Source organism: Mytilus trossulus, chromosome 4 (genome assembly GCF_036588685.1).
Source record: "Mytilus trossulus isolate FHL-02 chromosome 4, PNRI_Mtr1.1.1.hap1, whole genome shotgun sequence".
Taxonomy (NCBI): domain Eukaryota; kingdom Metazoa; phylum Mollusca; class Bivalvia; order Mytilida; family Mytilidae; genus Mytilus; species Mytilus trossulus.
In genome coordinates, this window is record NC_086376.1 from 27,683,906 (window position 1) to 27,755,994 (window position 72,089).

A 72,089-nucleotide genomic window follows, 5' to 3' on the forward strand; every position below is an offset into this window, starting at 1 on the left:
ATCAAAGAGAAACAAATCCCTAATTACATGTTGTTTAAATTGCTATAAAAACACAAAGGTTTAATTTGTTTATTTAATATTTTTATCTAAATTCACATTCCGCCTTAGTTCAATTTCCATCTGGCCTTAGTATATTTTATACCTTTTTTACCTGGAATTCACAGCTAAGGCGAAATGGGAACACACCCCAGGTGTGATAATGAATTAATTGGTGTGTGATTTTTATTCTAACAACAATCACCAGGTGTTAATCTAAGATTTACAGGAGATAATGAACTAATTGGTGTGTGATTTTTATTCTAACAAAAATCGCCAGGTGTGAATCTAAGATTTACAGGTAATAATGAACTAATTGGTGTGTGATTTTTATTCTAACAAGAATCACCAGGTGTGAATCTAAGACTTATAGTTGAAAATGAACTAATTGGTGTGTGATCTTTATTCTAACAAGAATCACCAGGTGTGAATCTAAGATTTATAGTTGAAAATGAACTAATTGGTGTGTGATCTTTATTCTAACAAGAATCACCAGGTGTGAATCTAAGATTAACAGGTGATAATGAACTAATTGGTGTGTGATCTGCTCCATGAAATCTCTCTGTTGTTATAGAACCACAACTGTCATCCATTCTAATGTCTGATATTGTTTCTTTCTTGGATCTTAGGTCCTGTATATTACGTAGAATAACTTTAGCCTCTTCTCTTGTCTGTTTAAAACATAAAATACAAGTTTTTAAAATTATAAAACTACGTGAAAATCAGATATTAAATATTTTAGTTATTTAATGTTTAATTAATGTATCGTAACATTATTTTTGCTTTTCATAAGTAACACAAGGATTGCCACTAGTGGTGCAGGAACAGCCTGCCCTTTTATTTAAACACTTTTAAGTTTTAATTTTAAGCCTGAAACCATATGAAAATTCACTACAAAATGCCTGTGTTAACCACATATGCTTACCTCCTGAAATTCTGTGCATTTCTGGGCTGCAGCATATGCTTCATCTAGTTGACCTTGAGCAAAGTTAAAATTGGCAAGATATTTATAAGCTTGGCTTAAATCCTCTGGGTTGAATATCTGAAATACATAAATACACAGTTTTAAGTACAGAGAATGAAGCTATCCACAATATAATTTTAACGAATACATTATTACTTTTATCCAAAACCAAACTTAACATGACTAATGAACCATGAATATTGGGTCAAGGTCATGTTACACCCACCAGACAGACATGTTCTCCTCACATTTATTCAATACACCAAGCATAGTTGACCTAGTAAATATAGCACTTGAAAACAGACAAAAGCTTAACATCACTGATACTTACCCCTTGTCTGTTATCCTCATTAACATATTATGTATAAAGTGGGGAGTATCTTTAAAAAAATATGTCACAACTGTTAGTTCACCAATCACTGATACTTACCCCTTGTCTGTTAGCCCCATTTACATATTCTGTATAAGATTTCATTAATCACTGATACTTACCCCTTGTCTGTTAGCCTCATTAACTTATTTTGTATAAGATTTGACCAATCACTGAGACATACCCCTTGTCTGTTAGCCTCATTAACATATTCTATAAGATTTGACCAATCACTGAGACATACCCCTTGTCTGTTAGCCTCATTAACATATTCTGTATAAGATTTTACCAATCACTGATACTTACCCCTTGTTTGTTAGCTTCATTAACATATTCTGTATAAGATTTGACCAATCACTGATACTTACCCCTTGTCTGTTAGCCTCATTAACATATTCTGTATAAGCAGCAGCAGCATGTGTTTCTTCTGATAATCTCTCATGAAGTCTATATTTATAAAGAAAAAAAAGAAGGTGAAAAATGATGAAATTCCAATGAATTGCAACATTTAGTCCTTTGCCTTATTTTTCAAATCACTACCTAGTTCACTAAATAACTGTTATATTACAATAGTTATTTTCTTTAAGTGGCACCAGCTATGATTTTGACCATATAATTGGGGGGGGGGGGGGATATGTTCCTATTTTCAAACATTTAAATATTGAATAATAATTCACTAAACACAGTCAGCTTGGTTTAAATGTGGCAAAAGTTTGCTGATACATTACTTTCTTGAAAATCATTTAATGTGTATGCAATCTATGATTTGACATCAGTTATTAAACTATTGTATATGTGCTCAGCATTAACAGTTATAGTATATAGTTTTATTTATTTGTCTGTTTGTCTTTTTCTTTTTTAGCAGTAACGTTGTCAGTTTATTTTCGATCTATGAGTTTGATTGTCCCTCTGGTATCTGTCCCCCCTCTTTTCTCATGTTTTTCTTTTTTCCTCCTGCACAGTATGTTAATACTGTATAATGATCCTCTACAATGTTAACTTATTCCATAGGAAACAATGAGTCTGTAAGAATAGTTGTCTCATTGGCAATCATACCCCATCTTCTTATTTTTATATATAACAATTGTAATCTTGAATAACAGTAATGCTGTGAAATTTGAAAACAGTATTAATGGATGAAAACAGAGAAAAGACAGTTATGGAATAGAAAACACATATATTTTAGCAGTGCCTGGTAGAAATCGACCTTATGCAGGTGCATGTATACATGTACATGATGATGTATAAGACTTTGATCGATTTTGGAAATTCAAATACAAAATAAGAGATGAATTTTGGTATATTTTGTAGGATTCTAATAACAACAAAATTTTCAAATAGTTGCAAAATTTCCTTAGAGATTTGTTCAACCCCGAAAAAGGTTAACATATGACTCATAGATGTGTTACTTCATTTTCATTAGGTCGATTTCTATCCGATGCAGCTCAATTGTTCATTGATTTTTAACTATGTACTGACTTAGCTAATTTTATGATAGCCATTCCTTCTACATCGCCAATACTATGAGCTTTCCTAAAACATTTTTTAGCCTCCTGTAATCTTTCTAATTTCTCATAAGACTCTCCAAGTGCTACAACCATTCTGGAATCATTTGGTCTGAAAATATAAAAGTTTAATTTATTCAAAGAAATACTGAAAGTATAAAAGATTAAATTAAGCAGTTTCTTTGCTATGTTTTTTGTCAAGTGTATGCAGATTTTTTTTGTCATAAATAAGTCACATATTTTGTCTTTTTAATTTTTTATTGCATTATGAATTGACATGCAACTATAATTTTTCAGTATTTGTTATTAGATGCAGTAAACTCCTGGATTATTTCAAAAAGACCCTATTTGAATAATCTATGTTTGACAAAATCAATTATGTCTAAATAAATGGAGAATGTTAATCCATGGACACAGATGATGCCCCTGCTTGCATACAATTTTATAAAGGGACATAACTTAAGAATGATAAAAGTGACACTACCCAAATTGAACTTGATTTGAGTTAAGTGGTAATAAGTATTGTGTATAGGTTTCAAAATGTTTGGTTGAGGCAAACATAAGTTACAGAACAGAAACTAAACATTTTACAATTTTTCTCTATTTATAAAGGAGCATAGCTTGATAATTATTAAAGAGACCCCACCAAAATTCAAACTAGATCTAGCGTACGTCATATCTTGATTTCAGGAAGCGTTCAACATGGATTTCAAACAAATGCTTTGAAACTTCAAATGCATGTGTTCATGTCAAATGCTCAGGTGATACCAAACGGACTGGACCTTATTTGTTAAAGATAAAACCAGAGGATTCTGGTAAAAAAGTTTTAAGCGGGAAATACAAATATAAGATTCTTGGTAGGAACGAAAAAATAAAATAAAATAAAATCTTGCTGGTAAATACAAATAAAAGATTTTCAGGTGGAACAAATTTATAGGGTTGGTCGGTAAAGGGCAAACAAACAATATTTTAATTTAAGCCTAAGAATTGTGTATAAGTTTCATACCATTTGGTTGAGGCAAACTTAAGTAAGAGAACAGAAACTAAATATTTTGATTTTTTTTCATTTATAAAGGGACATAACTCTAGAACGGTTTAAGTGAAGCCACAAAAATTCAAACTTGATCTGTGTTTTGTGGTTATAAGCATTGTGAATAAGTTTTCATTAAATTTAGTTGAGGTAAACTTAAGTTAGAGAACAGAAACAAAAAAATTACCCAATTTTTCCATTTATAAAGGGGCCTAACTCTAGAACTGTTAAAGTGACACCACCAAAATTCAAACTTAACCTGTGTTTTGTGGTAAAAAGCATTGTGTATAAGTTTCATTACATTTAGTTGAGGTAAACTTAAGTTAGAGAATGGAAACCAATTTTGGGAAGCACATACGTACAGAAAGACAAGGGTAAAACTTAATGCCCCTCCGCTATGGCCGAAGCATGAAAAACACCACTAAATGTTAAAGAAGCAGATGACAGAATGAAGGATTAAAAAGTATTGCTTTTAAACAAAAAAAAGAACAAATAGTTGAGGAAGTTTACGATAGAGACAGTTAAGACTGTCCCTTTTGGTCAGCTGATAAGCAACAACATTGAAATCACTACTGACAAGCTATGTCCTCACTTTATTGGAAATAATGTTTCCATTTATCTTATCCCAGAAACCAATTTCTAGAACAACAAACTTTATAGGTTGACTATCATCATAATTTAATACCTCAGCTGTTGAGCTTGTCTGTAATAATATAAACAATAATGATACATCTTTAGAATTTCATATGTCTGTCCTAATCCGTACCAGGCTCTATAATCCCTTCTGTTTACCTCTGAAATGAATACAAAAGCCCACCTTCTTTATATTACTCATTGTTCTAGATCAAACTATAAAAAATATACACTTATAATATGTTTAAAAAATAAATAAAACAAAGATTGTCCAAAATTCCACAAATTCGAGAGGAAAATCTTATACAGAAAAGAGTAAAATATTATGTTTGTTGTTAAAGACACAACACTGCTGCCAATTTAATGTAGAATCACTATGTAACCCTTTAATCACTTTCATCACAGGCTAGATAAAATTCTAGAATTATATTTCAAAACAAACTTGCAACTGATAAAGTTACGTTTCCAAGTATAAAAGACAGAAAAAGAACTAGATGAGTACTGCGAGTACTCTCAGATCTGTTCCTAGTGTCATTTTGTTGTCGGGATGTACAAGTACCCAGCCACGTCCACTTGTATTTTTGTCAATCTGATGAGTTAAGTCTTTTTCTAATGATTTTTATAGTTCGTTCTTATGTTGTACTGTTATACCACTGTCCCAGGTTAGGGGAGGGTTGGGATCCCACTAAAATGTTTAACCTCATTGGCAATCATACCACATCTTTTTTTTCTTATATACCTATTACTCTGCAATCAGAATCACAATTATCAATAGTTGTCCCAACTGGACAGCTTTATTTGAAGATTCACCATTTCAGTATGATGAAAAACTACCTATAAACACACCTATAGCTTGTCTGTAAGCCTGTAATGCAGCTGATGTATTTTTCAATTCCATAAATTCATGTCCCATCAATGTCCATGCTGACAGATAATGAGGGTTCAGTTTTAATGCTCTCTGGAAATACATTACAGCTTTCTCATGTTGTTGTCTTAAGGAATAATAATTTCCTGAAATGACAACAAGTATTAACTATAACATATCCTGACTATGGTAAAATTAAATTTAAAATAAACTTCATTAGACCATTGGTGGATAGTTCTCATTGGCAATCATACCATATCTCCTTATTTTTATAGTAAGGTCAAATTCTAAATACACTGGAGTCCTCTTTCTTCTCAATTGTTTTTTTCTCTCTCAATAACTTGACTGTGAAATGTCCTATCAATATGTACTATTATAAAGTATATAAACACTTTGTAAATCCAAAGACATCATATGCATATACATTTTTAAAAGTTGTCAATAGAAAATCAAATATTCAGGGGAAGCATAAAACATCTTGGAATTAGGAGAAAAAAGTTTATAAACCTTAGCATATTTTTACTTGGACTAACATATTTAGATACCTATAACACAGCATGTTTCCACTCTGTATTTGTCAATATCACAACATCTATGTGCTAAATGGGCAAGGTCTGCTCTCATCTCCTGTTATTACGAAAAATATGAAACCTCAAAGATGATACAGAGAACACATTTATATGAGTTTGACATCTTTACTTGTCTTCCCTTTTAATATCACAGCATTTTGATGCACAAAAAGTTTACATTTTCATAAATTCTATGTTTTTTATTTATCATATATAGTGATTGAATATTAATAAATGTCATTTATGAAAACTGTTCCTTAAGGATTGTTTAAAAATAAAACTAAAAATCTAATAGTAACTACTAAAATGAATCACAAAATCAAATGTATAGCAGCATCTTTTGTGGATAAAGATAGAGTTTTGGATCTACCAGATAATGATTTCCATTGGTTGCAGTTGCAAAAAGCGCCATATAGATGATCATGTGTAAATGTAGAAAATGAAAATAAATAATTGTGACATGCTGATTGTGTGCCAAGTCTTTTCACCTAAATCATAGGACAATAGTTAGTGACAATTTCAAAGTTATTAATGAATTTGTTATAGTTTCTGTGTATATCTCTCACGCAAATTTTGGCATGTCAACATATATTTTCAGTTTCATATTAACAAAATTTGTAAACAATAGACACAACTTTTTCCACACCTCCACACTGAAGAGATTCTAAGTGCTGTCATTGGTCAAGAACGATGTAGTCAGAATAGGCTGGACTTTTATCTATTGGTAGGTAGGGCAGTATTATTATCACAAATGTTGGCTTACTCTGCCAATGGTGGAGAGGAGGGGACTGGATGATAACCCTTGGCTAGCAAATATGGTAAAGCAGTAGTTAAAACAAAGAAAATAAGGCATACATGTATGTCAGACAGAAACTTCAAAACATGTTGCTGGACTATCTAGCTCAAAGGACTCATTTACTTCTGAATTTACTAACTAATTTTTTTAACAATAACCAATAAATTGATAAGTCATTTATTGTGAAGCTACCAGTTTAAGACATGGAAAATAAACTAAGGATCATCTTGCTACAATCACTAGTGCAATGCTGTCAACATATTGAAATTCCGTAATGTTAGAAAGGTGAGGAATTTGTGCCCAAAATTCAAGCAAGTATTTGATTATTTTGATTTTTTGTTATGATGCAAAAAAATATGATCATCTATCCATGTATCATATGTCACATTGTTATAACGTACCTTTATATAGAGTAGATTTGAGTAGGTGTCCATGTTTTCTAATCGATATGGATCTAATTCTTGTAATTCTGCAAATGCTGTCACTGACATATCAATCTCTACAAAATTAAGGGCAAGATACATTAAATGATTATAACCATGCTATGGCTTACTATTGATACTCCTGTTTAAGTAATAACATATCATTATTTTGATTGTTTTAAGGGAATGGATTCCACAGTAAACCAGTCTGTTACTAAAGGGAGTATTTCTTGTTTTATCAAAATATTTATATTTACTTTTTTCTTTGCGTAATATTATTCTTTCAGCACCGTTTTCTAATAATCGTGAAAACACCAAAGCATGTTCTACAGTTATATTCTGTACTATAGATATATATGATATATTGAACTGTTGTAGTGTGTCTCTCAATTCATACAAGTCTTCCGTTGATTTATTTTGATGAAATCAGAAAAGTTTATTTATTGGTAGGTTATTTCTTCAATAATAAACAATTTCATCAGATGTCTGACCTAAAATTATCTGTTTTTCAATATTTTATTCTAAATTATTCATACAGCCAACAAATGCCTAGTGATTATGTTTAATGCAGGAATTGTGTCCATGATACTTGTATGACAAAGTTTCACAAAATTTGTTTTTATTATTAAAGATAAGGTCAAAATTGAATATCTATTGATTTTATATGAAAATGAACTCCAATACGTAAATCTGCTACTCATTGATCAGTAAATGTTAAGTATATCTTGTGAACAGTAAAATTTATGTTTTTTCATCGGCCATGCTTTTTAAAAATACAAATACAGCTTTCTCCTTTTAAAATACCCACTCTGCCAGCTAGACTTCCTTTAACCAATTGTTATGCTAATTACCTGAAATTTGAAACTGTTAAATATCTTACCTCTCATGTTATGATAAACTACAGCCATCTGGGATACAATGTATGTACTTTTACTAAATCCTCCATCTACAAGACCTTGATAAATCTTGAGGGCTTCTTCATTTAGCTGTAATTCTAAGTACATGTGTCCTAAGAATAAATTCTTCATCCAATGGCTGGGTAATGATAATGACAACAACTGTAATGAACAAATACAACTATGGTTTAAAATAGAAAGCATAACATACTTAGTTTCTTTATCAGGTATGAGAACAGCCAGTTCTAACCATGCATCCCAATGTAATGGTTCATAATTAATACTTAGTTTCTTTATCAGATATGAGGACAGCCAGTTCTAACCATGCACCCCAATATAATGGTTCATAAATAAACTAACAATTTCTTTATCAGGTATCAGGACAGCCAGTTCTAACCATGCACCCAAATGTAATGGTTCATAATTAATACTTACAGTTTCTTTATCAGGTATGAGAACAGCCAGTTCTAACCATGCACCCCAATGTAATGGTTCATAATTAATACTTAGTTTCTTTATCAGATATGAGAACAGCCAGTTCTAACCATGCACCCCAATATAATGGTTCATAAATAAACTAACAATTTCTTTATCAGGTATCAGGACAGCCAGTTCTAACCATGCACCCAAATATAATGGTTCATAATTAATACTTACAGTTTCTTTATCAGGTATGAGAACAGCCAGTTCTAACCATGCACCCCAATGTAATGGTTCATAATTAATACTTACAGTTTCTTTATCAGATATGAGAACAGCCAGTTCTAATCATGCACCCCAATGTAATGGTTCATAATTAATACTTACAGTTTCTTTATCAGGTATGAGAACAGCCAGTTCTAACCATGCACCCCAATTTAATGGTTCATAATTAATACTTACAGTTTCTTTATCAGGTATGAGGACAGCCAGTTCTAACCATGAACCCCAATGTAATGGTTCATAATTAATACTTACAGTTTCTTTATCAGGTATGAAAACAGCCAGTTCTAACCATGCACCCCAATTTAATGGTTCATAATTAATACTTACAGTTTCTTTATCAGGTATGAGGACAGCCAGTTCTAACCATGCACCCCAATGTAATGGTTCATAATTAACAGCTTCTACCAACATTTCTAAAGCTTCTTTCAATAGGTCTAGCTTTTTTAAAACTATACCATATCTAAAAAAACATATATAGATACACCTTAACTTAACCTTAACTATTTGTAAATTTTACACTTATATTATGTCAATTTATGGTATGAATTATATTTATAATCAGTAAAATGGTTCAATATAAACCTCTAACCAACTCAAAAAGATATGAACTAAATATCAATTTTGATCAACTATTATAAAATGTTCAAATTAACTGTTAAGAAATTAATGCAATGAGAATATACATGTAAAGCATGAAAATGACATTACTTCTTTGTACCAGTAAATATTTGTCAACATGAACATGTGTTAAACACATTCATTTTGGGTTACATATCATTCTCTTTATTTGAACTGGATTTCACATCAAAGTTCTTTTTCTGAAAATAATTTTCATCATATAAAACAAAATTTGATTGATAGATTGATTATTGTACAATGGTGTTAAACACCTCTTTGTGTGCACACTTGACTTTATCACAGTGACCAGTGTTTATTGGTGTTAAACACCTCTTTGTGTGCACACTTGACTTTATCACAGTGACCAGTGTTTATTGGTGTTAAACACATCTCTGTGTGCACACTTTACTTTATCACAGTGACCAGTGTTAATTGGTGTTAAACATCACTTTGTGTGCACACTTGACTTTATCACAGTGACCCGTGTTTATTGATGTTGAACACCTCTTTGTGTGCATACTTGACTTTATCACAGTGACCCGTGTTTATTGGTGTTAAACACATCTCTGTGTGCACACTTGACTTTATCACAGTGACCAGTGTTTATTGGTGTTAAACACATCTTTGTGTGCACACTTGACTTTATCACAGTGACCAGTGTTTATTGGTGTTAAACACATCTCTGTGTGCACACTTGACTTTATCACAGTGACCCGTGTTTATTGGTGTTGAACACCTCTTTGTGTGCATACTTGACTTTATCACAGTGACCCGTGTTTATTGGTGTTGAACACCTCTTTGTGTGCACACTTGACTTTAGCACAGTGACCAGTGTTTATTGGTGTTAAACACCTCTTTGTGTACACACCTGACTTCATCACAGTGACCCGTGTTTATTGGTGGAGGAAGCTTGAGAATCTGGAGAGAACCACAGAATCATATAATGTCAGTGTTTCAATTGTGTGTGCTTGTTGTAAATTAACTACTTGGACTACTCGGTCAGTAAAGCTTATCAATATTTCAATGATATTCAAGTATGAAGCTAAATATACCTCAATTTTACCACAGAATTCACTTTCCCATTAAGTTATAGGATTCTCTTTTTTTTAGGGGGGGGGGGGGGGTATTCAAACTGCATCAATCTATCATTTCTATCAATAATACAATTTTATTTTGTTTTTGTATTAATACTATAGATGAATATATACTTACAGATATAAACAAAATCCATCAAGTTCTTTCATTATGTATTTTTTACTTAGTTCTATCTTTAAAGTTTTCAAATGCTCATTCTCCAGGTGATCAGGAGGACCTATTAAACAGATGGTATATATAATCAAAATGTCTTCATGATTTTCTTAAGACAACATAATCATGACTTTATCATAAGATTTTCCAATGTTTACTGGACTGGAAGACAAGCTAGACAATGTTGATTTGGTCACGCATCGTTGACAATGTAATAGAATTTGATGTAACTGTCATATAAGTGAGAGGTTTAGTTAGCTATAAAACCAGGTTCAATCCACCATTTTCTCATTAGCATGATTAGAAAATGCCTGTACCAAGTCAGGAATATGACAGTTGTTATCCATTCGTTTGATGTGTTTGGACTTTTGATTTTGCCTTTTGATTTTGGACTTTCCTTTTTGAATTTTCCTCAGTATTTTTGTGTTTTTACTTTTATATTAAGCTATGAATGTGACTGCAATATTAAGATAGACAATGTGGTTATAAGATAATTATAGATTATCCATTGTTATCTCAGAAAGATTGATCTTCTAGATTGAGCCTGTACAGCAAAAGTGAGAAAAGCAATCCAGTTGAGATGAGCAATGATAATCAGTTTATTGCTTTGTTACCGAAAAAACAATGTTAATTTCATTAAGAAAGACATGTGCCTACTTAGTTTTAATTGATAATTTTTCATACCTCTCTACTAAGATCAAAGGCAAAATAGTGATAATTTCAGATAAAGCTAAATAATGTAGCTGTGAGATGAAGAATACAACCATATGGAGATACTGAGAATTCATATCTACCAATATTCAGTCTAACCTATAGAGTCTGAAGCATTATCCACTTTTCTTTTTTCATCAGCCAGATAGCGTCCATACAGGTACAAAAAGTAGTTATTTGAACTACTGCATTCTTGTAAGAAGTACACTGCTCTGTCATATTCTTTCAGATCAAAATAACTTGAGGCCAAAGCAAACTTATCATACTCCTCATAATAATCCTGTAAATATAACATAGAAAGCAAACTTATCATACTCCTCATAATAATCCTGTAAATATAACATAGAAAGCAAACTTATCATACTCCTCATAATAATCCTGTAAATATAACATAGAAAGCAAACTTATCATACTCCTCATAATAATCCTGTAAATATAACATAGAAAGCAAACTTATCATACTCCTCATAATAATCCTGTAAATATAACATAGAAAGCAAACTTATCATACTCCTCATAATAATCCTGTAAATATAACATAGAAAGCAAACTTATCATACTCCTCATAATAATCCTGTAAATATAACTTAGCTTCAAATCATTTATTTATTCTTTAGATGTTTTCAGACAAAGATAAATTTATATTTTAACACCTCTTCAGGTTTGATTTATATTTTGAATTAATATGTTAACCAATAATATATATATAAAGACTTTTGACTTTTATATATTGTACAATATCCTTAATAGTAGGTCTCATTTGTGGGTTCTGATCCCGGATCCCGCTTACTGTTTTGTCAGATTCCTGTATCCTGCGTACACTATGTACGTAAGCAATTCTCATTTTTTTTGTCATTTCCTGGGTCCTGCAAGACCTCATATCCTGTTTTCACAACACAATGATTAGACTTTCATGTGTCACGCTTACAAAAAATTGGCAATCCCGTGTCACGCTTACAAAAAATCGGCAATCCCGCTTTACGCTTAGACCCCAATGAGACCCACTTCATAATCAAGGGAAATTATTATATAATTGTAAATGATATAAAAGAAAACTAAGCATATAAGTGTTTTTCTTATGCCAAATGTGAATGTCTGTGGTGTTTGGCAGATTCCAAATAAGAAGGTTGAAAAGTTCCCAAAATTATGTTTAACAAAATCTACACCAATGAAGTTCTGTTTTGGAATACATGTTATACTTATATAAGTAAACACTTTTTGACAAAAAATAGACCTATGCACATTATATTTTTTAAATAAAGAACACCTTAAAAAAATGTTGCTATCATAACAAAATTGACAGACATTTTGACGGAAATTTTTTATGTTAGCAACACAAAAAATCCTGATATTTTCAGTATTATCAAGGTTTGGATGTATATCTTGATTTAATATGAAAGGCAAATTGGAATAAAACATTTCTGAACATCTGCACCAATAAAAAAGGAATTATAATAACTTTAAAAAAAGGATTAACTTTGAGTTGCTAACATAAGTTTGACAGACATAAACATGATAAACAATATTGCTAACATAAAATTTGACAGAAATTAAGTTGTTGCTAACATAAAAATTGACGGACTTTTTTGTTGCTAACATAATATTTGACGAACTTTTTTGTTGCTAACATAACATTTGACAGACTTTTTGTTGCTAACATCATATTTGACAGACTTTTTTTGTTGCTAACATAACATTTAACGGACATTATTGTTGCTAACATAAAATTTGACGGACTAAAAAGTGTTGCTAACATAAGATATTGACGGACTTGTTGCTAACATAAGATTGTGCTAACATAAATAAATTTGACGGACAATATATATTTGAGATTTTTAACCAACATTGGAGATCTTATCCTAGTTGAAAGTCATATTAAGAACTCCTGCAAAATACCGCTGCCTGAAATTTGAAAAGATTTCAACCCAGGACATATAACTCTAATTTGTAGCACATCCAAATGTTGCTAACATAAAATGACAAGTTTGACAGAAATTATGTTAGCAACAGAATTGATAAAACTATTGATTAAATAAAGTAAATTGAAAGATCCAAAATGTGTATGTTTAATGTACATTATGAAATACAATTTTAACAGGCTCATATAAGTACCTACAATGATGTGGCAAGATTTTATGAACCTGTTGCTATCATAACATTTATTGACAGACGAGCATCTAATAAGTAAGGTATTTGAAATTGAAAAAAATATATATCACAGATATTTTTAACAAAAGAAAAACAAAAGATTTGGAAACAGGGATGTTTGAATAATCAAAATACACTAATAAAAACCATTATACCAGTATCAACTTAAAGCATCGTAACACATAAACCTTGTGTCAAAAAATGGGAAGTTATTTCCGTCAAACATTTCACATTTTTCAACTTGTTTTGATCATTTCTACTTTTAATGGAAACAATCATTTCCAATAATTGGTTTTCTTGCTTTATTTAACATTACTATTCAAAAAGACATTCACACATTATCATTCAAATAACAGTAAGTATTTTTTTTGAATTTTTTTTTTTTGACGGAAATTTTCATTTCTTTTTGGAATCTGCCGTTTGCATAGTTTTTATTTTTTAATATTACTTTTGTACATGCAGGATATGGTTGACTGAACATATTTGGTATATATACATTATAATAAATACTCAAATTACAATATTTTTTGTTTTGTTTCAATAACATATATGTTTTTTTACTAAAACTAATACCTTAGGTTCCTGGAGAAGTAAGATTTGTTGGTAATCAACTGATGCATCTACAGCTGATGATAATTCTGCAGCCCTAAAATAAGATTCAAAATGTTTGTTGCTCTTTTAATCACTTGGCAACAAGTCCCAATCATTTATTGCATAATAAATATAAAGTACATGTATGTTGCCCTTTCATACATGTAGGTGGTATAAAATATAGTACATGTATTCACAAGCCTAGATCTTCATGATCTTGTTGAATACTTACATGACTAATAACAATATTTGATCTTATCAAAATTGCCTTAAAATATTCTATATACGTGGTTGAGTCTTAGTTTTTCTACATTAATTTTTTTTTAACTACGTAGTAACTGTACATCAGACTGTTGGTTTTCCCGTTTGAATGGTTTTACACTAGTAATTTTGGGGCCGTTTATAGCTTGTTGTTTGGTGTGAGCCAAGGCTCTGTGTTGAAGGCCATACATTGACCTATAATGGTTTACCTTTTTTTTTAAATTGTTATTTGGATGGAGAGTTATCTCATTGGCACTCACACCACATCTTCCTATATCTATTTTGTCTATCTTATCCATATCTTTAATACATGTAAATCTAAGAGATTTATTTTGAAACACTTAAAACCAGTTTACCACATTTAACAACACTTTGGAATGATGAAAGTGGTGAACCTTTGGCAGTCTACACTGATAGGTCTGATCTTATATTTTCTGCTGTAACAAATTCAGAGAGAATACGGATGAATATTGCGTATGATGAGAGTGACAGAAGCAAGTAATGAAAATAACAGGGTGACTTTATATTGCTTTTGACAGTCACAGTAGCATAGAGCAAAGTGTTGGACTGGAAAACGACTTTCTCATCTATATGCCTGCTAGTGCTAGTGTGAGCCTAGTCCAAACAATTATGACGTCTGGCAAGGCTCTTTTAATTTTTTACTGGGAGGCCTTCCTACAGTACAACGTGCATTTTGAAGTGTGAGCCCTATATTAAGCTTGAAAATCTCGTTTTCACAAAATCTGCCCATCAATTGTAGCTTTCATAGTTAAAAAGGAGATCTCTCTCTTTAAATCTAAAGGTTTCAGAGGTTGGCAGGTATGATTTGGTTTTTAAAAAACTTTGCAAAGAAGTGTATCCTGTTGTTCATATTGTAATGACTAATGCAGAAAGCATTATAAAACCTTTACCATTTAGCACTATTAAGTAGTTTACGACGTGAGCATTCTTTGTTTGCCCTGATTAAATCAGTTTTTATTTGTATTAAATTTGGAAGCTCAAAAACCTGGCAAGTCGAAAAATCCGCCATCCCTGTGAGAATAAATAAACTGATTCCCTTTACTTTATCTGCTTCGCTCTGTTATCCGTATATCGCAATGGGAAACCCAGTATAAAAAAATAATAAAAAGAGATCAATCCAGGACAAAATCCGTTTTTTGGCTCTTTTTAATGTATGAGGGTCTGGATGGGGGGATGGGGGTCTGTTATTTACGGGAAGACTTTACATACATAAATTAAGTTGTATTAGAAAAACAAAATTAGTATGTTAAATTTGATGTATACCGTTTTGTGCTTCTTCGTTCGTTTGATGTTTTTAAAGGTGATATTAAGATGATAACACATTATTGATTGTTGTACCCCTATTTTTGACATTTTTACTCTTTGAGTATGTTTGTTTTGTTCATTTATCGTTGACAATGTAATGGAATATGATGCGACTGTCATAAAAGTGAGAGGTTTAGCTAGCTATAAAACCAGGTTCAATCTACCATTTTCTACATTAGAAAATGCCTCAGTGTACCAAGTCAGGAATATGACAGTTGTTATCCATTCCTTTTATGTGTATGGACTTTTGATTTTGCCTTTTGATTTTTGATTTTCCTTTTTGAAATTTCCTCGGAGTTTAGTATTTTTGTGTTTTTACTATTATTCTGTAATCATTTAATTTTCACCCCTTTTTTCTCTAATCTTTAAAAAATTAACCTCTTTTTCTCTAATCTTCAAAAAATTAACCCCTTTTTTCTCTAATCTTCATTGTTTTTGCCCGTTATTCTCTAATCTTCATTTTTTAAGGGCATTATTGCAATCACTTAACTCCATCCAAACCCTCATGTATTGTTTTTCACCTTATCAAAAATTTCATGTGTAGCAGAAATGGATTTAGGGGGCAGGTTGTCCTGGGCCCCTTTTTTTGGTGGAAAAAAATGGTTGATTATATAGAATAGCAATCAAACATGCGTGGAGCGGACCCCCTTATGAATATTTCTGGTCCTGCAACTGTGTAGCAATAATATTTTATATATACACTCAATCAAAAATTTGTGAAAAAAAATTGTAAACAATCATCCTTATTTATATACACAATTTTTGTCTAAAAAAAAACCTGATTCCCCTTATTACAAAGTTCTACCAGAGACATATTATACCATATAATGTAACTATAAATATGACTATATTTAGACGTCTTCCTCTTTGAATGAAATAATGATTCCATGCATTTTACAAAGGAGAAGCAATGGATATATTAATCGAAAATGCAATTTGAATGTTAACAGGACATTTATGATATTCTTACAAATGAGAAATAAAGATTACTTTATAATTTCACATTGCACTATTATTCCAATTGGAAATATATTTATCTGAAATTTTATGCGAACAAATTATAAAGTTTGTGAAAGATTCGATAATTCATTTGTGATATGTATTGTTAAAATAAATTCTGAACTATTCAGCTTGATTGGATTACGCATTGCATGTTATTTCACAGATCGAGAATCAGAATTATATAAATTTAAGCATGCGCATTGTTACAAATTATACAAATTAAGCAACAAATGCAAAATATTAAATGTTGAAACACAGTACTGTTGAAGCCATTTTTTTTCATTATTCAAAATGAAACCATCTTCGAGGGAGAATAAGTTTATATGTTTGGGATTAGTTATTTGCATTCTTCTTTTATGTATCAAAGGTCGGTATCTTTTTATAACGGTATTTTTTATTTTCCTGTACCGAAATTCCTATTAATTTACATTTCAAAAACCCAGTACACATTTGTTTTCCTGAAAATGCATGAAACTTTTGCCACTGAACGTTAGGTAACCAACAATCAATCAGATACGAGTCAATTTTTCTTTTTGGCAGCGTTCCTTTATTATTCCTGACATGATCAAAACCAAAATTATTTAGAAACTGAAAAATGTGCGGTTTGTTAAAATGGAAAGTAACAATCAAATTATACGATTGACTTTTATGCTAAATCTGCATGGGAACATATCAAACATAATATTAATAGGTATGTTCCTGGCTAAATTAAAAAACAAAATATCAAAAGAGGGTCTTTATATAGATATAGTCAGTAAAATAATAAATATAAAAATCGGGTTGGGACAAAGTCCTGATATACTGACGATGTTAGTGGCATATCTAGCGGCACCAAGTACAAAAAAACATTCTTTGTGAATTATACCTTTTATGTACAAAATTAAAACAAATCTTTTCGACATCATAGTTTTATGTATTAACAGGAGTGAATGGGTCCAAAACAATAGCACATGGACGAAAGGTGGCAACGAGTGAAGTACTTCTGGGCATGGACGAACCAATCAAGTCATTTAGATACGTGCCCAGACCAACTGGCTGTGTTGCACATTGCATTGCCTACCAATCTGTATGTAGGATGTTTCTGTACAATCCATTGCATGGTAAATGTGACATCGTTGGAACTTATTACCTTATAAACAATACGAATGCAGTAATCAATGAAACAGTAATAGGAGTCAGTGATGATACGGTTATATTTATAGTTACATGTTCATAAAAGTAATGTATAGGAAACCTTACTTTTGTATGTGATTTTGTATATGATAATGGAGCTGTGAACATCTAAATAATATGTTTGAACTACATGTGTAGATTAAAAACTGACTAGTAAATTTTATTTACAAACTGATGGTTTAAAAACTTAAATGAAAAGGATTAAAAGCTGAGTTTTGTTTCTGCTTTAGCCTTATATAATGGCCTCTACAATATTGTACATATTCAAGATCATTGATAAATGAAATGATCAAGTGTTCTCGATCCACCCACGACCAAAGTCCCGAGACGATCTATAAGTTCAATATTACTTAAGATTACAGAAGTGCTAAATTTTGACTAAAAGATATGTATATAGCTAGTCTCTAAACAAGAGAAATGCATTTTAAACATGAATTGGTATGTTTTTGTGGATGTTAGTTTTCCTTTTATTTGTGATGATGTTCTTCTGACCCCCATCTCATTAAACTCGTGTACATTTCTCACTTGGTTTTCATCGATATCTCTGACTAATATAGAAAGAATAGAGAACGAACAGATTTCCGTCACAAGAAACACTTTCACCTTTAACTTTGTAAAGATGATATTTATAAAAAATTGGTCACACCATTTCAAAAGGTATCCTAAATATATAGATACTTACAGCGAGGGTATGATTCCATCTGCATGAATTCAATTAAAAAAAAAAAGGCATTTTGCATACACGCAGCTTTTAACAATCGTATTGCAGTCGATTTCATTGAGTGTGTAGCTAAAGATAATATCTTTGTTTAGCTTGCTTGATAGCTGAACCGTGAAGTCAGTATTGGGTAAGGTATACTACCCCCCCCCCCCCCCTTTACGAAGAAGCCTAGTCCTACAGACAGATAGATTGGTTATCTGTCGGACTAGCCTACTCATATAAAGGAGGATAGTTTACCTAACCTAATAACGCCTTCACGGTTCAACTAGCAAGCAAGCTAACCAAAGATATGGCTTTGAAATCGGCTGTAAGATTCTGATCCATATTTAAAACTCGCGAAAAATAAACGTGATATGAAATTTAATTTTGTGTCTGTTATGAAACCCGTGCTTGCATATTAAGTACCTCATAGCCTTCTTCTTCTCCCCCAATGATTGGACATTTCCATATAAATTACGGTACCTTTCTACCTAATGGATTCACATGTTTCCTATTTGGGTGGATATACTGTGAACGCAGAATAAAAAAAACTTCAAATTTTCCACAATAAATTGCAAAACTATTGCAAAGTCAGTTTTATATTCTCTAGCAAAACAAGTTATTAAGTTTATAAAGGTTAGACAAATATAACTAACTTTAAAGCAACTCCGTGACTATAAAGGCAAAAGCAAAAAAGATAATGGGGTTTTCGTACATTTATAAAAAGTACATATGACTGAGTCTCCACCATATACATGTAAGCATAACGTAAATTAGTACGGTATTCTACTTGACACATTACTAGCTTATGACTATCTACACATTCAGTATCTCTCTTGCATTCATATCTGTGTAACAGAAAACCACACATCAAAGCAAATTGTGTTCTGGGAAGTTGGGCTTACATCAAGAGAGGTTCAATTTTAGGAAATTTTTTAAATGTTATAAAATGTTTTCATAAACTATATTTAAAATATATATAATTATGCGGATGACAGCATAACAGCAGCTAGTGCAGAGAGGCGTCACAACAACTAAATATAATGAAAAGATTGAGGTTTTTTTGAGACTAAACACTTAAGATAATTTTTTTAACTTTTATTTTAAGTATCTTCTTTTGCCACTTCTTTGGCGTGGCAATTCTGTGGAGATATACTTACTCTAAAAAGTTAGAAGAATTGAAAAAGAGAGAGCGGTCCGTTTTGTATGTGAGATCTATACCCCATCATATGCCTTGAAACCCTTCTGGTTTGTTGCAAAGGTAACAACTTTGCAGATGAGAAGAATCAGGACAATGGCATATGAGGCGTAAACAATTCGTAACGGGAATGCTCAACCTAAAGCTGGAATCTGCCCGGGACAACTTGCCAAACCATTTCAGGACTGAACAAAGTCGCATGGCCATGATCACCGTTGGATCATATGTTTAACCAACATTTTTTTCCGAAGTTTACAAATTTGTGACTCTGGCATCGCATAATGCATAACATTGGTTGCTGACTGCAGACGCTTTACTTACATGTTAATGATTTGGCTTCATCCTTATTTAGGTCAAGTTTTAATTATCACACAGATCTGTAATTACATTTTCTTCTTCTTCATGTTTATGGTAGCTCGTACTTTTATTTTTATCGTTTGATTTTTAAAAAAATGTTCTAGTTCAGTTAAATTTCTTAGCTTATAAATTTCAAATCCGTAGTTAATCACGATTTTTACTTATATATGCTAAATATTCCTATTCAGTCGTATTCCAAATCTGAGACTACTATAACACATGTGTTATAGTAGTCTCAGTCCAAATGTATTAGACGATAAACATTTTATTTAGTTGCTCAGAGCTGGGAACAGTATTTCTAACATATATATATATATATAATATAAATGTTCCTGCTCAGAGATATTAAACCGGCGAAATTTTTCACATATAAATGTCAACTTGATTTTGTGTACAAATCAAATATATCTTATTGTCAATTAAAGACGTCCATGATGTACATGATGCCAAGGATTTGTATAAATTATTGATGGTGATGCAATAGATGTTGTAATCAGTCTGTATATTTTTATGATGTCTACATGTTTTTATATTCAATAAAAAGTTCTTTAGGGCTTGTGTTGTATAGTTTTAAAAATGTCGAATCGAAATAAAATTCCTTCTACTAACTGTCATGCACTATACAGTACTAGATGCAAATATCATCATCAATTACGGTTATACAATTTGTATAGTTTTAAACCGTTTTTTTTAAAGACACCGCAGTAATTTTGATTCGTGTATGAGGGTCTTGATGGGGGGGTCGGTTATTCTGTAAACATTTAATATTTACCCCTTTTTTCTCTAATCTTTAAAAAATTATCCCCTTTTTTCTCTAATTTTCGAAAAAAATAACCCTTTTATTCTCTAATCTTCTATTTTTTGGCCCGTTATTCTCTAATCTTCAATTTTTAAGGGCATTATTCTTTAATCATTTAACCCCATCCAAACCCTCGTGTATGTAAACTTCGCATCAGTCATGATTATCATAATATTATAATTTAACTTTTTGGTTTGTTAACATATTTATTTAAAAGGACTTTTAAAAAAGTATAGTACATGTACCATGATTATAAATCAATCAATGAATGAAGGCTAGATTTTATGATTTGTAAAGGGGACTTTAAATTTAGTGTAAAATATAAATAGGTGCTCCAATAACGGATTAATTTACTTTATTGAGAAGAAGCGCTTATGTTTAAGAAAAGAGAAATGTACCGGTATTTGCTTTTATTCTGAATTACAATTTTATTATTAATCATATTTTATCAGCAGCTGGAAATAATTTGGGATGTTTCTCGAGAATAACCTCCCCTTGTCCATATTCGGAATACACGAATTGCATTCTGGGATTGTTGCCCGATATTCGCCATGTTGAATTTGATAGACGGACACCCGTCAAACTACTATTTCATATTTTGATAGTCTTTTAGCATATTTGAAACATTTGAAACATTAGTTTTGTAGTAACGTGCATATAATTTTCCTAAATATGAGTGCTGCGGACGACAAAAAGGCGAAGCGTCGAAAAATCAAGAAAAGTCTTGTTGCCAAGAATCTCCCCCGGTCGTCGACTTGTCAAAATGGGACGGAAGCGTCAAACTTATCCAATTCACCTTCAGAAACTATTTTGTCTCCAGCAATAGATAGTGAGGTATTCAAATTAGAACAATATATCCATGTATAGTATGCTCTGAATATTATAAGCGACATATTTGATCATGTGATTGAAGCTAAATATTTTAGGAATGTACATGTCGTCCAAACAAAAGGTCTCCAACAGTGGGTCCAGTACAAGTGATTCTGATAAAAGTTCAATTGATTGCATTTTTGTTTTAAAGTTTGCTTGCTATTAGTATTGACACAAAAAAATCGATCAAGAACCAATGATATCTGAGAATTGCTCGATAGCCTTGTACATGTTCTTTGACTTTGTGAAGTTTGTATTGACTTTCCTCTGTACATGTTGCAGGCTGTTGCCTGTAAATCATAGGATTAAATATTTTGTTGAATTGATAAATTATCTGTGTAAACATTATTTCTTCTGATATTTTTCAAATATAGAAATAACAATTTATAATTAGATCTTAAAAATTCCTTTTTTGTTGTCATTGTTTCCATTGTGCATCTGAAATGTGCACATTAGAAAAAAAATATATATGTAGCAACAAAAAAACCTGTGTCCTGACAGGGTCTCCTAGATGCATGATTTTTTGTCCACACGTACATGTATAATATTATTTCTAATAATCATGATAATTATGACATCTTGAAAGGCAATTATACTATTTTGCTTTGACACATTACTGCGTCTTTTTAATATGCTGAAGCCATCTTATTTGGTTTGATTTTGAGAAGGAATTTTGATTTCAACTTGTGAGACCCACTTTAGTCATATAATATTTTTATCATAATATATTAAATAATTTCCTTCAGCAAATAAATGTAGCTGTTAGTAAAACCCTTAATACATGTTTCTTACCTACAAAAATGTATATGTAATTTGACTTGTTTTTTAGCGTTGCTTGCAGTATTATTAAAATGTACATTTGTTTCAAATTAGAAAATATGAATATATATGGTTTGAGTTGTTTTACATGTAAACACATTTACTCTAAATGGCAAGAATGTAAATTACAGCAGGTCATCGTAACCCTTCAACAATTAGAAAATCTATAATTCAGGAATCTCCATGAATAAAAATTTGAATAAGGAGAAGACTCTCCTTCTTTATTCAAATTTTAGATTCTTAATGTACACTGGATGTATAAATTTGATTAAAATATGAAATAAATTCGGATTACCATTTAAGAAATTTCTTTTGAGTATTCAATCAGGAGTCACCTAACCAGGCAAAGCAGGTAGAATGTCTTGAAGTTATTGTCCTTTGAACTCATCACTAATAAGTAACATTGTTGTTATGTTGTAGACTTAAGTGACATTTTTATTCTTTTGTAGACACTGAGAAGATTGGAGAAATTAATGGATGCAAGTGACGATGCAGATTCTTTAGAACTGTTATCTCTGTCACGTGGACCTAACCCGTACCTAGATAAGGAGAGATGTTTGTTGTGTGGCTGTGAAAGACAAGACCCTCCTGAAGCTGCTGCATATAGAATAGGTAAATTTAATACATTTAAGTCCAGGGGTGTGGAAATGCTATGCCGACTCGCCTGACTCGTACATTTGAATACCCATACAAGTAATTATTTTTGTCTGGGTTGCCCGTGGACAAGTAAAAAATTATGCAAGACATCATTCAAATCCAACAAAAATATAGAAGAAGTTTCAAAATGTATAAAGATGTTTTATTTATGTAAAAGAAACCAATGATCAGCTAGAAAAATGTATATATTTATATTTAAGTCAAAACATCATTATTAAATAACACCTGAAATAGATTGATAACCAAAATAAATGAAAATAAGTATGCTAACCTGAGTCACATAACATTGCATTTGATTTTTTTCCTTTGACCCAGGATCGCCAATAAGGTTTTATCCATAATTCACCGGAAGTGTCATTTCTTTAGATTTTGAATGAGATTCAGAATGATTAATACTTAATAAAACACTGGACAAGCAATTCGAAAAGAATGACAAATTGAGTTAAAAACATGAAACGCAAACAGAGAAGGACAAGGAATATATAAAAAAACATTGTGGATATCAGAATGCCCCTTAGAAGGAAATTCAGAAAATAAATTAATGTTTTGTCTCATTTATTATTATGATTTATAGATCAAAAGTCAACCTTATTTGTTGCTTAGTAGGAATTAGAGGGGACACTTTACTACCCATCAACTATCAAGAAAAAACCAAGCGTGTACTGTCAGCTATTGTCATTGTCAGTTGAGAAAAACACAAAAAATTCATAGTTAATCTATTATTTTGATTCAAATTTTTCACTCACTGTCCTTTAAATTTAGTATATGTTTATTCGAAAACTGCTGCAAAATTGTACTTTAGATGTCATTTCATTTGGTTGATTTCCTGTCCCATTGATGGTAGCAAATTTCATACTTTACTAAATTTTTACACATCTAATTATAAACAAATGGATTTCAAAACAGTGCTAAGAATCAAATTTTTTTACGGACAAGTAAAATTTACAGTTTTATTTGCCCAGGGACAAGTGTTAACAGCAAATATTTCCACACCCCTGATTAGTTCAACATTGATGCTGAATAATTTAATTATATATTTTTCACTCAAGTGTCAATAAATAGTTGAAGACATATTTTGTTAAATTTAAAACATATTGCATTGGTACATGTTGAAGCACACTATGCATGAAGTTGAATGACTTGAACAGATTTTTCTCCTGGACATGAATTTTTTTAATTGCTTTTTAAATTATCGTAAATTCCCTTACAAAAATATTCACCACAAATGTTACTTTTGTTGCTATACATAACTTTCTTGAAAGACTCATCCAATTTGTATGATGTCAATTTACAACATGTACATGTATGCATCACAACAAACATATGGATACTGAATCATTGTTAAACTTTGTTAAAAGAACAGTTAAGGTGGGATCAACAAGATTATTGACTTACTTTATACCATGTGCTGTGACTCAAGTGTTGTTTTTATTTGTAGAAAATTCTGATTGTGAGAAGAGGGCAGTTGAAACAAACTTATTAACACAGGTATGTACACTGGAGCTGGTATATTTCTAATGTTAAATTGGGTCTAATGTTTATGAGTTGTAATAAAGAAAGTAGTTTACAAAGCAAATATTCAGTAAAATTTTTTCAATATTTTCTGTATTAAAGCTTTTACAGAATGCATTTAGGTTTGTGCCTGAAAAAAATAAATATTGTTTTGAATTTCATATTCTTACAGCTTCCATTATGGGTTTGTCCAGAATGTAGAAAGTCAACTGACCAAGAAATGGAGAAAAAGATGTCTTCTAATATTTCAGGATTTATGGTAAACTCATATTCATAGTTATTTTACTGCACTATATTTTTTAGTGCTGATTATTGAGTCTTTTCTTTTGCTAGTGAGAGATACTTTTCTTCTGCTGGTCATTGAGCATTTTCTTGGTCTGGTTATTGAGCCTTTTCTTTAGCTGGTTATTGATAAAATTGAGAATGGAAATGGGGAATATGTCAAAGAAACAACAATCCAACCAAAGTGCAGAATCCAGCCTAAGGCCACCAATGTGTCTTCAATGCAGCAAGAAAATTCCTCACCTAAAGGTGGGCCTCAGCTGGACCCTAAATAAAAATGTGTATTAGTTCAGTAAAAATGGATGTCATACTAAAAATGCTAAACTCCTAAACATAAAAATGAACTAAAATTATGAAACATACAAGACTAACAAAAGGTCATAGGCCCTTGACTTAGGACATGCGCAAAAAGGAACTTTACCCTACCCTTAACCTCAATCCAATAGAGAGTAAAATAAACACACAGTAAAACTCTTTGAGTCCAATCTCAGAATTTAGGTTAAAATTCCTGCGCTGGTTATTAAGCCTTTTCTTGTGTTGGTTAATGAGCAGAATATGCAAAGCATATAAATGACACAAGCCAAGACATATCTAACAGGTAAATACAAGCTTGCTTAGAATTGGAATCTATTTCATGTATTTAGGACTGTTACTTTAAAAAATTCGTGAAACACATGGACTTAACTATAAGTGGGTCTTTTTGTAAAGTGAAAGTTAAGAGTAATCCTTAAATTGTCTTTACTATATAAAATGTATATGAATCGTTATTTCCATTTTCAAAATGCTTTCCTAGGGTGCCATGTTTATTTTAGTGGTCTGTGGACCAAGCCTTATTTAATACATGTATTCATGCATTGGAAATTTATAGAAATATCTGAGGTTTAATGATTAATTTATTTCTATTTTGAAGGATCCTGATTTACCACCAGAACCATCATCTCCACCTTTCTTACCTGAAGCTGCTCTACGATTCAGTTCACCGCCAAATACCAGTAATGGAAGCATGTGTTCTTGTGATGCTTGTAAGGAAATGAGGTTAGTTTGTATGACAGTTGCCAAGTGCTGCAAATAAGTTCATCTAAATTGATTATAAGACTGTCAACACAGAGGTTGGAAAATTAATCCCTGCATAATTTATACATGTGCGTTCTACTAAGTATTGCCTGTTTTCCTACTGAACATTTACTGAAGGACAGTGGTTCTTTCATGTTTTATTTGACAATTACTGCGTCCAGTGGAGATAGTAGCAATAAATTTTTATAACATGATATATATAGAAAATAAAAGGATTTATGTTCAATATTTTTATGCCCCACCTACGATAGTAGAGGGGCATTTTGTTTTCTGGTCTGTGCATCCCTCTGTTCATTCGTCCGTCCATTTGTCTGTCAAAACGTCCTGCTTCAGGTTGAAGTTTTTGGTCAGGGTACATGTAGTTTTTGATGAAGCTGAAGTCTAATCAACTTAAAACTTAGTACACTTGTTCCTTATGATATGAAATTTCTTAATTTAAAGCCAAATTAGACTTTTGATCCCAATTTCATTGTCCTTTGAACATAAAAAATGAAAGTGCTAGTTTCAGGTTAAAATTTTTGGTCAAGGTAGTTTTTGATGAAGTTGAAGTCCAATCTTCTTAAAACTTAGTACACATGTTCCCTATGGTATGATCTTTTTAATTTAATGCCAAATTAGATTTTTTACCCAATTTCATGATAGTGCGAGTGGGGCATCCATGTACTTTGGACACATTCTTGTTTAAATGTTAAAGGGTAAAATATAGTTGTCTTAAAGGGTAAAATATTAAAACAAAAGTGTTTATTATTTGTCATAAAATTAACTATGGAATAAAGCTTTGCCTTTTAAAAAAAATCATTACAATATAAAATTAACACTTTTTATTGTCTCGCCTTGACGGAGTCAAAAAGCGAGACATAGGTATGCTGTTTCCGGCGACGGCGTCAACAATGTATTAGTTTGTGATTAGCTCAGTTTTATGGGGAACCACTAGTGGTATGTCAATGATAATTGGTATGCAGATGTATTACCATTGCCACATCTCATTGCCATGGAGATTATTTGGCTCCACCCCCTCAGTCATGGCCTATTGACTTTGAATGGTTTGCTTACTTTACATGTTTTAGTTTGTGATTTGGTCAGTTTATGGAGATCCACTTGTGGTACGTCAATGATAATTGGTATGCAGATGTATTACCATTGCCACATCTCATTGTTATGGAGATTTTTTGGCTCCACCCCCTCAGTCATGGTCTATTGACTTTGAATGGTTTGCTTACTTTACATTTATTACTTTGTGATTAGGTCAGTTTATGGAGATCCACTTTTGGTACATCAATGATAATTGGTATGCAGATGTATTAGCATTGTCACATCTCATTGCAATGGAGATTATTTGGCTCTGCCCCCTCAGTCATGGTCTATTGACTTTGATTGGTTTGCTTACATTACATGTATTAGTTTGTGATAAGGTCAATTTTTGGGGATCCACTTGTGGTAGGTCATTGATATTTGGTTTGCAATTGTATTAGCATTAATTGGCACAATTCATTGCCAAAATTACAAAAAGGCGAGACATATCTCTGTGATAACAGTTTATTATATTTACAGAGAAATTGAAGCACAACATGATCTTGAAACACACGAATTACAGAATTGTTGGACAGTGTTAAGAAAGTTAGTGCGAGTTATGTATGGTAGACGTGAAGAAGATATAACCCCAGATAACGACACACCTACTGAGGAGGAAGCTAGGGAATTAGTAGATAGGTAGGTCTTCTGTGGTGAAATGAATACCTAATGAAGAAGCTAGAAAAGTAGATAGTTAAGAGTATTATATTGAGAATGACATACACAACAAGGAGTAGGCGTTTTAATGTACATTTACTGTTAACATTTATCGGTCTCATCCGAGTGCTCCTAAACAGGAGGGAATTAGTAAGGAAGAAGAAGTAGGCTACTGAATTGGTTCATAGGAAGGACCTCTATGTTAAATAGTGCAACTAGTGTGAAGTAGACTAGGAAACTTGGAAGTAAATGAGTTGGTTGTCTATGAAGAACAACACAATGTGACATAGTCATAATTAATACAAACTAGGGAATCAGTCAGGTCTTCTTTTTGAGGATAAAACATGATATAATGATTGATAGATAAGTATTTCTTCTTGAATTTATGTCAGATTGAATAAGAAAAATGTCAGACTTTAATCATATTGAATCTTGACAAAATGTTGAACACTGTTTTTATAAATCTTCCTTTTTTTCAGACTATGCACAAGAGATCCACACCAGTTATTTTTAAGATTAGAGTCCCAAGTGAGGGAATTTGTTATAGAGATGAAGGTGAAACTATTAAAACAATTAAATTCAGGATACAAGACACCCCCTGAAGCCAAAGCTTTCATTTCATTGTTATTAGATGAATATTGTCATTTATGTGGTGTTTCAAGGAAGATGTCGGAAATATTAACAAAACTGGTAAGTCTTAAAAAAGAACCACTTAGTTTTCCATAAGTTAAACAGCAATCATTGCTTATGCTGGTTTCAGTTGAACTTTAAAGTAGCAATTATTTGTTTAAGAAATGGCCCTAACTGAAAAAAACAATTCTTTGATTGTGAGTTAAAGGATTGGGTTTGATTTCATGACTATACTAACTAACATAATATTTGATATAAAAACTTGCTTATCTTGCTTCTTTAGGTGCGTGAATATTTATATTTTTATATAAGAAAAGTTTGACAAGAAAAGAATTTTTTCACTCTTATCATTTTTTGTCAACTTGAAATATTTTTTATCTGGAAACATTTCCCTTAATATTGGAGCTAACCTGGCACTTTCGTATACTAAACCTTCTTCTTAATTTTAAAATTAGCTTTTTAGCCATTTAAGCTTAGAGATAGCCAGTCAAGCTTATTTGAAGCAGAAACTTTCCTTTATTGTTTACAGTTGAAAACATGATCTGATTCTTACTTCAAGCTCTTCTGAGCTTTCTTAATTTAATTCAAAAGTCTATAATTTCGAATTTATTTCAGAAAACTGACCATCTTGCCAAGTTTAATGTGACCTGGGAGTTACATAACAAACATTTATTCCAATCCATAGCTTATACTGAACCATCCATACAGAGCAGTCTTCATCTGATAATAACACAACTAAGGTAAGAAGTCTATACATGCACATCAATATTTAAAAAAAAAATCACTGTTCATTTTTTTTTGTGGGGGGGGACGAATTTTAATAAGATCTGATGGGTTGTGTAAGTTTTTTTAAGTTAAGGAACATTTTTACATTTTTTTTATAAAGATTCACCTAGTTAAAGCATCAATCTTTGCGTAAATGAAAAAAGAACTGACATGCTAATTTGAAAGCTTTAGATTATCTCAGATATAACAATTTACCTTAAATCACTTAATATTTGTATTCGGCCAGTAAAGGTTTTAACAAAACAATAGTTTTTAAAGACCCGCCAACTATAAAAGAGGGGTATTGTGCTTGTTGGTCTGTACCTCCATCTGACCACCTTTCATCAAACCAGACAACATATCAATCTACACCACCACGACCACACATGATATGGTTAATGTTAAAATGGAATTCTGAACAGTAAAATCAGCATTCAATTATTTATAAAATTAAATATAGCATCAGAAGTTGCATCATCACTCAGCTTTAGGTAATTAAAGATTGTTATCATTATCTCAACAAGTCGTTTACATCCTTTTATGATTTTGATTATTATAATCTTTGGGAAATGAATCTGCATTTAACTTCTTGCTTTGTTCAGACACACTGGGCATGGTATAACAGTAATAACAGTGATTAGAATCACTATATTGAAATATCAAGTCAAAATCCTACTCATTAAAAATTAATTCCTGTACAGTGTTTCTATTTTATATCTTGTTTTATTTGGAAGTTAAGCTCAAGCCATCCACCTGAGAGATTTCCTTAAAATATCTTTTTATACCCCCGCTTTATAAAAGGGGGGGTATACTGTTTTACCTCTGTCTGTCAGTCCGTCCCATGAAACTTTCGTCACATTTTTCTCAGGAACTACACATCCACCCTTTCTGTAATTTGGTATCAACATTTATATATGTCAGCCATATCGTGTGATGCGATTTCAGATTCATCACTTGACAACTTCCTGTTTACCGAACACTTGTATGATTTTACACATGATAGCCAAGTTGAAAATTTTCGTCACATTTTTCTCAGGAACTACAATACAAGGATTTCTGAAATTTGGTTTCAGGATTTATATAAGTCTGCTATACCGTGTGATGCGTTTTCAGATTCATCACTGGACAACTTCCTGTTTACCGAACACTTGTATGATTTTACACATGATAGCCAAGTTGAATATTTTCGTCACATTTTTCTCAGGAACTACAATACAAGGATTTCTGAAATTTGGTTTCAGGATTTATATAAGTCAGCTATACCATGTGATGCGTTTTCAGATTCATCACTCAACAACTTCCTGTTTACCGAACACTTGTATGATTTTACACATGATAGCCAAGTTGAAAATTTTCGTCACATTTTTCTCAGGAACTACAATACAAGGATTTCTGAAATTTGGTTTCAGGATTTATATAAGTCAGCTATACCCTGTGATGCGTTTTCAGATTCATCACTCGACAAATTCCTGTTTACCGAACACTTGTATGATTTTACACATGATAGCCAAGTTGGAAATTTTCGTCACATTTTTCTCAGGAACTACAATACAAGGATTTCTAAAATTTGGTTTCAGGATTTATATAAGTCAGCTATACCCTGTGATGTGTTTTCAGATTCATCACTCGACAACTTCCTATTTACTGAACACTTGCATATTTTTACACTATTAATATTATCCACTTGCGGCGGGGGTATCATCAGTGAGCAGTAGCTTGCAGTTTCACTTGTTCTGATAGTTATAGAGTTAGTTATTAGTCTAATTACCATCAAAGGATAGAAGCATTTTCAGTACGGTGTTTACATTTTGACAGGACAAATTATTGGAGTTAATATAGATCATTTGCCAAACTCTGTTTGAGTTATTGCCCTTTGGCCAGTTTCAAGGCAGTAGAATTTAAACACTTTTCTACACATTCTGTTTACTTTATTGGCAATGATAGCTCAGTGGCTGGATTTTTGGCTTACACTGCTGTATTTGAGAACCAAGAAATTAGTTCTCTTCATTGTCATACTGATCAGTTTCATGTGTAATTGAAATGTGTATATTGTGTGATTTATAACTTGATTCATATAACAAATAAATAACTATGACATGAGCAAAATATCCTATTAATACACTGTATTCAAAATGTAATGTAAAATTCTAATTTATTCCAGGATGGGTGCTGCATCTAAAGAATCTTACAATGAAGATACCTACCCTAATTTATTACATAGATATCTAAAGTTTGATGATGAAATGTCAGTGATATCTGTTGTATGGAGGGATAGTCAACAATTAATAGAACAATATAATGAAGAACAGGTGAGATATAATCAACTTGAACTTGTACAAGCCATATTTATTTATTTTTGTGCAATCAATCTAAATGTTCAGGGTGTTTTTTATGCCCCAACTACCTATAATGTCACGTTTTCATTTTACTTATAATTTTATAATAAACATTTACAAATTCTATAAAAAAATTAATCTGAAACAACTGTTAATGAATTTTAGCAATCATCAAAAGGATATTTAATATTACTTAATGGACATTTTAGAGAAATTTTTGTCTTGTTTCATTCAAAAATAATAAATAAAGTTGGCATTTGAAAGAGAAATGTAATTATACCCCCGCTTTAAAAAAAAGGGGGGGGGGGTGTATACTGTTTTACCTCTGTCTGTCAGTCCGTCCGTCAGTCCGTCCCATGAAACTTTCGTCACATTTTTCTCAGGAACTACACATCCACCCTTTCTGTAATTTGGTATCAACATTTATATTTGTCAGCCATACAGTGTGATGCGTTTTCAGATTCATCATTCATCGACTTCCTGTTTACTGAACACTTGTATGATTTTACCCATGATAGCCAAGTTGAAAATTTTCGTCACATTTTTCTCAGGAACTACAATACAAGGATTTCTGAAATTTGGTTTCAGGATTTATATAAGTCAGCTATACCGTGTGATGCGTTTTCAGATTCATCTCTCGACAACTTCCTGTTTACCGAACACTTGTATGATTTTACACATGATAGCCAAGTTGAAAATTTTCGTCACATTTTTCTCAGAAACTACAATACAAGGATTTCTGAAATTTGGATTCAGGATTTATATAAGTCAGCTATACCGTGTGATGTGTTTTCAGATTCATCACTCGACAACTTCCTGTTTACCGAACACTTGTATGATTTTACACATGATAGCCAAGTTGAAAATTTTCGTCACATTTTTCTCAGGAACTACAATACAAGGATTTCTGAAATTTGGTTTCAGGATTTATATAAGTCAGCTATACCCTGTGATGCGTTTTCAGATTCATCACTCGACAAATTCCTGTTTACCGAACACTTGTATGATTTTACACATGATAGCCAAGTTGGAAATTTTCGTCACATTTTTCTCAGGAACTACAATACAAGGATTTCTGAAATTTGGTTTCAGGATTTATATAAGTCAGCTATACCCTGTGATGCGTTTTCAGATTCATCACTCGACAAATTCCTGTTTACCAAACACTTGTATGATTTTACATATGATAGCCAAGTTGGAAATTTTCGTCACATTTTTCTCAGGAACTACAATACAAGGATTTCTGAAATTTGGTTTCAGGATTTATATAAGTCAGCTATACCGTGTGATGCGTTTTCAGATTCATCACTCGACAACTTCCTATTTATTGAACACTTGCATATTTTTACACTATTAATATTATCCACTTGCGGCGGGGGTATCATCAGTGAGCAGTAGCTCACAGTTTCACTTGTTTTATATCCCTATAAATGTAATTTATAAATGGTTCACTTGAATTATGCATGTCAGAAAAGAAATTTGAGTTTGAATAATAATCTAAGAACACATTGGCTTTTTATACAATAACACATTTATTGCATGGTACTCCAAAATAATTTAAAAAAACGCTGTTTCCCTTAGATTATAGCACCACATTTATAATACATTCAATTTACAATTCGTACTGATACCACCATGGTACAATAGACCTGGAGAGTACATTGAATTGAAAATTGCATTTATCTGTGTATTTATAGTATATTTTTCTTTTGGTAAATAGGCTGCCTTAAAATTAAAACAGAAGATGTTAAAAGAAGATTGGGAATTTTTCAAAGCACAGCGTACTATATTAGAACAACAGGTTGCAAAGAATGACCAACCACTTCCTCCTCACAAGTAAGTTTAATTAATATATAAAAATAAGGAAATGTGGTATGATTGAGGCACCTATCCACTAAAGTTGAAATAAAGTGTATGTAAGCAATTATAAGTTTATTTATAACCATTTAAATATGTTGGCTTTTTAAAAAGCCATCCATATTTTATTTCCCTGGTTTATTATTACATGTATGTTTGTACAACTGCAAACTGGTTCTCTTAGTTGTAAGATTTAAGTGTATTGTTAAAATGAAAACAACTATGATTCCTGCTTATAAGGAAAATAAAATAAAAAAAGGTTTGTTCTACTTAAGTTTTATCTCTTCTGTGACTATATACAACTATCAAATACAACTAGTTTTCAATCTTTGTTTTCAACATTTGGTTAATTAGTATTTGTGTATTTCTAGCTTTGAGCAGCAGTTTACAGAAACAATGAGGATGATGTTACAAGGCACCAAACCAAGTCAAGAAGAATGTCACTGTCCTAGATGTAATAGAAAAAGGTATGTTTATATACTTACTCTAAATTAAGTCAGGAAGAATGTCACTGTCTTGGATGTCATAGAAAAGGTTTTTGTATATTGAATCTAGTTGGTAGCTACAAATTTTAATTTTTTATGTCCCGCTTTGTGGGCATTATATTTTTTGGTCTTTGTGTCCATTCGGTTGTTGTTCTTTCTCCCTGCTTCATGTTTAAGATTTTGGTGAAGTGAAACTTAGTATACATGTTCCCTATGATATAATCTTTCAAATTTTAATGCCAAATTAGAGTTTTAACCGCAATTTTACCTTTCACTGAACTTAAAGAATGATAGTGCCGGCTCCAGGTTAAAGTTTCTGGTGAAGGTAGTATTTGATGAAGTGTCGAAACAACCCATGTTCCCTATGATGTTATTTATCTAATTTAATGCCAAAGTTTTGACCCCAAGAGTGGGGCATCTGTGTACTATGGACACATTCTGGTTTGTGTTTTGAGTTATCTTCAACATCTCGATGTAATAAATGTTTCTGTAAAGTATAAAAAAGAAGATGTGGTATGATTGCCAATAGGACAATTGTGCACAAGAGACTGAAATGAAACAGACATTAACAACTACAGGTCACTATACAGCCTTCAACAATTAGCAAAGCCCATAATGCAGTCAAATATAAAAAGCCCCGATAAGACAATGTTAAGCAATTCAAACGAGAAAACTAACGGCCTTATTTATATAAAATAATGAACGAAAAAAACAAATAGGTAACACTTAAACAAATGACAGCCACTGAATTACTCTCCTGACTTGGGACAGGCACATACATATATAATGTGGCAGGGTTTAACATGTTAGTGGAATCCCAACCCTCCCCTTACCTGGGACAGTGGTATAACAGTACAACATAAGAAAGAACTATAAAAATTAGTTGAAAAAGGTTTAACTCATCAGATGGACAAAAATACAAGTGGACGTGGCCGGGTAAATAAAGGTACATTACAGAATAAATACTTAAAATATCAAACTGATATGTGTTGTACATTATAGATAGAATTCAATACCAATATTTTCATTTCATGACTTTTTACAATAATAATATATTTCAGGTGTCCCTGTGATGAGTGTACTATAACACATATGATAACATGTGGTATTATAAACCCTGAAGCATTAGAAGATCAGGAGAATTCCAGTCACATAAACTTCCTGCATGACCCTAACCGGTATCGTATAGATGTTAGTCCACCTTCTATGTCCAGTACTACATCCAGTAGTGGCTCTTCTAGTCCAATAATGGTTGACCATGAACGACTCACTCTTCCATTTGATGAGACGGGTGACAGGTATGTGGTTAATTCTATTGGGAAGAGATTTATAAACACATTGTTGTTAACATTTAATAAAGAAAATTGTAAAGGTTAAAGCAGGTTGAATTGATTCTTTATTTCCTGGCTTGTTTGACATTTTTGGTCCCCCTTTTTTGTGAATACACAACATAGTGATGTGAGATGAACATTGGTTAGGTACTTTCCATATAAAAATAAGGAGATATATTTATGTTCCCAATGAGGCAAATCTCCATCAAAGATAGCAGGGAATTAAAACTTTAATCAACCAGCAAAATAACATTTCAACAAAAGACAAACAAAACTCTGTTGGAAATGGTTGGACTACTAAGGTCAATACTATTACTAAACATCAAAACAACAAACAAAAAGACACACAGTGTCAATCTTAGACTCAGAGTACTTGCTGTTGCTGGAAGCTAGTCCAATGTCTGACAAACATAAAAATTAAATATACCATATTTTCACAGACTGAAATATCAATCAGAGGGTATCCACCAGATTTTATATATAAGCATGACAATAGCATGTCCTTGTACGATACCTAGATATAAATATCAACAAGACAAAGACCACAAATGTTTGAAAATGCTTAACAATATTTAGTTTCTTAGAAATAAAACCAATATTGGAACCTGTAAAGACACAAAGTAATTACTTAATTGATGGATTGATAACATACCAGCCCCTTTAGATGTCTCGTTTAATGTTTGCTATTTTGTTAAAGTTTCATTTTCATATACATCACATCTCATGTCAAGCACTTATTAAAAAGATATTGAATATTCACATTACATAATGATGTATATGTAAAACTCTTTTTCACGATGATTTGCTTATTAAAATATGTCAAGTATTAATGTAAGAATTGCACTATTGATTTTACAAAACACAAATTATTCTTTACTTCATCAGAAATACTGAAGAAATTCCAGAGGAGATAGATGGAAATAGTCAATCTGACATCGATGATGATGAAGAAGATGACGACTATGATGATGAGGAGGATGATGAAGATGAGGAGGAGGATGAGGATGACGAGGATGAGGAAGTTGAGGATGACGATGATGGGGACAATGAAAATGAGGATGAAATAGACATTGAAGAGGATAAAAACAATGAATTAGAAGAACAAATAGATAATAAGAGTATTTCAGATTTGTCATCGTCGTGGCCAAATGATGACGAAGGAGCAGAGGAATTAATTAACTCAGAAAAATGTGATTGTTATCACTGTGTATCACAGGCAAAAGCTGAACAAATGGTAAGTCTCAAATTTCAGAAAAGTGTGATTGTTATCACTGTGTATTACAGGCAAAAGCTGAACAAATGGTAAGTCTCAAAACTCAGAAAAGTGTGACTGTTATCACTGTGTATCACAGGCAAAAGCTGAACAAATGGTAAGTCTCAAAACTCCGTAAAGTGTGATTGTTATCATTGCATATCACAGGTTAAAGCTGAACAAATGGTTGACCAATATCAACCCTCAGGACATTTGGCCCTCGTGACTGATATTGGTTTATCGTGGTGATACAGCATGCGATACGGATTTTGCCATGTATAATTCTATATGTATAAATGTATCACAGGCAAAAGTTAAAAAAAATACAGATCCCCTTAGATTCTGTTAGATTAAAAAATGTTCTGTATAAGATAAGAAAAGATATATTTATTATATTTGGAAGGGCCAATGAAGAGCAAAATTATTTATTACAATGATTTTTTTTTATAATTGACACAAAAGTTTAGATAATGATAATCCACTGAGTTTTAAGACCTTGAGATACAGCTGAGTCATAGCCATAAGTACTGTGGATTCATTATTATTCATTATTGGATACCAATTTTCGTTGGTTTCGTGGGTACAGGTGAACCATGAGTTCAAACGTTCAAAGATTGACAAATTTTCTATAAGCCTTTTATGCAGATTATCACAACTATCAAAACCACAAAATCAAATATCCACAAAAAAATGCAAGTTTTGCTTGATCCACAAAAGTTCATACCAACGAAAATAAATGAATCCACAGTACATGTGTAAAAAAGCAGTAATACAACAATTCATACATGAATCAATTGAATTATAAAATAGCCGCATAACATGGTACCATTAAGAAACATTCTACCATTATTGAAAAAAAAGACAGAGTAAAATAGATCTCTGGAGAATACATTATATATTTTTTTGCCAGATCTGGTTTTCTATTCTAAAAGAAAATGCAATTTTTCAGATAAAAGTGGAAGAAAATCAGTGTCAGTGCTATGTTTGTTTGCGACAACAAGGAAAAGCTGTTTCTACATCTTTACCTCAGCAAGTAGCACCAACATCTCAACCTGGTGAACTACATTTATATCCTCACATTCATGGTTCAGCTGGCCTTCATGGCTTCAGATCACATGTTAGACCCTTATTACAACCACAACTTTATGACTTACATATGCCACTAGGACAACCAAAACCTTTAATTCAGTCACCCAAAGTTCCACTTAAACTGGATTTCGATTCACCTGATGGAATTCATGAACATATTTACCATGCTTATGGAGACTGGGATAATACATATGATTCACGTATGATGCTGTCAAACATACCAAAGTATGGTCATGGATTAGGAAGTGAACTACTGCCAGCTGCTCCATTAACAACAAATTATACAACAAACTTTCTTACTGAGCCATTCTCTGTGTCAACACAGACAGGAATGGACACAGTCATGACATCAACATCACCCTCTACCAGTTCTTTCAGGACCACAACTAGCGTCCACACATCTCTGGCCACCACTCAGGCCAATAGTGACCAGACTGCCAGTATTACTAACAATCATCTTGCTATATCTAGTGTACAAAGTATTTCTCAAACGCTTTCTAGTACAACAACCAATTGTAGTAAAAATAGTACCACTCCTCCTTGTATAAGGCCAGTAACTCTTGGAGGGAACATTCCGCAACAGAAGCAGCCTGTGCTTTCAGAGAAACTGCCAGCTCAGCCACGTAAACGCCAGAATTCAGCCAATTCTACAAATGTAAATAACTCTCCTGTCAATCATTCCAATGGTGGAATATCAGATAAAGTTACTCAGGACTTCATTCAGACAGCGGCTAGAAATATACGTGAAGGTGCCAAAGAAGGAATGCAAATGATCCGTCAGTTTGCCAACAGTTTAAATGCTAATGTGAACACTCACACATGTAATCACAACTGTCGAAATTCTCAAAATGTTCAATCCTGTACTGAAGGTCCTCCCCCTGGGTGTCGTAATGCCGTAGCACTTCCCTCTTCTGTGAACAACGTTAGTGTAGGAACGTCCACTGTCTGTATGGAGCCTGATTGTGAAGGTCATTGTGATGAGAATGGAGATGGTATAGATGATAGTTGTTCAGAACAAAGCTCAACTAATTCCAGTCAGAAAGATGGCAAATACTGTGATTGTTGTTATTGTGAATTCTTTGGACATGGCAATGTAAGTTAAATTGTTGGGTTTGAATTTCTATAAAAAAGATGTGGTATGATAGCCAATTAGACAACTCTTCGCAAGAGACCAAATGACATAGAAATAAACAACTATAGTTCAACGTACGGCCTTGAACAATGAGCAAAGCCTATGCCGTATAGTCAGCTTTAAAAGGCCTTGATATGACAAATGTAAATCAATTCAAACAAGAAAAATCTAGCAGCATTATTTATGTACAAAAAATAAACCAAAACAAATATGTAACACATCAACAAACGACAACCATTGAATTACAGGCTCCTGACTTGGGACAGGCAGGGTTAAACATGTTAGCAGTATACGACACTATACCTAACCTCCGACATTGGTGTAACAGTGCAACATAAAAAATAACCATAAAAACCAGTTGAAAAAGGGTTAACTCATCAGATGGGTACAAACAGAAATACTATTCTAGTCTGTTTGTTGATGTATTTTTGAGGATGTTTGGTGTCACGGTTTGATCTGCATACCAGGCTATAGATAATTTGTATGTGGTTGAACATTTAAAATCCGTGTTAACTGATGGATACCCATGAAATCCACTGAAATTGATATCAAACAAATAATATTGTGCACAAAAAACAAAATTTTATTTGTATGTGTTATACATCTTTTAAACACATATACAGCAGTTTAAGCACATAAGATTGATCTCATTATGAAATTTAACCAAAGAAAACTTTCTCTGTTAAGTTTGAATTCAATTTCTGTATGAGTATGTATACATATCCTGATCAATAGTTGAAGCATAAAAATGTATATGGATTTGATCCATTGCAGCCTCCTCAAACACCAACTAGTAAGAATTATGCTGAAATGAGAGATAGACTGAGATTAAGGTTAAAGAAAAAAGTTGGAAGTCAAGTAAGTTATTTATCAATTATTTTCCTTAATCAAACAAGTATTATCACATTGAATACTAAATACTCATTTTATTAGATATTTATATATAATTATACCCCCGCTTTAAAAAAGGTCCGTCCGTCAGTACGTCCGTCAGTCGTACCGTCCGTCCATCAGTCCGTCAGTCAGTCCGTCCCACAAAACTTTGTCACATTTTTCTCAGGAACTACACATCCACTCTTTCTGTAATTTGGTATCAACATTTATATATGTCAGCCATACCGTGTGATGCGTTTTCAGATTCATCATTCATTGACTTCCTGTTTACCGAACACTTGTATGATTTTACACATGATAGCCAAGTTGAAAATTTTCGTCACATTTTTCTCAGGAACTACAATACAAGGATTTCTGAAATTTGGTTTCAGGGTTTATCTAAGTCAGCTATACCGTGTGATGCGTTTTCAGATTCATCACTGGACAACTTCCTGTTTACCGAACACTTGCATATTTTTACACTATTGATATTATCAACTTGCTGCGGGGGTATCATCAGTGAGCAGTAGCTCACATTTTCACTTGTTTTATTTTGGATGTAAAGCGTTTTCTGATTGGCTGACGTTACTTTGTTATGAGCCCATAGACATAATTTAGTCATGTGACCGTGACGTCATCAACGTTTTTTTCATGGTTTAAAATGGAATTTTGAATTAAATTATAAGAAATGACTGTAATATTATTACTGTCTATTCGAAATAACATAAAAAATGTGGTGCACACTGTTAGATAACCTGCTACACGCGTTATTCAGTGTGCACCCCATTTTTTATGTTATTTTGAATAGACAAAAAAATATTATAGTCATTCCTTAAATAAATTTAAGATTGATTAATTTAAATAAACATTCGAAATCTTTATGGCCGTCTATTTTCCTACATGTGCCCTATAGTATTCTAATCTACTGACCACTGAGTTCAATGTTACAAGTCACTGTTATCAAAATGTTTGATCTTTTTCTTAAGGACATATCCACAGTTTTATTAAACATTAAGATTTTATTTTTTGGGGTTTGTTAAAAAAAAAATGCTCGAAATATTCTGTCAGAAGAAGTCTTCAAGATCTTACAATGATTTGTCAACTTCCAGGCTTTTTGTTGGTTAGACTTTTTAGGAAAAGGATAAAACATTGTAAGAGCTGTATTCCTTAAGGCACTCAGTATAGTTAATGGTGACTTTGACTAACAATATCATGATTTTAAGAATTTAGTTCCATTTTTGAAGACCAAATTTCTTACCAATTAGATAATAAAATTCATTAGATGTAAAAACAAAAAAATATAAAAGCACATTTAGAAAAATGAATGCCACATAAAATAAGAATATGTAACCAAGTAAAGTAATCTAATTGAGAAACTAAGAAAAGAATGTTAAGAGTGTGATTTTGTAGTTCATCAAAGAATTGTCCCCTGTGTCGAGCCTTCAACTTAAGTCGAAAAAGCGAGACTATGCGATTCTACATTCCGTTGGCGGCGGCGTCCACAAATATTCACTCTGGTTAAAGTTTTTGAAATTTTGATCACTTTCTTAAGCTATACTGGATTTCTATCAAACTTGGACATAAGCTTGTTTATGATCATAAGATAGTATACAGAAGTAAATTTTGTAAAAATAAAATTCCATTTTTTCTGTATTTTACTTATAAATGGACTTAGTTTTTTCTGCGGGGAAGCATAACATTCACTCTGTGGTTAAAGTTTTTAGAATTTTAATAACTTTCTTAAACTATCCTGGGTTTGTACCAAACTTGGACAGAAGCTTGTTTATGATCATAAGATAGTATTCAGAAGTAAGTTTTGTAAAAAGATAACTCCATTTTTTCTGTATTTTTACTTTTAAATGGACTTAGATTTTCTTCCAGTTAACATTACATACAGTCTGCAGTTAAAGTTTCAAAACATTTATTAGATTCATTAACTATCCTAGATTTTTACCAAACATGGACAGAAGCTTCTTACAATCATAAGATAGTATCAAGAGGAATATTTTTATAGATTTTTTTCCTTATTTTTGTTGAGCCTGCGATTTACAGCAAAAGTAGGCGAGACACTGGGTTCCGCGGAACCCTTACAAATTTTTAAATATTAAACTTAAAAATATTAAGTGCAAGATTCTTGTTTATAAATAATTCCTTCTATGTATTAGGTATTGGTGTTCACCATTGTAATATGGAAATTACGATCAAAGTTGGAATTGAAAAGATCTTGTTACAATTAATGTTTAAGCCTAAGTGTTTACTTATTAAAACTAATTTAAACGGCAAGATTTCAAGATTTATTAGGAAAACACTCAGACACATTTACAATGTGTTACAAGAGGTCATTATATTTACATATATACATTAAATATGACGGAAATGAATCTAAGGTCTGTATGCAATGGCACAGCCATATTAATTCCTCATATTTATAAATGATACTGATTTTTAATGTGCAGTACCCAAAAGTGTCAAGTAGACTATTTTGTCCTGCTTGTACCGAGTTAAGTACAATGATAGTTATGAGAATGAAAAATGAATGAATTAGTTTTTTTTTATTTTCCAATTTTTAGAGGTCAATGGTACACTTTGTAACTAGCTCAAAATAGGTGGTTGCAGCAGTGCACGTGTCTATGTTCTCTGCCCCTTTTTTGCACCCCCTGTCCTAGGGGCATATAAGATTTCCAAAGGAAACAAATGTTTTAATGGCTAAAGGTAATTGTCCCCTGGCAATGTTTTACACGAACATAGAAAAGTTTTTAAAAGAAAATTTATATTGAAAATTGCATCAGACACTACCAGATCTTTATTTGTTATCAGTTTTATATGAAACTTTTGTCTTAAGTTCGTCAGTAAGTTCTTGGAAGAGTCCCACCAACTATTTTTACAAAAGTTGTTCCCCTTGAATAAATACATATTGTTATCAATCTCATACCATGGAAGTATTATATTGACAGGAACTACTTCGACCCGACTTCAAACGTTTCATCTCCGATGCCGCCCCCAATTTAATGACATGTTAATTAGCTTGAAACATGGCATGTTATTTACCTACCAACAGGTGGTGCCCTACAATATTGTCAGTCTCGGTTGCTTTCGGGATTACGGAAATAAACTAAGAAATCGAAAGTTGTGATAAATTCTTTAGAAACAGTAGTCGGCAAAACTCGGCAGATTCCGTTACTTAACTGTGCTGATTAAGTGATTGATGGATTAATGCGAGTCATCATTAATTTTTATAGAAAAACACATTGACGATGGAAATTTGTACCAAATTTATTGAATAAATGCCCCATGTTTATTGACTGTTCAATAATATTTACCAGTATCATTTTGACGGTTTCATTTGGTCAGATAGTCATAACATATTTTAGAGGACAGAAATGTATTATCTAAATATCTATATAACGTAGTTAGATCTCTTCTTTTTCTTCTGCTGTATTTTGTTAATTGTTACTAGCTCGATTAATTTTCGTATTGTAAACTGGAAATTTCTACTTTCCAGGATAATCCAGTAACTTAACCATATATATAACTCTAAACCTCACAGTTTTAATATTTATCAAATATATTTATTGTTAACCGGCAGTTACCGGAACACACCTTAATCGCGATTTAAACTTCACTCACAAACTTATAAAATAATGTCACTCACTATTTCAAAACGTTGTAGAATAATTAATTCTGGGCCGATTTTCATTTTTTATGCATTAGTCGATTTGTTTAAATAAGTTATTCACGAATAAAGGTCTACCGATAAGATTGAAATAAGTAAAGGTGTTTTGGGACAGGTACTATTTTTAAGCTGTTTCGATTAAAACCATGTGGTTGATAATAAGTATCTCTGGTCAATTTATGACCGCGGCATCGCAGATAGTCACAAAAGAAATTAACGACAGCGTACTAATTAGACAGTTTCCATATCTTTTCTACAGGGCTACCCGGGTTATAAATAAATGCTTATTAATCGTTGTAGTTCCTGTTAATATAATACTTCTATGCTCAACAATTCATACCAACAATTCATTAGATATTTATAAAAAGATAAATGGAACTTAAAAAAAAAATGGAACGGGTATTACCAATGTTATTTCAACTGATCGGGCGGAGCTAGGTTTTAATTTGCAAAAGGATAGTCTATTTGAAGATGTGTGTGATAAGGATGATTGCCGTTATAATTATTACTGATTTCTAATCACCTATCAGTGTCATCAAAGGAATTTACAAAAGAATTACTGGACATTTCATTGATCAGTTTATCCTAATACACCTATCTCTAGATGGACTGGTTTGTTATGAGCGAACCGGTTAAACTCAGCCCAGTCAAGTGAAATAAATAGAGTAATACTCATGGTTAAAAAAAAAAGCATTTTACAACAAAATGTACTTTAAAATCTGCAGACATTCATCAACATATTCATCTATAAGCATGATTGACTGATCCCCTTTATAGATAAGAGTCTGTGCTTAGCCTCCTTACATTTTTCTCAAATCTATCAAAATTGTTGATTAAAGTCTTAAGGAAATTTCAAAATTGATATTTAAAAAGAACTTAGTGTTTCCTGTATTTAAAAGTGCAGTTATTAGGTATATAATTTCACAGGTAAATGTAGGTGAGTTTAATCTTGAAAATCCAATCAGTAAAGTTAAGATGATGAAAATTAATACATGTAACAATAAAAAAATAATCAAATTGTAGTGTGCTAAAAACAAAAAACGTATATACTAAGAATTATAAATCTAGCAAGAATGGAACATTCTTACTCTGTTAATAGTAATTTGCAATAAAATTAAAATTACCATATTATTAGAAAATAGATTTATTTTACCCCTATAACATTTGATAGGGAAGCAAAATAAATTATTAAGTTAACTTAAAGAAACAAAACCCCTGATAAACCATGTGTTATGTATTATATATATAATAACATGAATAATATCTATCACCTCTCTCCCTCAACTTTCCCTCGTTTTATTACCTTCAAGTTAATTCCTGTTTTGCAATTAAGGATGGACTATAAACACCTGTCCAGGTAGACTGTAGTTGTGACTTCTTAATTAGTGATCACCAATCAGTTACACACATGTCAAATTAACTCAGTGTGAGCACAAATGTCAATAGATGTTTGATAAATACAGTGTAATGCCACACTGACCAAGGTCATTGATGACAGAGTTAACACAATGTTTGGTCAGATCAGTATGTCACTGCTCCCTCATTTACATAGTTTTATACCAAAGGATTATATGTTCTACTTTTGGAGATGGCAACTTAGGCATTCTGTTGTAAGATATGTTACTCAGGTAAATTATGTTTTCTTTCTGGAGTATTGATTAGACCTTAGGCTGCACACCTGAGTTTACATTTTTTAAACAAGTCTAAAAAATAAATAAACAGATTACTTTATGAATGTTGCTGCAAAATATTATTAAATGTTAAAAGATATGTTTCACCACACAGTTGGTTATAAAAAAATGTGGTAAGTTGACATATACTCTTGTAAAACTTGCAAGATGAGACTGACATATATAGTTTTTAGTGCAACTTTGCATGAGCAAACACAAATCAATTCTTTTTAATTCTCCACATTTCTCTATATATCATTTCAGATTTCTTGTTTTTTCCCCTGATAGTTTTTTTAAAGGGAAATATGCTTGTATTCAATATTATTTATATTACAAAATACTGATTGTGCCAGTACTTTGCAAATTTTGGTGGTCAAAACCTTAGGACCACGACTTTTCAAGAGCTCTCTCTCTAGTGATGCAGCTTCTTTTTTGCAACTTTGCTGGAAACACCATGGCCAGTTAACTGTTTTATCTTACTTCCCATCTACTACAGCATGTACAGTGTTGCAGATATAATTCCAATATTTTCATTATTTTTTCTCACTCTCCAATCATGGTACAATGAACACTTATATTAATGTTTGTGTTTTTAATAGGGTGACACCAAACATAAAGACACCTGTGCTCATGCAGAGCACCATATGATAGAGCATCATCAGCCTTGTGAAGATAAAGGCTCAGAAGAATTGGAAGAACTACTACACTATATCAATGGTACAGATAATCAGAAGGAGGAACAGGAAGATAAACAACTTAGTGCTAAAGCAGCTAAACGTGCTAGACAGAAACAAAGAAAGGTAAGATCAATAAGATACTTTCTCAGCTCTGTTTTCTTGTTAAATGAAATTGAGTATATTTGCTTTGAGTTTTAAAAAGAATTTTTTTCTTTTCTGGAATCTGTATTTATTTCATCTGACCCAATTGCATGAAAGATTATATTGGGGATCACAATCTTAACTTAGATATTTAAAAGCTTAGATATAAATATATATGTGAATGCATTTCAGGCTGAGGAAAAGGCCAGGATAGAGGCAGAAAAGTTACACCAGGAGAAATTGGAAAGGGAAAGAGAACTGGCAAAAAATTTGCTTAATGCTGCCAAGCTTGAAGAAAGTAAAAATGAAAAGAAAAAGAGAAAGAAACGCAAACAGGTTGAAGAAATTAAGCAAGCAGAGATTAAAAATAGCTGTGATAAACGAGAGGATCCAAACTTAGTACGGGTCCCTCCATTAGGGAGAGAAGATACTGACAATAAAGTCAAAAACAATGTAAAACTTCAAGTTAAACTTTCTGATGCTCCACTCAAATCTCCTTCCACTGAGATTAAAAAAACAGTTAAAATAGTCAAGACTGATCCAGTTAAAACTCAAAGAATCATAGTTGAACCTCTTCAAACAAATGGAAAAGTCAATTTAAAAGCAATTAAAAAGCCAGATCTACTGAAATCATCCCCTGTTCAACCTAAAGTACAAGTCACTAAAGGTGCCTCCCATTCGTCTCCAAGCAGTGCCAAACCTGTTCCAGAACAGACAACTAAATCATCAGCGAAGAGAAAAGACAATAAAAATGAGAAAGATGTAGATACAACAGAGAAAAGAATGGATGCTGGTGATGTAAAACCAAGGAAAGGAAAAACTGTTCACAATAATAATGATATTGTTGTTAATAAAAACATTGTTCAGTTAAATGGGAATAATAACAATAAAACAGTAAAGAAAGCTGCTACCACTCCAACGCCTCCTAAACCGTCTCCTCCTCCTCCACAACAAATCAAATCTAGTCCTACTAGCTCGCCATCTTCTCCTAAGAAAGCCGACACTCAAAAGACAAAAGCAGTTGTTAACCAATCACCACCCCAGGATCAGGTTAGTATCAGATTTACATAGAAATATCAATAATACTGTTCTTTGTAAACTGAATTAAAACTTGTAATAGATTTACAATATAAAAATAAGAAGATGTGTTATGATTGCCAATGAGACAACTTTCCACAAAAGTTAAAATTAAGGGATGAAAGCAATTTCAAGATACTGTGCATGTATGTCCTTCGACAATGAGAAAAACCTATACCATAGAGAGGACTACAAAAGGACCTGACATACAAAAATATGAAAATTTGATTGACAAAACTAACAGCATGATTTATAACAAATAAATTTACAAACAACAAATATGACAGAATTTACACTATAATTCAAGAATTCTATTTCTAGTCTTCATATTTTGTTTTAGCTTTTACAAGTTTAAATGAATCAAGAAACCTTGAGTAATGGGTTGTTTTCTGGGTAAAATTGAAATGAAGTACATTTAATTGTTCATCATGTGATTTTTGAATGAAAATGATTGCTAAGTGTGTAACAATTTTTAATTGTTTTGTCTTTCAATTTTGATTATGACAAACACTCATAAATTATTAAGTTTGTCATGCATTGATGATGCACATGCACTCTATATTTTTGTTTGGAATACTGTGGATTCATTTATTTTCGTGGATTGAGGAAATCTTGCATGTTAGTGGATATTTGATTTCATGGTTTTGCCGAAATCTACATACAAGCCTTTTAAAAAAATTTCATTCGTTAAACATTTAATTTCGTGGTTCAACTGTTCCCACGAAATCCACGAAAATTGGTATCCAACGAATAATAATGAATCCACAGTAATCAGGACAATTATGATTTTATAATTTTAGCAGCCTAAAGGTGGGAAAAAGGGAAAGAACAAAAAGAAAAATAGGAACAGTGAAGATTTAAGTGTAATTGGTAAGTTTTAAGAAACTTTGTTTAGCTCAGAATTGAGTTCTTTGTGCACAGTTGTATGCATATAGAGAACGCAATTATGAAATGTAAATGAAATTAAACATTTTTTGTCCCATTTGTGTCTAACAGAATGACACTTGCGACACATTCATCTATACACAGGGTTTAATGGTACTAGGTCCATTTCTTCTTCTTAATAAAAGAAAAAAAATTATTGATGACTTTTTTACCTCTACAGTCTTTCTGTATCATTCAGCTTTTGTTTCTTATTCACTGTGACCCACTTTTTTATCACGTGGGAGAGGCATCTATGTAAATAATGGTTCATTACCCAACATTATTTTTTTGTTTAAAGGTTCTTTATTGGATCATGTATTTTAGAATGTCTACAATGTATGATGTATGGAATTATTGTAAGGTGCACATGTCGACTGGCAGGGTTTATATATAAATGTTTACCGGTACCTCATTTTCATAGATCATCAATGTCAAATTACTGTAAATCAACTTATTTTCGCGGATACTTTATTTCCCATTTTAGCCTATCTTGTCCAATTCTTGACAATTTAATTTCACGATTTTGTAATATTCCTGATGTTGTTTAATAATGAAAGATTCAAGCTTTACATTTTCACGACGAATAAATTTCGCTTTATTTTTCTATTTGCGAAAATAAATTGCTCGCAAAAATAAGTATACAGTATAGTGATATGCATATCTGTAGTAATACTTACAGTATATGTGGGAAGACTTTTAATATAGAATTTCATCATAAGTTAATGAGCCTATACATTTCAGACTGTACCCTCTTGTTATTCCCTTTCTACAATGTTCAAAGCAAGCATTGTGATCAAATCTACATCCCCTGGCACTTCATGTTAACACTTATTCACATGACAATTGAAATTTAATTAAAATCATGTCCCTCAAATTATTATTAGATACAGATTGACACACACACACAGGTACACAAAATGTACTGTTTGATGAAAAGTAAAACAGTGATTAGCTTTGGTAACATGGAAAGTTATGAACAAATATTTGATCTACACCAGCAGTAATAAAGTAATCTCACAAATATGTTTGAATAGTTGTTAGACTTGATTGTTTGTATGATTGAACTACTTTTTCTATTGCAGATGAAATTTTCCTTCCCAAGTCAGAATCAGACCTTGAGAATGGTGAATTAGATGAAACTGAAAAAGAACTTGAAGCCTTCAAAAGGTATAAATATTGTATTGAGAACTATTTATAAATGGTTCATTCTAATGGTCTACAACATATTTTAATTGAATTTCATCTTTCATTTTGTATATTAATAAAAATACAATATCTATATTAGCAAACTGTTTATAACTAATACTTTTTATTCACTTTAGGCCCTGTCAATATTAGATTTTGGCCATTTGTATGCCATTTGGGGTGTGGGGGAGTAGGGGGACTTATTTCCACAATTTATAATTGTTTTGAAATATTCATTCAAGTAATGATTGAAGTCAAGGTAAATAAATTGTGTGAGACTGTTGGTTGAAGTATAGTATACCCAATTTTCTTCAACGTCAGCTGACACATCTTTTAAAGAGGAGAACAACACGGGCCATCTATTTTTTTAACTGATTTCACAAAACTTGAAGTTAGAAACTATTTTGTTTTACATTTCAGATTCTGTTTGGATTATACACCAGTTACTAGAGAAAAATTACAAGTCAACATGAATATTAAAGATATCTTTGTCAAGAAGAAATCTGGACTCAGCTGCACCTAATGGCATCCATAGATATGTTTAGTCCCCTGCTAACAAATTCTCAATATGAAACAGACCAGAAGACATTTCATTTTCTATTTCTTTTGTTAAACTTATTATAGGGAAATTCTGAAAGAGAAAGTAAAACTGCAGAAAAATTTTGGGGTTTCACAGTTGCTTTTATTGAAAACGTTTGTTTATATTCTTTAAAACATTAATTAAATAAAAACTACTTGGTGAAATAAGTAAAGAATAGACATACATTTGAGATTCTTCCCTACACAGGAAAAAGAATCAAAATTAAAGTGTCATATAAAAATAATCAACACTTTCTTATGAGCTGTTTAGGAAGAGAACAATTTTGAACATACAGATATTATCAATTTTTCACTAAAAGTCTATAACTTTATACTATTTATAGGAACTTAACGCTTCCATTCACTTGGTTAGAAAGATTAAGATACTCTAATATTGAAAATAAGTATTCTGTGGTCCAACACAGTGAAGCAAAGTTGAGGCATTGTTTGTGTTTGTCTCAATCCTTAGACATCTATAGTAATGATAACCTGCTTAATTTTTATTGGTTGCTTTCTGCCTATGCAATTAAAACTTAGAAAAGACTCTCAACATTAGATATTCAATGTCTTTCATTGTGTAACACTGGTGAATTCATTTGTTTTATGGGGAAAAGTTATGAGTTGATTGAAATAGTGTTAGTCTGTTATAATGTGAAAAATCATGTCCAGGAGTAGTGTGATAGCCTGGCACCATAAAGAAATTGTCCATTATTAACATGTGTGTTTGTCTGTCTTATTTTACAATTAATCATTCAGATATCATATTCAAGAATTAAATTGTCAACCCGTCATTTTATAGAATTTCATAGTCATTCTTGAGAATGTTTCAATACAGCCATGCTTTATGGTGCCAGAGCTTGTCTCTTTTAACTTATTTTATTGGGTTTAATGTGTTTGAAATAACTAAATTTTCTTTTTAATTTTTGTTCAAAAATTGTTTTGCTGCGAAGCATTGGAATAAAACATGTATATGAAATCTTCCTACTCTTATTGTTAAGTTTGCTAATGTTAATGCATGTTTGTGTGCTCCTTCATATTTGACTGTAAGCAGTAAGTGGTGTATTTACATTACTCTAAGTAATAAAGAGATTGTTGTTATTAATATATTGTTGCCTATTTACAATTGATTTTAACTTGGTATTTTAATGAATTTTTTTTCGAGGGAATGTAAATGCACCATGGATACTGATAGTATTATAATAATATTATTTATTGATAAGTAGTAGTTCTGTAAACTTTGTAGTGTACTATTTAAAAAGAAATCTATGCAATTTGTTCACCACAAACTGCTTGTTGATTTTAATGTCTGCTAATTATTTTCAAGTTGCTTGTATTTTGTTTTTAAATAATTTTCTGAAATTCAGAAAAAGAAGTTTTAATGACAAGCCAAACAGTATGAAAAGGAAGGCATTATGAACTATGTATTCTATTGAAGGCTAATTTGAGTCAATATTACACATTATTACTATTACTCCATTATTTATCTCCCCTGTTTTGACTTGAGGAACTGGACAGGGGACATAACTGTGCTTACAATAAGCATTATATAGCAGCTTCCTGTTTGATGTTTGTCCTGTCATTGGTGGCAGAGTAATAGTAATAATACAATCTTCCTGTTATAACTGCTGTGTCACCAACGTCTTTTATTTGTGTGCCTGTTTTAATGATACGTTTGTTTGGAAGAAAGTTGGAATGTGTTTGATGTTTAATCAACATGTCAAATGTTGATACTGAATAAATGAAATATCACATTGAAATGCATTTTAGTTATACTTATTTTCTACCTTTTAATAATTTATCTTCATACCTCTTTTAGTGAACCAAAGATTCAGAGATAAAAAGAAATGATTATGTCTTCATCCTTTATTGTCCATTCATTCATTGACCAATACTGATCTACAAATGTTTTCTTTATACCTCATACAACAAAGTGCATAAGAGAATAATGATAAATACAATTCATCTGTCTTTCATCACTTTGTTATTGACTGGAAAGTGTCCTAATATTTTATTGGATTCACCATAAATTGAATTTAAGTTTTCATACCTCATATTGCAGAGAAGTTGGAAAGCAGCAAATCTGAAGTTAGATGAAACTTATCCTTATAATTTTTTGATGCCCAGATTAAGAAGCTATTTTTTACTGGATTTTTGTGACAAAAAAGTCGGTTATTGATTTGGGGATGTACGGCAGGCGGCCAGGAGGTTGGGCGGGCGGCAATCAAATGTTCTCCCATTAACTCATGAACTGTTCAACCAAAGCTTTTAAAATTTTAATATGTGGTTACTGACAACTAAATGATGGTCAAGACCAATAATGGAGTTTTTGACTTACCGTTCAGGAGTTGTGGTTCTTGAAAGATTGAAAAATGGTGTTTCCAGTCGTGTCTGTGCATTTTCTCATGAACTATTCAACCAAAGCTTTTGAAATTTTTACATGTTACTGATGACAAAATAGAGGTCAATTTCAATAATGACGATTTTGACTTTTACCGTTCAGGAGTTATGGCTCTTGAAAGATCGTAAAATGGCGTTTCCATTCACGTTGTTGAATTTATTCATGAACCATTCAATTTAAGCTTTTCAAATTTTAATATGTTGATACTGATTACAAAATTGAGGTCAAATTTGATATTGACGATTTTCACTTTCACCATTCATCAGTAATGGTTCTTGTGATATTGCCAGGACACAAATAAATGTTAATAAATCCGGTTTGCTGTCGTTGTGACAGCCTCTTGTTATTAGCTCACATGACAAAACAAAACAAAAATCAAACTACTGGGCCAAATTTTCCAAACTAGTACTACCTGAATGTTCCAAAAGAAATCTAGTTTGAAAATCTTAAACATGGCTTTGCACACAAGGCTTCTGTTGGTTAATATAAAACATATTGTAAAAAGCTTTTTTGGTTTGTATTTCAAAAGCTAAAGCAGTATAAAGAGCAAAGGTGACTTACCAGTAGTTTGGCTATCAACTTGGGGTTTAACCTTAAGTGGCAAATACATGGACATAAAAAAAGATCTTTTAACTTATTCACCAATGATTAAGACCTCCTTAACTCTGTGTTGTTCCATTTGGTGCCTGAATCTTGTAGAAAAAAATGTAGGATACTATTTTATATTATAAATCTTGTGTGTTTTTGTAAGGTTTCACATCAAAGCCATCTCTAGTCGAAAAAATGATGGCATCTTAAAAGTCATAAAATATAGTTAAATGTTTTGTTTGAAAAGCACCAAATCAAAACAATATTATATATGTCTGTCTGACTGGTGTTCGTCTGACCTTGACCTTATTTCATGGTTCATTGTTCAATGTAAAATTTGCAGAGCTATCTCGTATATGCTCGGTATAGTTCATTTGACTTAACTTTTTATACGACCGCAAACATTGAAAATTTTTATGCCCCACATACAAAGGGGGACGAAAGACACCAAAGGGACAGTCAAACTCGTAAATCTAAAACAAACTGACAACGCCATGGCTAAAAATGAAAAAGACAAACAGAAAAACAATAGTACACATGACACAACATAGAAAACTAAAGAATAAACAACACGAACCCCACCAAAAACTAGGGGTGATCTCAGGTGCTCCGGAAGGGTAAGCAGATCCTGCTCCACATGTTGCACCCGTCGTGTTGCTTATGTGATTACAAATCCGGTAAATAGTCTAATTCGGTAGGTCAAATTCATGAAAGGGAAGGGGATTGTAGTTACGACGTAAGGAACATATCCGATATCATTTGTGAAACGGTTATTCCATAACGGTCAACCAACTCGTGATGGCGTCCGTAAAATTTACGAAGGGATGATTTCAACTTCACCATTTGGAACTCTTGGTTTAATAGCTTCCTTGTGAGCAGTAACCCTCTATCAAGAAAATCATGATAGGAAATGCAAGCAGTTGAAGTTGAAGACCAAACAACTTGAAACTTAGTACACATGTTCCATATGGTATGATCTTTCTTATTTTAATGCCAATACAATAGTAGAGGGGCATTATGTTTTCTGGTCTGTGCCTCTGTTTGTCTGTTCATTTGTCCCGCTTCAGGTTATTATTTTTGGACAAGATAGATTTTGATGAAGCTGAAGTCCAATCAACTTGAAACTTAGTACACTTGTTGTTTATGATATGATCTTTCTAATTTTAAAGCCAAATTAGACTTTTGACCCCAATTTCACGGTCCACTGAACATAGAACTTGAAAGTGCAAGTTTCAGGTTAAAGTTTTTGGTCAAGGTAGTTTTTGATGAAGCTGAAGTCCAATCAACTTGAAACTTAGTACACTCGTTGCTTATGATATAATTTTTCTAATTTGTAAGCCAAATTAGACTTTCGACCCCAATTTCAAGGTCCACTGAACATAGAAATTGAAAGTGCAAGTTTCAGGTTAAAATTTTTGGTCAAGGTAGTTTTTGATGATACTGAAGTCCAATCAACTTGAAACTTAGTACACTTGTTGCTTATGATGTGATCTTTCTAATTTTACAGCCAAATTAGACTTTTGACCCCCAATTTCACGGTCTACTGAACATAGAAAATGAAAGTGGGAGTTTCAGGTTAAAGTTTTTGGTCAAGGTAGTTTTTGATGAAGTTGAAGACCAAACAACTTGAAACTTAGTACACATGTTCCATATGGTATGATCTTTCTTATTTTAATGCCAAATAAGTTTTTTTAACCAATTTCACGGTCCATTGAACATGGAAAATGAAAGTGCGAGTGGGGCATCTGTGTTCTAAGGACACATTCTTGTTTGGTCATATATTGGTTTCATGTTAGCGTCGTCATCGTTCGTCGTCATCTGTAGACATTTGGTTTTCGCACTTAAGTATAAGTAAATAGAAATCAATGAAATTTAAACACAAGGTTCATGAACACAATAGGGAAGTTGGGATTGATTTAGGGAGTTGAGGTCCCAACAGTTTAGGAATTAGGGGCCAAAAAACCATTTTTCTTGGTTTTCGCACCATAACTTTAGTACAAGTATATAGAAATCTATGAAATTTAAACACAAGGTTTATGACCATAAAAGGAAGGTTGGGATTGATCTTGGGAGTTTGGGTCCCAACAGTTTAGGAATAAGAGGCCCAAAGTAAACTTTGTTTGATTTTAACAAAAAATTAATTCTTGGGGTTTTTTGATATGCTGAATCTGAACATGTACTTATTTTTTTGATTATTGGCCCAGTTTTCAAGTTGGTCTAAATTGGGGTCCAAAATTTAACTTTGTTTGATTTCACCAAAAGATGAATTCTTGGGGTTTATTGATATGCTGAATCTTAACCTGTTCTTAGATTTTTTTATTATGGGCCCTGTTTTCAAGTTGGTCTAAATCGTGGTCGAAAATTAAACTTTGTTTGATTTCAACAAAAATTGAATCCTTGGGGTTCTTTGATATGCTTAATCTAAACATGTACTTAGAATTTTTTAATATGGGCCCAGTTTCAAGTTGGTTCAAATCGTGGTCCAAAATTTAACTTTGTTTGATATCAACAAAAATTGAATCCTTCGGGTTTTTTTATATGCTGAAACTAAACATGTATTTAGATTTTTGATTATAGGCCCAGTTTTCAAGTTGGTCTAAATTGGGGTACAAAATTAAACTTTGTTTGATTTCAACAAAAATTGAATATATGGGGTTCTTTGATATACCATGTATTTAGATTTTTGATGTTTAGGCCCGGTCATCAAATTGTTCCACATTGAGGTCTAAAGGGTCTTTATTTGATTTCATCAAAAATTGAATTCTTGGGGTTCTTTGATATGCTGAATCTAACCATGTATTTGGATTTTGGACATTAGACCATAATAGGTAATGTTCAATTTAAAATTTAAAGTTTTTAAGTTTAATTTCTTAGACCACATTCATTATGTGTCAGAAACCTGTGTTGTGTCAACATATAATCACAATCCAAATTCACAGCTGTATCAAGCTTGAATGTTGTGTCCATACTTGCCCCAATGTTCAGGGTTCAAACTCTGCGGTCGTATCAGGCTGCACCCTGTGGAGCATCTGGTTTACAATTTAAAAGAAATAAACTTTTTTAATTATATAATAATACATTGGTAAACAGAACAATAAAATAAATATATAACTTGATTGATATCTTATGTATATTTCTTGGTAAAACTAGGTGCATGTTATGCATTGTTTTAAATATTTTCAAACCAGCAGATATATTAATCTGCTCTTAAGCCGCCAACTGTTGTACAAAGGATTGCTGAGGTCGGAAGAAGGTTCTATTGTACTATTGTATGCAGTTAAAATGAGAATTTGTTTACAGTGGTTGGTATGCCTTGCTTTTTCTGCTGTCTGATTTAATGAAACTTAGAGATCTTAAGTGTAGATGTTGGTGTATAGTTTTATAGAAAATCACTTAGTCTTGTTTGTATTCGTCTTAATTGTAATGTAGTCCACTGTAGGTGTTCGGGCATAATTGAGAAAGAGCTGGTATTGTGGTATCTATAACATCACTCTCATGTATAGTGGCCATCTCTTTGCTAGAACATCTAAATTTGATTTCTTTGATTTTTGTTGTGAGAGTCCCAAACCTTAGAGCTGTAGCTTAGGTCTAACCAACGTTGTTTGGATGATACGTTAATATAGGTAATGTATTAGAAAATTAAGTTGTCGATTTGCATTAGGTGTTATCATATGATATTATCTACATGTTCATTCCATTTGAGATCTGATTGGATGATTATGTCTATATATGTTGTAGGTGTTTCAGTTTGAAGGATGTAATCATGGTTGACTGGTTTCTTATTTTGTGTGATTTGTAGTATGTGACATTTGTCTTGATGGAATGACCATGATGACCATGATAACATTAACAAGTCCCCCCCCCCCCCATTTTGAATGGCCTCTGAATCTAAGTCCTGTTGTAATAGAATATTTTTTTTATTTCCGAGGGCCCATAAAGGGCATAAAATCAGATACAATTGATTTACATAATTGGTAACTTCGATGGCCTGTAGTTACGAGTTTCAACATTGATAGTAAAAAAAAAATCCGATAAAAAACGTTGAATGTAAATGACATGAAACTCCGAAGTCTTATATTATAGGAGAAGGTGGCCTATATGATCTAGATGTTATCCCGATTTTTTTCTGATTGTTCTCCACCTAGCTAGGTTGGTGAACAGTTTTAACTACAGAAAAAAATAAAATTTGAAAATACAACAGATTTTTGCACCCCGTTTTTGTTCCCTCATAGTTAGGGCACATTAGGCAGCAACCATTTGACCCCCCCCCCCCCCCCGAAAATCAAATGGTTGCTACCTTAATCATGACAGATCTAATAGAAAAGTAGACTGGGTATGAATTAATTACAGCTAATTTCCTAATGCTTGTAGAGTAAAGCGTTGGTTGGCTTGCTTGCTTTGTTTGTATAATTGTTTATCGCAGCTTTGTACTTAAGATTGACATTTCCAAACAATATATATGACATAGTTAAGCATGTATATATCATATTTAAATTCAATTGGACATTTCCCCAATATAATTGTACAATATACTATACATGACATACAAACAAAGCAAGCAAACTAACCAAAGTCTTCATCTGCATGCAATAGGAAATTAGCTGTAAATGAAAACGCAGTTTTATATTAATTTAAAAAATTGAATGTATATTCAAAAGTTATCTTTTATTGTATCATAAAAAAAGCATTTCATAAAAAATAAATGTATATAAAAAAATGTGGTACATATTATCTTGCTACTTTAATGACCCCTTAGCCAAGAGTCGTATACATCTGTTAATCTTTGTGTCAGCAGACGATATGCTGCTATAATACGAACAGAGATTACAGTCACTGCATGTTAAAGAAAATTCAGTGTAGAATCATAGATCCTGTTTAATATGATGACTAGTACTAATACCATACTCTTGGTAAAGGCCGTTGTAAACGTCATTTGGGTTGTCTGTACAATACTTTTGTATCTTTTCAATCACTCTATCAGCTTCAGAAGTAAATGAAATGTTAGAAATCGCATTTTCATAAAACTTTGTTGTTTTCTCTGCTGCTTTTTCGAATGGGGTAGGGTTCCATCCTAGGCGTTCCTTTGCTTTTACTATACTTATTGGCCCTAATGTCACAGAAGGAAACAAATGCATATAGTCTTCTCGTTCATTTAGGTAAATATTTGTCGACTCTTTTCCTATTTTATCTCTGATGTGTGATAATAACTGGTATAAAGTTTGTGTTTCTGAGAAAGCTAAGTTATAAGCCTCGTTAAACACATCTGGTTTAAACGATAATGAATTAACGATAAGATCTGACACATCTTTTACGTATACGAAACTTAAGGGCTTATAAAACAATCGTTTTGGTATAGTTATTGGACGAGTTAAATAATCGGATAATTTAATCCATAGCTGGTACATCCACCATCGCAAGGTGTTATCTCTCGGTCCTATAACATCTGGGAGCCTCAAGATTAAATATGACACTCCATCTTGTTTTAATTCCTCTTCGCATTCGAGTTTCTGGTGACCATAATCATCCTTTCCGTTTAATTCTTGCTGTATTTTTTCATCTGCAGGTCTTACAGCATCAGTTTCTACTGTAAATTCGTAATGGTGCTTCTCTTTACACACTTCGTATACTGAATCTGAACTTATGTAAATGTACTTTCCTATTTGATTACGGAATGCTTCAAGGACATCGGTTATCTGAAATGAAAAGTATCCGCTGAAATCTATAACGAAATCAAAATACAAACTTTCACCACTTTCTAATAAAAAAGATTGTAAGAGATTACAGTCTTTCAGAGGTTGTGTCCTATCGCAGGTTATGTGTTGAACAAACGGTTTGATTTTAATCCTAGAATCCCAATACCAATTCCCTCGATTTATAAGTGTCACTTTATGATTCTCTGATAAAATCCTTTCCACAGTTTCAGCACCAATAAATCCATTTCCTCCAAACACTAATATGTTTAATTGTTTGCTAGATATAACATGTATAAAATGAAATGCTAGGATAAGAAAAACACTAATCACTTTCATCAACATCTCCATTGTATGTGACAGCTGATGCGTGATCTATTTATAGATGTAACACGTATGCATCTTTATAAAAGATAGCAAACTTAAATATATATTGACTTAGCAAGTTAAAGAACTATATAGCTTAATGTGCGGTATGGGGATTGCTTATTGTCGAAGGCCGTATGGTTACCCATATAATTTTTAATTTCTGTGTCATTTGGCGATCTTGTGGAGAGTTGTCTCATTGGCAATCATACCACATCTTCTTTTTGTATACCCCAAGCTAAAGGTTTTATTCGTTAACACAATCATGGAACTGATAATGAAGTGCTTTTTTGACTTTCGAAAAGAAACAATATAATGATCCTCCCCGTGTCTACGAAAGAAGCTAGGGCTAACACCAATGCACATGATGTATGACCCTCTTATGAGTCATTCTTAACCATAATTTTTTCATGCGTTGTCCTGTATTTTGTTGGACAAAATATGTATGTGCATTCTGTCGAGGACAAATAGAGATGTTGAAGATATCTAATTTTAGTTATTTCCAGGCTAGATTTAAAATCATTCTCTGTAAATTTCTATTACAGGGACCGTAATAGTGAAAAGCCTATATAAGATCTTTATTCTTTCTTTGAATAGGAAAACAGGTTCTATTAATTCAAATCAAAGACAACAAAACTCCTGCTTCTAAGCTTATAACATATATGTCATATCAAGTTAAAAAAATACAAATTGTAAGAATAGTCATCCGCAACAGTTACTCGTCAATCATTTTTCTTTAATGATAAAATTGTCAATAGCAAATCTTATTTCAAATCTTATTTTTGATTGTTTTTTTTTTTTTTATCGGAACGGACATTTTTTTATTCGCATTGAACAGTGCTGTGCCGAAAATAATCAAATATTTCGTGGTTATTTACGTCTTTAGGTTGCTTTCTATTGACGTATATCCACATTTTCTTTATTTATAACTTAACAGTTTTGATTGATGGTGAGTTAGTTACAAAATTGTGGCTGTTTGCTGGTATCAGTCAAAATCCCACACAAAATGTATTAAAGATATCAGACAGCAATATTAAACAAAAACAATGTGTTTTCTTGTTTAAAATTTGCTCCAAATCACAACCTCTTTGGTTTTTGAGTCTTGTTTTGTGATTCAAATATCCCGGTAAAATTTTACATAAACAAGGATAGGTGACTGTAATTGCTTATGAGACAACTATCCAATATAGAGACAAATATGTAAGCAACTATAGATTAATGTACGGCTTTCAACAATGAGCAAAATTCACACCATTTAGAATGACACAACAGGCCCCGATATATGAAAACGTAAAACAATTCAAGGAGAAAACAAACAGCATGGATATTGTTAATGAACAGGCAAAATACAAATATGATCAACAACAACCAAGGAAAACCTTTGAATTTTAGGCTTCTAACTTGGAACAGGCAAATAAATAATGATGTTTAACGAAGCAAAAACAAAACAGACTTACCATGTTTGTTTTATTGTTTAAATGTTTTATAGAAATTTCGGTAATAAATACTAATCATTTTGGTCATATAATGTATTAATATCATGGAAATAGTGTTTTGTCAAGTTGTATATAAGCAACATTGGCATCATGACATTGTTGTTTCACAAGGCAGTGATGGCGTTCCATAATAACACATACATGTAAATGTTCTGCATAGTGACCCCTCCCAATCAAACTTTAAATGTCTCGAAGCAAGTTACAAACCGGGTCCTCAACGAGTAATTGTAATGATTTTTAAATGCACATAGACAAACATTAAGTAAGCTTTATAACGAACCCTTACACATATATGTGTTTTCTATAAAAAGATCACTTTTCTCTCTAAGATTCCGACGTTAATTCCTGTTCTTATTTTATAGCTAATAAATACTTTTTGCGTTTTACATATAAAACAGTCTTTTCTGACATTAAAGACGATCATGTGATCGATTTTATACCTTTCCTCAATAAATTCAATGTATTTGTGAAAAAATTACGACAATAACATCCTATTCTATAATGTCGGCAATATAACAGTTAGAGCCGAAAGTCGTAAAATAAAGCCGTACAATTATAGAAACGAAATAGACATTTTCGCTTTATGTGATATTGGTGTTTGTTTTTTGTGATCACGTTGAGTTTCATTAAATGATTAGTTTCAAACAAACAATTAAATTTTTGTTATTTTACTGTTAGCGGTTGTTATTTTTTTTATTTGAGAGATTTTTTTTTTAAACTGAGAAAGTGTTCCTTCCATCTTGCATTCACCGCTGAGACATCGTCAATAGCACGTACAGACATTTAATTTACAAAGCATAATTATCTAAGTGTTTGGTTGTTTGCATTTTTCTTACTTTTGTTAATTCCTTGTTACCACCTCCTTGATAATTGGCTGTTAATTCAAAGTCTACATATTATGTAAAAAAAGAAGATGTGGTATGATCACCGATATGATCGCCAATGAGACAACTCTCCACAAGAGACCAACATGACACAGAAATTAACAACTATAGGTCAACGTACGGCCTTTAACAATGAGCAGATCCCATCCATACCCCATTGTCAGCTATATTAAAGGCCCCGAAATGACAATGTAAAACAATTTAAACGAGAAAATATTACTTTGAATCAAACGATATATTTTTGATCTGTTTTGTAAATGTTTTCTGAAAGCTTTGAAACATTTCATATTTTAAGTAGACAACTTTGGCAATGATACCATATCTTCTTATTTTTATATAAGTAGTAAGAAACCTTGGTAACGTGTTTGTCACGTATGTCCATATCTGTATATCAATGAAGGATTAGTATTATTGAATCACTCTGATTTGTTTTCTACGCTAGCTTTTAATATTGGCTTAAGAAACTTTCTCTTATTTGATAAACAACTTGACAATTTTGTTATATCAACGGTCAACCGGTAATTCAGTATTTTATATTAGCGATGGCCAACATATACAGAAACAATTATTTAACATGACAAGATTAGATTGATGACAGACCAAAAACAATCTCATACGATTGATCAAAATTTACAAAAGAAATGAATGATGAAAAATCTTGTTATTTCAGTATGATTACGTGCATACCTCCAAATGAACTTCAAATTAAGGATACAAACGTTACTAGAACGTCTGCTTCATATTTTTTCATCATCCTGAACATGCATGTATGAAATATTTGCCACTTGACGTTAAGCTTGACAAACAATCTTGATCAATCATACATTTTCCCATATAGACGATGACAAACGTGATGATTTCATCTTTGCCATTGTCAATCTCACATTCCTCAGCAATAACATACCCACTGCATCATCGTATGGAGTCGAAATCTTACAAATTGGTTGACAAATACACCAACTCAAAAGTGACACGTAAAGTCTAAGGTCTTTTGAAATCAAAAATTCGTAAATTTTCCGGTTGTGTTCTATTTCCGTTTCTAAATCTTTTTGACTGAGTTACGAAAACTGCATCTGATTGACCGACTCAAGAAAAGGGATGCATGTCATGAAATGAATTTAAAAAGAATTAAAGGACATAGAAAATGTAGATAGATATAGTAAGATGTGGTATGAGTGCCGAGACAACACTCCATCCAAATACCAATTTATAAAAGTAAACCATTGTAGATCAAAGTACGGCCTTCAACAAGAGTTTTTTTTCTTTTATTGTGATTCGTCTATAATTATTAATCGATACTTATGAATCACAAATCTGTGTACCATTTTCGTAAATAGCAGTAGACGCTAAACATCTCGACTGATTTTGAGATTTGAAAATCGTCAAACTGATATTGCCTGTAATCCATACACAACACTGATTCAAACAAGGTTGTGAGATGTGGTATTGACAATAGGAACAGAAACGTTGAATAAGTAAAAAGGGCTAACATTCAATAAGATGACACTCGTCTGTATAAATACTCAGCTTATCATATATTCTTTATATATATAGTAGCTCACTTCTACCATGCATTCATACTTACGTGGTATGTTGTTTCCCGGAGAAACCGATTCTCGTAAATTTGCCAATGAAATATGGTTAATTTTACTTTAGCTTAGTACTTTCCCTTTCCCTTGAATTCTACATAACAGATTTAGAAAAGGAATTTATATCATGAGTAGAATAGAAATAAGAATCATAGGAAAAAAAAATAATATTTAGTCTGTTTAATCAATAATTCCAGAACCTATGAGATTGCGTCCGGGTTTCTTTTGTTCCTGTTGTTCAGTCTTTAGTTTTCAATGTTGTGTTTTGTATCCCCGTGTTATTTGCATTATTTCTAATTTTGTACCATGGCGTTATCAGTATGTTTTCGACTTATGAGTTTGAATGTTCTTTTGATTTCTTTCGTCTCTCTTGAGAAACGAAGATCGATTTCTTCAAAAATCTGAAACAAGAAAGTATAGCAGGACATCTCCAAAGAGTTTAAAAAACAATTCGTTTTACTTACTCAACTTATCATGTTCAGGAACCTCACACTAAATGCGAGTGGCATTAATAGAATTTAAGTCCTGTACTTAAATTCAGTTATCACGGTGCGCTGTACTATTACATTGGTTGGTTATTAGTGAGTTTAAGAAAACTCAAATTTCATTGGTGGTTAGTGAACCATACAATTTGACGTCACGATCCTTTTTTAATTCGGGTCCAACAGGAGAGGCTGCTTTTAAAATAACTTGTTGTTATCAAGGAAAATTTTATTCAAAATCCCTCCCTCCTCCCAAAATGTATATTTATTGTAAATACAATGTATTAGAATAAGATACTATACTGCCTGTGTTGTAATTTATAATTTCAGGTGATGTTTCAGTTGTCAATTGTTTGAACACCTATATGTATTTGGCCATTGGACAGACAGGACCTGAAGAAGTCTATTGAAGTTATCAAACCTTCCAACAAAGACTTTGAATTTATTAGGCCTGTGATTTGCATAATTCGCTGCATCAAAAAACATTTTGTTTTATGAATAGGATCATTTACTACAGATCTAGATGAACAATGTAAGGGTTTCGATCCATCACCTGTGTTCCCACGGTGATTTCCAAATTGTTTTAATCCTATCTTCAGTTACCATTATCTGTGGTAGTAATTTATATATATATATATATATATGACAGTACGGTTGCCATAATCAGCAATATGCGGGTAACCTCATTTTTCAGTTATATACAACATGTATAAATTATGAGAATAATAATATTAAAGGCTGTGGCCAAATACTGCCAATTTGTTGTTTGGTCTTACTAAGCATCTGGGATAACTTTACGTTGACTGGCAGTTTAAACAGTTGACTGGAGGAAAACAATGTTGCACCTCCGAATTTTTAATCAGAATATTTTTTAGAAAAAAACCCCATAAACAACTTCAATTCGTTATAACGGATCCAACATGTCCATACGAATTAATTTCTTTCCACGAATTTCTTTAGATCTAATTTGTAACAACAATTTCTATAGTTCATTATTGCGAATTGAATTTACAATAACGAATCCGTTTTTAAATTGGCCGTCCTAAATTAGCGTCTTTGATAAATGAACCTTTTTAGTACCTTAAGTTAGATTTTATATATCAAGTAATTGTTAGCTATTTCTACAGTAAGTTAGGTATCAAAGAATACTCACACAGTATTAGATAAGTCAGGAATTTTGCTTTACAACGTCGTCAGAAAGTCTCTAGTACCGAGGTCAAAATATATCAATTTATCTAATCTTCTTTACATTTCTAGGAACATGATTGGTTAAAGGCACCAGATGTTGCCCGTGAAAATATTTCATATGTGATTAGAAGGGCTCTAGTTTAGACCAGGAACATATATATTGACGTTAGATATACTGTTCCCACAAGTTATTTATTTACAACTTATATAAACACTTATCCATTTTGCTGGGACGAGAACTGCCTTGTAGCGGCATTAGCCTGTTGCTTTTGTCAAAATCTACAAGAGTGTCTTACGCGCAAGAGATATTGATTGCTAAGATAGTCGATAAGATAAATTTGTTACACATGTTGTGGGCTAATGACAGAACGAGAGCTTCGCTCTTACCCCTTTGGTATTTACTGAGCCCTTATATATCGTATTATATCACTAGCACTCTATGTAAGTTATAGTATTATGCGACTGTATAAGTGCAAATGCTAAGTTGTTGGTTTCCAGTTAACTTACTGATGTAATGTTTTGAATGAAATCGTGACAAAGTTACCGATTTCGTACATGTATCGCTTAAAAGGACATATACGCACCAATAATCTATATTGCCTGTTTATTAGTGATATCAGATTGAAAAGAAATAGACTTGTCTTAATTAAGGTACTTTCTGTGAAATGAATTAAAATTTTCTTTTTTTCATAATTTGAAAATAGCGACTCGATTGATTTTGTTCACGATTTTTTTACATTAATAGTCTGAAATTTATCAAATTTTTATATCTATGTTTCCTCTTAAAATTATGTTAGATACCCCCCATGTCTAATTTATGAGATGGATATGTTTTAATCATAGATATGGTAAAATATTCATTTATATGGCCACTTTTCTGACAAAAATTTTGATATTAATCTATATCACAAATTTTAAAAAATTTGGTGCGTCTATTTGCACAAGTGGAATGTCTGGAATTAATAATGCAATACAAGGCCAGCAATCAAATTCACACAAGAAATAACCTTTGGCCTTGACCTTGACCTTTTGGCGATTTGATAATTTGTACAACTACGGAGGCGCATTCATTAGAAATTGGAGTTTCTTCCAGTATCTTATTCTTTGTTTATTTTGAAAAGGTTTTTTTCTCCTTTTTTTTCATTTAGCATAATAATCATAATGTTTGCTAAGGACAATGGCATCAAAATTGTTTTCCTTCACCTCTCCATCAAAATCACATTTGTTTGTAATATGAAATAGATAGATTATTTGTTTCCGTGATCAACAGAAACCACCACAAAAGTAATCCATATAAATACAGAAACTGACAAAGAAAATTTATTTGATATTATATCTCGATGATTAAATAGCCAACATTTTTTTCAATGTTATATTTCTTGGTAATGTGTAAAGACAATGTACATATACAATCTTATTCTTTTGACTGTTTGTAAATTCCATGCAGTATTCATTTTTAAAAGTGACTTGGCTTCTCGTGTAATCAAGGTGTTAATTCCATTTCTTTAGATTTTATACTATAATTTATTTTAACTTGAATCGCCTGAAATTCTAAGTAATCTTTATATATATCTAAATGGCTAACCCGTTCCATTGGCATTGCTCAGATGACAATTTTTTTTAAAGGTTTTCTTGTATAGAAATCTTGAACAATCGCGTCTAAACAGTTCGTTTCTTCCGGCTGAAATAAAAGTGTGTTGAAGATATGAGCGTACATTTTGAGACAGAAACCCACCATAAATCATGACAACTAAAAGTATTATTTTTGTGATTTTCACGTTATATCACAGAATTATTGAAACATAGTAAAATTATACTAAAAGTACTAAAATATCCACATTTTGACAAATTCATATAGGTAAAATGCAAGACTTCATACGTTGCCTTGCTACACATACCCTCACTCGTAATCTGAAGTATCAGAAAACTGAATGCTGGTATTTGACAGACCTGTAAAAGTGTTCACACGTTACATTATCACCACTGCCAACCCCTGACTAAATACGAATTCATTCTGTACAGAAGACCTTCAGTAGTGACTGACACATACACATATTTATTAAAATATTTTCAATGATTCAAAGAATTGTCAAACAGAAAGAATGTGTCTGACGAACTGGCAAGTGCTCACATGTTACAACTTACCATGATCAATCTGCTTAAGCGTAACAAAAAGTATAAGTTCAGTCAACATATTGAACAAAAATCGGCAAATATGAAGTGGGTATCTGACAGTTCTGGAAACTGTACAACTGTGCTACTCATCAAAGCCCCATTGTGCTGCAAATTTGTCTTCGACTTTTAAGGTTTGAAGTCTCTTTGTTATTTTCCGCCGCTAGTATCTTTATCAAGATGTTGGTAAAATATTTTAAAAGTTATTCTGTTCTGTAGTTCCTGAGAAAATTGCGAGAATATGTTTTGGACGAACGGAGGGACTAAAAACTAAAACATGGATGTCGGACATTAGAGTGGGGAATACAAATGGCGGCATTGTGTAATTGATAAAGTGACTGTCGTTTAAAAAAGTTAACTGTTTCGTAGATCATTTTTCTTGTTGTTGTATTTATTCGAATTCAATATTTGTTCCCTTGAAATTGAATTTACTGTTGCTACAACGGTCATATTGTTTGGTGTATAATTGAATTATTTTTCGGGTGATTGATTTATAAAAGTTTTTACATATGTATTTGTCCTCTATGTTGCTGTCATCCGATGTTCAGTACTTTGATCAAAGGATTGATTAGGTAAGTCGAAATTACATAATGTGAGACTAGAAAATAATGTTTGCAGTTTCAAATGTTCGCGACCGGGCTTTGTTAACGTCAGTCGTTGTGTCTGTCAGTATGGTAAAAAAACCGTGCACTCAGTAAAAATGTTAATTCGGAAAACTATTGTAACTAACAAGCAACAGAAGTGATCTCTATACGACCATTACCTTAAATGATCATTATTTCTGAGCTGTGCTGTACTTCAATTCAGATTAGAACCCGTTTATTGATATTTACTTTTATTGTATTTAACATGAATTGTATAATGATTGATTTGTTTTGTATTCTGTAGCTCTAGAAATACGATACAGTTTCTTTGGAAATTGAAAGTTGGCTTAATTGCCTTTTTAACCTTCCCCTAAACTTGAAAAGTCACTCTGGGATTTCAGTGCGAGTCTATTTGTTTAGTTGTATGCATTCTCTAGCCCAATTTCAATTTATTTCGTTAAGGTGTTTCATTTGCCTTCTTGTTTTCTCCCTGGAAATTGAAATCCAAATAAGAAAATAATAAGTATCTTTTGCATTTTCTCTGTGGAACAATGTTATCATTAAAATTGAGAATGGAAATGGGGAATGTGTCAAAGAGACAACAACCCGACCATAGAAAAAAACAACAGAAGGTCACCAACAGGTCTTCATGATGTAGCGAGAAATTCCCTCACCCGGAGGCGTCCTTCATCTGGCCCCTAAACAAATATATACTAGTTATTATATTAGGCTTTATTTTTAAATACTTAGGGACCGGTTATTTAACTTCAAGGAGGTTGGGGATGTGTGGGATTATTTTCCTTAAAAAATATTCTTATTGAAAACAAATTCTGTGTGTCAAGCAGATGACAAAATTGGAATATTTTGAATCCCGATTTTTCCCATGCATACCTTAAAGTGTTAAATTAAAAAAAAATGATTGTTATCGTCGAAAAAACAAAAATAGAAAAACCCTATGCGCGAAAAATGATTTCATGGGCAGTTTCCTATAATAACAGGGACGACAAATGAGGTAATATGTCACGTGACAAGGATAGTGCATTAAGTTCGGTTAATGACCCTTTTAAACCTCTCTAACATTCCCATAATTTTCCAATGGCAGTCAAAATTCCTGACATCTTTCCCGGATGATCCATTTGTCACAATGCTAACTGTCTGCCCTTTTAAACCTCTCTAACATTCCCATAATTTTCCAGTGGCAGTCACAATTCCCGACATCTTTTCCGGATGATCCATTTGCAGAACCTACCTTTAACATTGTTGATAGTTTTCTTGTCCTGAACATGCATAAAATATTTGACATTGGACGTTCTAGGCAAACAGTAATCAATCAAAAGTAAATGTATTTTACCATATTAATTATGATCTTATCTTTTAGCTTGTATGACCCTAAGGTCGAAATCAATTGAGGTTTTACAGTAATTTTAGTTATATCGTTCGCTCAAAAATGAAAAGAGACAAAAGCAAGATATTGTATATGAGATACAAATTAATCACACATGTCTTTGTATACATGATATTTGACTAATAGAATACAGTTGTATGCTATATAAGAAATTTTTTTCCTATATACCTTATTGTGTTATAATAATGTATATATATAGGATTTTTTTGTGCCTGTGTATATAAGTCATATTCGCATTGGTGAATTCGTGGTTGCCTGCTTGTCGCGGGAACAGGATATTTGAGAGTTTAATCCCGACCGGGTGAAACTAAAGACTTTCACGTTCACTTGGTATTGCTGCTTCTCTGCTAGGCATGCGTTATCAAAGAGTTGGAGATAAGACTGGTCGGCTCGTAGTCAGAATAATTTGTCCAGGGACGGTGGAAAGTCATTTTGTGAACTGTTATCATGTGAACTAGCACGTTGAAAGTACTGCTTCATGTCGTTCTACTATACTATATTGTTCATATTCATATCGCATTAACCTTTATTCATCCTGAATATGCATTAAATTTACAACTGGACTTAAACAGCTAGCCTTCTACCCTTATAATAATGGACTGATACAGAAGCTGATATATAATGTTTTTGACCTATCGAATACTAACCTATAGATTGTTAACAGTCTTGCCTTGTAAATGTTTCTCTTGGGATCTAATTTATAAACATACAATATGTTTTGACGCATTTTGTCCAGACATAATTCGTTTGTAACGTGAAGGTGTTATATGATTCTTCTTTCTGTCTCGTGAAGAGTATTATGACTTTCTGTTGATTTAAGTAAACGAAAAGTTATGGGATTTGTTTTACCATTACAACTGCCCCACAATTGTAAAAATAATAAGATGTGGTGATAACTGTCCACAAGATGAAAAGAGACGATGATTGGTTGCAGGAAGACCTTCAAAAATAGACAAATATCACACTTCATAGTAAGCTATAACGACCCTGATAAGAAAACAAATGTAAAATAGTTCATAAGAGAAAAACAATTTATGTGTAATGAACCATTATCTCCTGACTTTGGACAGGCACATTGAGAATGTGACGGTGTAAAAAATGTTAGTGAACGCTTAATCATTCCCAACCCGGCTAAATTTGACAGCTGAGTACCAGCACAACATAAGTACACACTGTAAAGAGATATAAGAAGATGTGGTATGATTACCAATGAGACAACGTTTGGCTCATCGGGTTTGTCTTTGAAACTTTTAGAGTTTAAGTTCAAAAGGTAAAAGGAATGATAATTACAAAATGTTATATCCATACTCAAAGGGGACATGATTTTTACTTTCGTATATTTGTTTGTAAAGGAGGTATTTTTACCGTGATTTTTTATGTGCTACATCGATTTTGTTTTTTATTGCTCATTTGACGGCAGTTACTTTAAGTTTTACATGGGGTATGGGCTTTGCTCATTGTTGAAGGCCGTATGGTGACCTATAGTTGTTAATTTCAGTGTCATTTTGGTCTCTTATTGAGAGTTGTCTCATTGACAATCTTACCACATCTTCTTTTTTATATTTGAATTCAAAGCAAAACTGAGAACCTCGCATGTGTCGCTACATCAATTACAAAACAGAAAATTTACACTAAGACATCACAAGTCTTAGGAATTAACATAAAAAGAACGATTTTATCTACCGGAGAAGAATGGTGTATATACAGATCGTCAAGAGGTTCGACTGAACAACTTTCTGAAGTTCTTACCACATTTTTTACTACGCAAAAAATGCATTCAGAAGTATCAGAATGGTGTAGTATTTAGCCAGTGGTTTCAAATAAATGTGAATTCTAGAAAAAAGAGAAATCTACTTCAATGCAATTGCGTAGTAATAGCAACACTTTTAATTTATTTACTCTTAAAACTATGGTGGCCGGATTTTCGTGTTTTCGCATTTTATCCTTTCACTTTCACGCGTAATCGGGAAATCCAGAAATCGAGAAAGCTGAATCGAGGAAATGTGTAATCAGGAAATCGATAAATCGGGAATTCGAAAAATCGAGAGTTCGAAGAATCGAGAAAGCATAACAGCAAAAAGCGAAAGCGGAAAATTAATTTCTCGATTTAGCTTTCTCGATTTTCCCGCGGTTTCACGAATTCTTGATTTTCCGATATCTCGATTTCCCGATATCTTGATTTCCCGATTTCGCGTTTGCAAATTGAAAGGAGAAAAAGCAAAAAAAACACGAAAAGGTGAAATGGCCGCATCCGGCCACCATATAAAACTGCTATTCGAATTATCAATGGAAAGATTGACCATCGTCTCATTTAACATAGCTTAAAAAATAAAAAAGTTGGGAAAAGCAGATACAAAATTTCCTGCTTTATGTCATGGATAATCTTACATTTTAAAGACACAACACATACACTGAAGATTAAATGATGCAATTTCTTGAAGAAATGACGTTTTGATTGACACCATATATTTGTTGAGTCTGGTGGATTGATATGGCAGGAGACAGTCGATATTCCAATGAAAAGTTATTGCGCACCCTACATGCCAATGTTTTATCATTATGGTGAAGAATTCATATAGAACTTATTAAAAAAACAAAAGAAATAGAATCTTGCAAAGATCATTAATTTCTCATTCAGATATATATAATGATGTCCTGTCACTCATTAACCTTTATTTCCCAGTGAACTTGAGATTAAGAATACTACAGAAGTATAAGGTCTTCTTTATATACTAGTATTGATCTTTAAATAAGATTGAGAAAGGAAATGGGGAATGTGTCAAAGCGATAACAACCCGACCATAGAGCAGACAACAGCCGAAGGCCACCAAAGGGTCTTCAATGAAGCGAGAAACTCCTGCACCCGTAGGCGTCCTTCAGCTGGTCCCTTAAACATATGTATACTAGTACAGTGATAATGGACGTCAAACTAAACTCCGAATCATAGACAAGAAACTAAAATTAAAAATCATACAAGACTAACAAAGGCCAGAGACTCAGACTTCCTTCATATGACACAGATAGACATCAAACGAGTTTGGCTTACGTGACGATTCTAACTTTTCAGGTGTTTATAAAAAAAATCTTCTAAATTAATTATTAAATTTTCATTTATCAGTGAAAACATACCCTCTGCTCCATTATGTTCTGAACCTTTCTTATTTAATACGATACGGTGTGCTCATTAACCAAAACTTCCCAAAAGAATTATGAAAAAGAACGACTGAATATAAAAAAAAAGAAGATGTGGTATGATTTCCAATCAGACAACTGTCCACAAGAGACCTACTCTTATAAGTTTTACGGTCACCACCCCGAATTGGTTAACCGATCTTATGTGTCAGGGTCGCATCTCAATTGCGACAATTATCTTTGAATATATAAAACATCAATAAAATTGAGAATGGAAATGGCCGGAATGTGTCAAAGTGACAATAACCCGACCAAATAAAAAAACAACAGCAGAAGGTCACCAACAGGTCTTCAATGTAACGAGAAATTCCCGCACCCGGAGGCGTCCTCAGCTGGCCCCTAAACAAATATATACTAGTTCAGTGATAATGAACGCCATACTAATTTCCAAATTGTACACAAGAAACTAAAATTAAAATAGTACAAGACTAACAAAGGCCAAAGGCTCCTGACTTGGGACAGGCGCAAAAATGCGGCGGGGTTAAACATGTTTGTGAGATCTCAACCCTCCCCC

General features: G+C 32.2%; 3 protein-coding genes across 5 annotated transcripts; 1 reads left to right on the forward strand and 2 right to left on the reverse strand.

Annotated features, from left to right (window-relative positions):
- Window positions 1-298: 298 nt before the first annotated feature.
- LOC134715006 (cell division cycle protein 23 homolog) lies at window positions 299-15,463 on the reverse strand. The gene is made up of 14 exons (XM_063576827.1): window positions 15,280-15,463; window positions 14,090-14,162; window positions 11,468-11,648; window positions 10,622-10,721; window positions 9,119-9,251; window positions 8,071-8,248; window positions 7,170-7,267; window positions 5,949-6,030; window positions 5,385-5,549; window positions 4,591-4,699; window positions 2,850-2,987; window positions 1,739-1,817; window positions 962-1,078; window positions 299-707 (listed from the first exon to the last, which is right to left on the reverse strand). Exons 1-14 carry the CDS (start codon window positions 15,396-15,398, stop codon window positions 516-518), a joined length of 1,764 nt encoding a protein of 587 aa, XP_063432897.1. The 5' UTR covers window positions 15,399-15,463; the 3' UTR covers window positions 299-515.
- Window positions 15,464-21,442: 5,979 nt separating this feature from the next.
- LOC134715007 (protein FAM193A-like) lies at window positions 21,443-51,298 on the forward strand. Of its 3 annotated transcripts, none has more exons than XM_063576828.1 (20): window positions 21,443-21,757; window positions 23,062-23,224; window positions 24,708-24,757; window positions 24,954-25,040; window positions 25,974-26,098; window positions 27,689-27,847; window positions 28,345-28,555; window positions 29,111-29,235; window positions 31,422-31,569; window positions 33,317-33,432; window positions 33,825-33,920; window positions 35,000-35,236; window positions 36,155-36,503; window positions 37,471-38,703; window positions 39,517-39,600; window positions 45,558-45,758; window positions 45,969-46,826; window positions 47,654-47,723; window positions 48,860-48,944; window positions 49,383-51,298. In XM_063576828.1, the coding sequence occupies exons 1-20, from the start codon at window positions 21,596-21,598 to the stop codon at window positions 49,483-49,485; spliced, it is 4,662 nt and encodes a 1,553-aa protein (XP_063432898.1). In that variant the 5' UTR covers window positions 21,443-21,595; the 3' UTR covers window positions 49,486-51,298. The 3 variants fall into 3 exon arrangements, with proteins under 3 accessions (XP_063432898.1, XP_063432899.1, XP_063432900.1); XM_063576829.1 differs by having other exon boundaries at window positions 47,657-47,723; XM_063576830.1 differs by lacking the exon at window positions 37,471-38,703.
- Window positions 51,299-57,385: 6,087 nt separating this feature from the next.
- LOC134715008 (uncharacterized) lies at window positions 57,386-58,582 on the reverse strand. The gene has a single exon (XM_063576831.1). The coding sequence runs from the start codon at window positions 58,566-58,568 to the stop codon at window positions 57,390-57,392; it is 1,179 nt and encodes a 392-aa protein (XP_063432901.1). The 5' UTR covers window positions 58,569-58,582; the 3' UTR covers window positions 57,386-57,389.
- Between the last annotated feature and the right edge of the window lie 13,507 nt (window positions 58,583-72,089).

Coding starts and splice junctions, on each gene's coding strand:
- LOC134715006 (XM_063576827.1), bottom strand. CDS start 15,398: ATGGCGGATTTTTCGACTTGCCAGGTTTTTGAGCTTCCAAATTTAATA. Junction 10,722..11,467: donor TAATGCTTCAGACTCTATAG/GTTAGACTGAAT, acceptor TCTGTTTAATAG/GTCCTCCTGATCACCTGGAG. Junction 1,079..1,738: donor ATGAGGCTAACAGACAAGGG/GTAAGTATCAGT, acceptor TATGTATTTCAG/ATATTCAACCCAGAGGATTT.
- LOC134715008 (XM_063576831.1), bottom strand. CDS start 58,568: ATGGAGATGTTGATGAAAGTGATTAGTGTTTTTCTTATCCTAGCATTT.
- LOC134715007 (XM_063576828.1), top strand. CDS start 21,596: ATGAGTGCTGCGGACGACAAAAAGGCGAAGCGTCGAAAAATCAAGAAA. Junction 35,237..36,154: donor TTTGATGAGACGGGTGACAG/GTATGTGGTTAA, acceptor TTACTTCATCAG/AAATACTGAAGAAATTCCAG. Junction 47,724..48,859: donor TGAAGATTTAAGTGTAATTG/GTAAGTTTTAAG, acceptor TTTCTATTGCAG/ATGAAATTTTCCTTCCCAAG.